Below are 72,089 nucleotides of genomic sequence, written 5' to 3'. Positions count from 1 at the left end.
CCAGTTCTGAGATGTACCCAGCTCTGCCATACTAGCATGCCCCTGTTTGGCTGGGCAAGAGACCTGATTTTTCTGTGCTGCAGTTTAGTATCACTTACAGGTCTTGTTCCTCCCCTAGCCAGTAATTGGGCAGTGAAAGGAGAAGATTGATGAGGTCATCTCTCTGTAACTGGGCTTTCTCTTTCTATCAGCATGCACCTTACACTGCAGCACAATGGATTGGCATCTTGCGTTGTCACCAACAGCTCTCAGTCATTGCTTCAGATCGGATGCCAGCGGAATAGGCTCCACATAATGTGACCACAGTGAGAGTTAATCACAGTGGTCACATGATAGAAAAGCTGGGCTGCCCCCTGGACATTTTAAAGAGCTGCAGAGAGGCAGCGTTAAGAGGGTTACCATGCTACAACACCTTTAAAAATAGATATCTAAAGAGATATGTACCTGCACATACATGGAAAGGTGAGGCTTGGGTGTGCTATGCTCCTCCACTTTATTCTTTATGGACACGTGTTACATTTATGTACTTGCATAAGTAACTAGCCACCCAAATGTTTCCTTCTTCATGGTCTTCAACTTTAGAGTGAAGGCCAAATATAAAAGGCATGGAACGTTCAGGAAGGGGCCAATAATCCATATTGATGTTCGTGAACCAATTCCATGTGCCGATGAAGTCATCAAATTATCACTTTTGCCAGCTCTAAACAGATATCTTTCACCCTTTAAAGTAGGCACAAGTGATAAGCTTTGGGTTCTGGTTAAACTTGTTTGACCTGTAGCGCCCTCTAGTGTGTGCTAAAAGTAAGAGTAGGAGAAAAGCATATTGCTTGCCAGGAATAACCTGAGTCATGGAATTGGGTCAGGGTTATTACAGGCCAGGGCTGGGTGACTCATAATGGCATCTCTCTCTGGTTCCTCCCTCTGGTCTGGAAGGTTGGAGAATATTCTAGAACTAGAGGGTGGGGGTTAGGAGAGGCTGCAATAAATATTTGTGGGGGCTCAGCTGATCCCTAGAGGTGGTCTGGCAGGGATTGAGACAGCTCCATAAAAAAACATAGACCATGCCAGCAGGGACAGTCAGGTGGAAGTTGGAGATTCAGTGTTGAGGAGATTGTTGTGGCCCTGAGGGGTACCCCCTAGTCTGGGGAGGGGGGGGAGTGACCTGCCTTGGGCCTGGGCTCGGGTGCTGGATGGATCCATATATACATATTTGAGGCCTCTATGCCTCAAACCAGCAATGACTGTAGATGGTAATGAAATCAGATCAAACCACTGGGGTCTCTTGCCATAATGTGTCTATAGTAGGTCTCTCCCACAGTGTGCCTCCTAAGTGTCTTCCTCCAATTGTTTACCAGTAGCAATGCCTTCAGTGGCAATATTGCTACCACTGCTAAATGACAGATGTTACTAGTAAAGGATTACATTGTATAGCTCCGAAGTTTCACGTGTAGGTTTAAGGCCAGCCCTAGGCTAACCAATTCATCCAACCAACTTGTTTGTGTCAATTGATCCCCCCACCGGGACATTTTATACTGGCAGCGGCACCCTCTACTGATCAGTGGCTGCAGCCAGTGATCATCCCAAAATTTGTCAGCACATCCCTTCGACAGAAGTTGGTTGAATAATCGACACCTGTCAAGTGGGGAAGCCCACACACTGATTCCTGCTGGACCGGCCAAATTTCAAATAGTGTATGACTAGCTTAAGGCATTACAAAGCATTTTATTTAAATGATTTGTGTGTTTTCAATGTTGACTGTTAAGCTGCATTAACCACTTGTATAAGAAGGTTTATTTATAAACTGCATGATGGACAAGTGATTAAATCAAGCTCACAGGACTATGAGAGAATACGCCCTTTCTGGTCTCAAGTTTTTTAATGTTTATAGTAAAATTTATGAGGAACCCCTTACACCCACTCCAATGATTGCCCTCCTTTCAATGCTACCAGGCTGTGTGACGTCCCAGAAATGGAGCCTTCTCTGTTTCCTTTTGTCCGCAGCATGTTAACTCGTCCCTTTATATTGGAAGACTAAAACTACACCACCATTATCTTGGAGCCTGGACTTCCAGCAGATGACACCGCATTGTATACCACTTTGACATCGGCGGGTTTCCATGGAATTTTATAGGTGTACTAGTTTTGGTGCATTAACATCAGTGTTTGGGACTTCCAGGGACAGAGTCCCTTTTGGGTCTCAGTGATGCCTATTTTCCTGATTTGTGGCTTTTCCACAGAAAACCTGAGGAACATTATAAGATCATAATTTTATGCCATTGTCTTCCTTCTTAACGATCCTGTATACAGCATGTCAAATAATGGGTGGACAGGCAGAAAAAAACAGACCTGTTTTTAAGAAGATACATTCAATATCCACATGTCTTGCTCTGTGATTGACTTGCAGTGATACCTCCCGTACCCCCGTGATGAAGGAGAGCTCTTTCTCTGAAACGCGTTGGGATGAGGAAATCACAATTTCATCACTGCACCCTCCACGGTTGGTGCATTTTCAGTTCATTGCTATTTGTGCTGTTTCTATACTGTTATGTATCTTATGCAATTTTTGTATCTTGCTTGTGTAACTATTTTCTAATCTTTTTTATTTTTTTCTATGGAATAATAAATATTAGTTTTACTTACATTTTTTTTTTTTTTTTGTTAATTTATCATGATCCAATATACAATGCCTTAAAAGTCCCAACACTACGGGGAATTTTTTTTTTCTATAACAGCCTTTTTCAACCAAGGTGCCCAGGCACCCTGGGGTGCCTTGAGGTTTCTTAAGGGGTGCCCTGGCAAAATGCCTAAAAATTCCTAAAAAATGCCTAAAAATTGCCCCAAAATTGTGTACAAGCTGGCGTGTGAATTAAGCTGCCTTTTGGTTACACAAAGTCACAGGGTTTCATTGGTCACTATTACAACCTTCTTGAGGGCACCTTAGCTGAGTGATGGAGGGAGAAAATTTGAGGGAGAAGAGAAACATTGGAATACTAGTCAGTACCAGTTTGCAAAAGTGTATTTGCTTTGGAAGAATAAATCACCTCTAATGTCCTACATGTGTGAATGCTGTGTTATGCAAAACTATTAGAATAGTTGTTACATTTTAAAATGGAGTGCCTCAAGACTATCATTTTTAAAGGGCGCCTCGAGACTGTCTATAATTTTTAAAGGGTGCCTTGAGACTGTCCATAATTTTAAAGGGTGCCTCGAGACTGTTCATAATTTTTAAAGGGTGCCTTAAGACTGTCCATAATTTTTAAAGGGTGCCTCAAGACTGTCAATCATTTTTAAAGGGTGCCTCGAGACTGTCCATAATTTTCAAAGGGTGCCTTAGGCAGAGTCTAACCACCAGCATCTCTGGTTTTAACAAATACAAGGTCTTATGGTATGTTTGGATCCACTTCTCTTTCTCTGACACCCTCACAGATATGCTCTCAACCCCCGGCAGGATCATCTCCAGCCCTTCCCTAACCCAGTTTTCCTGCGGTGCAGGTTTAAGGCACCATTTTTCCAACATCTCTCCTACTGGTTCTCCCCTTCTCTATACTATGTAGCTAATATTGTAGCGCCACTCTTGATCTCACAGATCCTACTAGATCCACTTTCCCCATAGTCTCATCACAGCTTACCTCCCCTTTCTACTCTCCCATTTCCCCTCTCTTTCTCTCCTTCCTCCTTTCTATCCTCCCTTTGGTTTCTTCTTTTCATTTCTCTTCTTTTTTATCTTTTTATTTTTGGTACAACATTACAAAAAAAAAGATAATTTTGTATGTTAACCACTTCCGGACTGTCTGCCGCATATATACTTACTTACTTTTACTTATACTTATATACATATAGGATAGTGGTCGCCTTTATAATCCCACCTCTAGGGAGTATTTTCTTGTTCATATTTCAACCAGGGATGATGGCCACCCCTATCCAGGACCTCCACTGATTGGTATTACTCTCTATATACTGTGGCAGGGTGGCCCGGCTGCGCAAAATCACGTACATGTACTGATTTTGTGCTGGAGATGTTGGGGGCGCGCGCATGCCATCGCGGCCACCGGGACCCGCCCATCATTTGGCAGAATGACAAAACAGCAATGTCGCAGCCCCACTAAAAATCGCTGATCGCCGCCATTACTAGTAAAAACAATAAAAAAATTAAAAGTCCATAAGTCTACAGTATCTCACAAAAGTGAATACACCTCTTACATTTTTGTAATATTGTTTTATATCTTTTCATGTGACAACACTGAAGAAATGAGACTTTGCTACAATGTAAAGTAGTGAGTGTACAGCTTGTATAACAGTGTAAATTTGCTGTCCCCTCAAAATAACTCAACACACAGCCATTAATGTCTAAACCGCTGGCAACAAAAGTGAGTACACCCCTAAGTGAAAATGTCCAAATTGGGCCCAATTAGACATTTTCCCTCCCCGATGTCACGTGACTCGTTAGTGTGACAAGGTCTCAGGTGTGAATTGGGAGTAGGTGTGTTAAATTTGGTGTTATCGCTCTCACTCTCTCATACTGGTCACTGGAAGTTCAATACGGCACCTTATGGCAAAGAACTCTGAGGATCTGAAAAAAATTATTTTGGCTTTACATAAAGATGGCCTAGGCTATAAGAAAATTGCCAAGACCCTGAAACTGAGCTGCAGCATGGTGGCCAAGATCATACAACGGTTTAACAGGACAGGTTCCACTCAGAACAGGCCTCGCCATGGTCAACCAAAGGCGTTGAGTGCACGTGCTCAGCGTCATATCCAGAGGTTGTCTTTGGGAAATAGACGTATGAGTGCTGCCAGCATTGCTGCAGAGGTTGAAGGAGTGGGGGTCAGCCAGCCTGTCAGTGCTCAGAGCATACGCCACACACTGCATACAATTGGCCTGCATGGCTGTCGTCCCAGAAGGAAGATTCTTCTAAAGATGATGCACAAGAAAGCTGCAAACAGTTTGCTGAAGACAAGCAGACTAAGGACATGGATTACTGGAACCATGTCCTGTGGTCTGATGAGACCAAGATAAACTTATTTGGTTCAGATGGTGTCAAGCGTGTGTGGCGGCAGCCAGGTGAGGAGTCAAAGACAAAGTTCACAGTGAGAGCACATGCATTCTCATGGATAGATGGAGGACATCCCTGTTTTTAACGCATACTCTTAGACAGGGTAATTAGGTTGGTCGCAGGCTGGTTGGTAAGTTGTGACTGGAAACTCCTTGGCTTTTTTGACATGCTTTTTGCCCTGCCAGTGCTCCTTGCTGTTAAGACCAGTTATAGGTGGGGGAAGTGACCATTTTTTGTAGTGTAGGGCATCCAGGGCTTTTTTTTCTCAGAGAATAGGTGTAGGAACTCCCCCTTTCTGGGTCAATTCTTGTCTCTGCCCATACCCACCTCTGGGCACCGTTTCTTGATTCAAACACCCCCCCACCCACCCGACTCTTAGTGCTGCCCCCTTTACAGAATACAGAGCCAGGTATAATTTTGTGGTGCTAAGTAATTTGTATGGAATTTGGTAACGATAGCAAGAAAAGCAGTATAATAGATCCCCTGCATCCACCAGCAATAGACCCTCCCCAGCAACTACAGATCGCCCAGCAGCCAGCATCAACAGACCCCCTTCCTTCCAGCAGCAATTGACTCCTCAGCATCATAAGCCCCCCTCCAGCAAACCAGCAACAATTGACCTCCCCAGAAACAATAAACAACCATGCAAAAATAGATCCCCTTCAGCAACAATAGATTACCCCAGCATATATAGATAGAATAGATAGGTACTGAGAACCCTACAGCATTTATCTATTGATGCCATTTGGTCCCGGAGTCTATCTATGATGGGGAAGCGCAACAAGTGACCATACTGTGCATATTACTTATTATCTGGTAAGAGGCTTGCAGTGCTCTTGGGTGTCGTGTTGGCTTCTTGGTACATCTGAGATAACCGTATTCTGCTCACTTTATTTTCCATTTGGTAAGAGGCTTCACATTCGGTGGTGGTTTCCCCTTTATCCTTTCCCAACACTGGGTTATTCACTGGCTTAATTTTTTATTTGGTAAGCTGCTGCACATTTGGTCAAGGATTTGCACACATGTGGTGGTGGAATCCAATCTGATTCATACAGTTGATCACTATATTTCACTTAATATCTGTACGGTATCACACTATGGAGAATTTTTTCTTTCATGTTTAATATATGACATCACCCATTGAGGATCCTGACATATGAACTCCAGTCAATCTCCTTGGCCTGTGAATACACCTCGACATATGAATCTTGCAGATTTTTAGTGGTCGTTCGGTAAGCACATTTCCTAAGAGACCTTGGAGGTTGTTCAAGATTCTCGTTTTTCAACACCATTCACTATTCAAGTTTATTTTGGGACATTTGATTGTTGGACATTGATTTGTTTATTCCATATCACTCAGCGCAACTTATTTTTCTATTTATTATCCAAGGGTGTGGTCACACTTGAAGTCGCTGCTTCCTAACTTTTTTCACCTTAGCGCGGTTATCACTCTGTGTTTTTTCTCAGATTACCCCAGCAGCCATTATCAATAGACCCTCCAGCACACCCAAGCACCCCTTGCCATTAAATACAGTACCATTCAGTACTGAAGGTGCCGGAACTGCGTTCCCCCTGAAAAAAAGCCCTGAGGGCAGCCATCCTCAACCAGGGTTTCTGTGGAACTTTAGGGTTCCTCCAATGGTTTCTAGGGGTTCATTGAGCTGTTGCTGATTGACCTCCCATCTGATAATGTTTGCATATTACGGGCTTCAGTGTCACTTGGCAAAGCCAGCTGCTTGTCACCATTGATCTTTTTAGCTGTCTGTAAGTGGGGAATTCTTCTAGTTGACTTTCAATAGAAGTTGCCTTTTCACTGACCCCTGATGAATTTATTTGAGATCTTTAGATTATTTTTAGATCTAAACTTATTTTAAGGGTTCCTCTGGAATAATAAAAAATGGAGAAAGGCTGGAACAGTATCTTCCAACTTTACTTAACACATTTCAGCAAGCAGGCTAATAGTTAAATTTGAGGACAAGGGTCAGTGCAGTCATGTAAGTAGTGCTGATCCTAGTGGTGGAATTTTACAGCAGACACAATGTAGACCCTAAAAATTATAAATAGCACCCATGCTTGATCCTGAGGACGTGTCATGACTCATGACGAAACGCATAGGGTGGAGCTTCCGATTATGTCACTTCCAGTGGCTGGTTTCAGTTCTATGAATACCTGTGTTTTTTCATGGTGCAAGTGGAATTTTAGGAGATAAGAAAAGAATGTTACACTGTGGGAAGCTTCTCCTTTTCTTACTTATGGCCTTACTATGTGTGTCCAGTGGCTTTAAGAGGACTTAAAGAGGAAAAATTATACCGATTGGACTGATAGCGGAACAGCATCCCCTGGCATTTCTTTTGATCGATTGTACAGTGTTCCCAGCTTCCATCCATGGTCCAGCATTTATCTTACATCAACAAGCGCTATTTGACTTTTTTATTTAGCACAAGAGGTTAAGTCTGGTGAGTGCAGAGTGTTTCTTTTTGCACAAAGTGGAGTGGAGCATGTATTTACCTGAATTTTGGAGTGCATGGGGAGCACTGAACATTGAGCATTACGTTTAATCTTACATTTATTTTTAGGACTGTTTTTGGACATTTAGTATATGTATTTAATTTGATTTGATTCTAGGTGCAAGCAGTGTTTTTTTTTTTTTTTTGTTTATTTACAATATAGACCCCATCAAAGCTTCCAGACACTTGACTGCTTCCTATGCCAAAGTTGAAGGTCTGGGATCCATGGATCACATATAATGACAGCCTGAATCTTGACTGCACCCTGCTTCCGACCTTATGGAAATTCTTATAGCCACTTAACATGTATATATGGATGAATCCTCTGGGAATTTTCCCTCCCCTCCCTCGCTGCCACTCCCCCCCCCCCTTTCCTACCTGTATCCTATTCTTTTTTTCTCTCTACCCTTTTCTGCTCTCTTCTTCACTCTAGAACACATGAGTCAAACACAAGGCCTGTGGGTCAAATCTTGCCCTGCAGGCTATTTCATGTGGCCCTCGCACCTCTCCTGCAGCCCTAGCTCCCCCCTCATCTCCGCTCACCCCTCCTTGTCTCAGCAGTCAGCAGCAAAGAGGAGGACAGGAATCCTCCTACAGATCCTGCACCTCTCTGCACTGCTGCAATACTCCCTCACCTCTGCCTTCCCTGGTCTCAGCATTCAGCAGATTCTGGCAGCTGACTCCAGCCCTCATTGGGTCCTCCTCTAGACTCTGCACTTTCTACTTCCTAGTTCCACACTAGCTTCTTCCTGGTGGCAACACAAGGTAAGGGGGGGACTCTTGACTTCTGATGGTGGGGGGGCCTTGCTCTGGAAATCTAGTCTTACAGATACAACCAGCCCTTTGAGGGCAACCATACTGCTGATGAGATCTAAATAATTATTAAACCAGCGCTAAGTGTAAGTGTTGAAAATAACAATGGTTATATTAAAAAAATAATAATAATTCAATATTTAGAAGTGCAGTTCACCAAGTAAAAACTCAGAAATAAATGGCTATCAATAAAATAGCGCTTGCAATGATACAATTGATAGTCATTTAATATTAATTATTCATGTGCAAACTAACAATATAGTGCAAAAAAATCCCTTAAAGGTGCAATAGTGCTAAAAAACTGTCCATAAATTGTGCAATTGCTTAAAAGTGCAATAGTACTAAAAAATGTCCATAAATTGTGCAATTGTGCTTGATAATAGAAAGTGCTTGGGGGGCCTCAAAAAAGTGCTGGAGTGCTTAAAACGAATCAAGCGGTGCAGAGTGTTTCACTCCCCTCCTGAATCCCTACTCACCAGAAGCAATGGACCCTCAGATGTTTCAGTCTGGGGGTCAGGTAGACTTGGAACTTGTGGAACTTGGTAGAACGCCTATATACTATCTCTGGGTTATCCCCGATATGCTGTATTTGCATATAATCGAGTCCCTCGTGAGAAGGCTCCAATTTTTTTGTATTATATTTCACATTTTGGCGTGTTGGTTCGAATAGGTAGTGATAATTCTCATTGTTTCTCTATATTTTTTTCCTAGTCAAATCTTTCTTAAATAGTAATTCATGTTGAGTTTTCTCTTTGGCTCTATTGAATGCCTTGTATAGTGTCCTTTTTGTGTAACCTCTGATTAAAAGCCAATCCCTTAATTTTTTTTCTTCATTTCTGAACATATCAGCTATAGAACAGTTAAGTCTTGGTCTCACATATTGAGAATATGGAATGCTGTTGATAAGAGGTTGTGGGTGGGCACTATCAATGTGTAAGATTATATTACCAGCCGTTCGCTTCCTATATAAGGTGTTGCCAATTTATCCATCGTGTTGAATAATTATTGTCATGTCAAGGAAATCAATTTGATCCTTATTATATGACATGGCGAACTTGAGATTATAGCTATTGTCCACCAGTCTTCTAAAGAATTCCTGAAACTCATGAAATGACCCAGACCATAAAATGAGGACGTCATCGATGTACCCGAGCCACCCTAAAATGTGGTCCAGGTACATTGCGAGGCCCTCATTTGTGAATAATTCCCATCACCCCAGGTGCAGGTTAGCGTAGGAAGGGGCACAACAGGTACCCATAGCTACCCCCTGCACCTAGAGGAAATGGGAACCATCAAAATAATCACATTGTGTTTCAAAATATGGGCCAAAATATCAAGGATGAATCTATTATATGTGTCAAACCTTGGTCCTCTTTCATATTAAAATTTGGCAACTGTTTTGATTCCTAGTTTATGTGGGATCGATGCATATAGTGCCTCAATATCTAAGGCTAAAAGTAGGCATCCTGTTGGAAGTGTTATATCCTCCAATGCTCTCAATAGGTCAGGGGTATCCTGGACATATGATGGTAAACCCGCCACATGAAGACGTAAATGTTGGTCCACCATTCTACTAGCCTGTTAAGTGTATGACCCTATTCCAGAGATAAATGGCCTGCCAGGGGGATTTTTTATATTTTTATGGGTCTTTGGAAGAGCATAGAATGTTAGAGGACGTGGCTTTTGTACTTTAATATACTCATATGTATCTTTATTGATGACATTATTTCTATACGCATTGCCAATTAGCGTTAAGAATTTGTTTTGAAAACTCACCATCTTTTCCTCAGGTTTATACCATTGTCGGTTCTTTAGGATATCCCAACAAATATTTCTATATTGCAGGGTATCCATAATTACTATATTCCCACCTTTATCTGATGGATAACCTTCCCCTGGGGGGATGGGAATGGGAAATGTTCAAATATGAGGGCCTCGCGATGCACCTGGACCACATTTTAGGGTGGTTCAGGTACATCGATGACGTCCTCATTTTATGGTCTGGCTCTATCCATGATTTTCAGGGATTCTTTAGAAGACTGGAGGACAATAGTTATAATCTTAAGTTCACCATGTCGTATAATAAGGATCAAATGGATTTCCTTGACATGACAATAATTATTCAACAAGATGGATCAATTGGCACCACTTTATATAGGAAACCCACAGCTGGTAATACAATCTTACATGCCGATGGTGCCCACCCATAACCTCTTATGAACAGCATTCTGTATTCTCAATATTTGAGACTAAGACATAACTGTTCTACCGATGATATGTGCAGAAATGAAGCAAGGGATCGGCTATTAATCAGAGGCTGCACAAAAACAACACTACGCAAGGCATTCATTGGGAGCCAAAGAGAAAACTCGATATGAATTACACTTTAAGAAAGATTTGACTAGGTAAAAAGATAGAGAAACAATGAGAAATATCACTACTTATTTGAACCAACACACCCAAATTAGAAATATAATACAAAAAAATTGGAGCCTTCTCACGAGTGACCCGATTATATGCAAATATATCGGGGATAACCCAGAGATAGTATATAGGCGTTCTACCTCATTCTGAGACCGTATGGACACTCTAGTAATTACAGGAGACCGAAAATGGGAAATATAGATGATCCAAGTCTATTCAGATGCGGTACTTGTTCATTCTGCCCTTTGATCCTAGAGAGCAGTTCCGTCAGATTACCCAACGGCAGGATAAAACACATTCAACAGAACGTCACATGTCAAACAAGGGAGATAGTATACATCATATTTTGCCCCTGTGGAGCATTTTATATAGGAAAGACAATAAGACCATTTTGGAAAAGAATATCAGATCACATCTCTTATATCCAAAATGGTCAAATCAATACTCCAGTTGGTGGTCAAGTAGGCATATGACACAATTTTGATGAATCCATCATCAAATTCACAGTTCTTGATGTAATACCAGAGGATCCAAGAAGGGGCGATATAGACCCCCAGGTATTACGTAAAGAAGTAAGATAGCTTTATAGTCTTAGGGCTACTACATTACTTGGCTTTAATGACATGCTAAGTTATAAGCCCTTTCTATTAAATTATTTTCCAGGGTGCCATCTAAGGTCTGTCATATCTGAGCAATGTTTTTGTGATATATTTCTTTGGCAATCATGTTGGTGGTATATGTTGACATTTATTAATTGGATGGTACTATTACACTGTGGACATGTTAACCATATATATCTGTATATATGCTACTGTATTCCTTTGCTGTTGCTTGCCTGTTATGTTATTGTTATTTTTATGGCATGGGCATATTTACCTTGCAAAGACACATAGTTGTACCTCAATAGCCCTATGACCACACATATGTGATATTTACTAAATTGCAGGCTTTTGGGGCATGCCATCAGAGGTATCTGAGTCCAATGACAGAGTCCTCTTAAGGGTTCTTTCGAGCCATCGTGGTCTCCTCTGGACGCAGGCGAAACCACAGGACTTGATATCACTGCATTGCCAGTGGACTCCACATACCCGGCTTCACCGAGCTGAGTGGAATCTATGTGCTGGCAAGTGAGCGCCATCTAGTTGCATGCCCCGCTCCACCCAATCCTATATCCTTCAGCTACAGAAAGAACCAATTTCTATTTTTTTTCCCCTTTAACTGTTGAGTTATCGTATAGGTGGGGACAGATAGAATAAAAATAATGATAAAAAAGAAAAATATATATGTGTCTGACAAGGATAAATAAGGATATAAAGATAAACATACTTTTTATAATACATTTAGGATCTCGCCGGTCAATCTCTCCTACTATACCTCAGCGCCCGCTGGGGGAGAATTTGCGCTTGTGCGGTTGTGCTATTGAGGTGGGTCTTACACATGTGTTGTTTTACGGTCATATCTACTTATATTGACCAACCTGTGTATTATATGATATGTATTGATACTGTATATGTGTAAATGATGACTCTTCTTGTTATAGATAAGTACTATTTGGTTCCCCAAGCCCTGATGAAGCAACGATAAGCAAAACATGTTGGCTTCTGAGGACCCATCGCTTTAGTACTTGTCATGCAACCACAACTACTGTGACCTTTGTGCTTTTAATTGGTGATATATTCTATATTGTATCTATATTTATTTTTACACATAAATATATAAATTTGTAATTTTGTAAAATTGATATATGCTCCTCTCTGGTCTGTACAGTCCACCAAAAACCCCTCTCTTTTTATGTTTTGTGTACGTTACAGGTGATGGCCTTACGATTGCCTCAGAAACTGGTAAATTTGAAGGATCGTGTCTGTGGCCAAGATTCTCAGTATGCATTAAAATTGACAAGAAAACTGGAATAGCCACATTTTTGGCATTCATGATTCTCCATAATGACCCTTGTAGTTTAGAATTCATGACTATCCAATAATGTAGTTCATTGTTGTGTTCCTGATAGCCTCTGAGAGACTATTCGTTTTCCATCATTACTCCATTTTCAGCAAAGTTTGAAGCAGCAATGATCAAAATGAAAATTGATTTTTTTTTTTTTTACTGCTGCCCTGAATAAGGTTTTAATAATTTTGACCCATTTTGCTTGCCGGGTCGCCTTTCTACTTATATATTATTTGTATATGGGCTGACGTTTGTAAATCTGAGAGCCACTGTCCTCGTCTCACAGCCACTCAAATGACCTGCTGCTTTATTTTTCCTCTTCATCATCCATTACAAGAAGAAGATTAAATTACAGACTCAAGACCGTAATCAACCGACATCAGAGGGTTGGAGGAAAAAATCTATCTAGACCCTCACACTTCCCAATCTTTGGACTCCGCAGGCGGCCAAGAATCTGGGATTAACGGCTAATCACATATTCTCATAAAAGATAACTTTAATTGATTAATTATTCTCAAATCTTTCTCAGCTGGAAAGTCTTGAAAAGAGGATTGAGAAGAGCTTGTCATTGAAAAAGCCCTCAGCTATAATCCTCTGATTTGGAGAATGTACAAAAAGGTTTCATCATACTTCCATCCAATATGTGAAAAACAGAACTATTCTCTATAAATATCTATGCTTGTAGAGTGTAACTACAGGAGATATAATTCCTTCCTTCCTTCCTTCCTTCCTTCCTTCCTTCCTTCCTTCCTTCCTTCCTTCCTTCCTTCCTTCCTTCCTTCCTTCCTTCATTCCTCCCTCGCCTCCCTTCCTTCCTTCCTTCCTTCCTTCCTTCCTTCCTTCCTTCCTTCCTTCCTTCCTTCCTTCCTTCCTTCCTCCCTTTCTTCCTTCCTCCCTCCCTCTTTCTTCCCTCCTTCCTTCCTTCCTCCCTCTTTCTTCCCTCACTCCCTCCCTTCCTTCCCTATCTGTGCTTTTCTGCCTCAAAAGAACTATTCAGCAGAAATTGTTGTAAGAATTGTGGCAAACAGTGTTCCCAAATTTGGGTTCCAAACATTTGAAAATCTTGAAAGATATTGCTTCCTATAAAGATTGGATTGCTAGAACCAATGTATACACTATATTACCTAAAGTATTGCCTTTACACCCATATGAGCTTTAATGGCATCCCAGTCTTAGTCCGTAGGGTTCAATATTGAGTTGGCCCACCCTTTGCAGCTATAACAGCTTCAACTCTTCTGGGAAGGCTGTCCACAAGATTTAGGAGTGTGTCTATGGGAATGTTTGACCATTCTTCCAGAAGCGCATTTTGTAGGTCAGGCACTGACCTGTTGGTGCTCTGTTGGGTTGAGGTCAGGACTGTGCAGGCCAGTCAGGTTCCTCCACCCCAAACTCGCTCATCCATGTCTTTATGGACCTTGTTTGTGTAATAGTCCAATCCATTTATGGCGCTTTTCCACTGCATGGAACCGTACCAGTTCGGCACGCTTTTGTGCTTTTCCACTGCGGTACCGCATGGTATAGGGTCGGAACGGTTCGGTACGGTACGGTATAGGTTTGCTTTTCCACTGCATGGAACCGAACGGTACGGTACGGTACGGCTCTGAAAAAACAGTACCTACTCGATTGTAGTTCCAACAGGTACCAAACTGGTACCATATCCCACAATCCTTTGCATGCAGTCACTACTAGCCACTGATTGGTCAGAGAATCACACCCACCCTGTTGTTATCCCACCCACTTAACTTTAGTACTACTTTAGTGGAAAAGCAAACCTATACCGTACCGTACCGAACCGTTCCGACACTATACCATGCGGTACCGCAGTGGAAAAGCAAACCGGGCCAAGCAGGGCCGAGTAGAGCAGAGCCGGTACTAGCCGGTACTTGCAGTGGAAAAGTGCCAATAGTGATAGACACACTCCTAAACCTCGTGAACAGTCTTCCCTGAAGAGTTGAAGCTGTTATAGCTGCAATGGGTGGGCCAACTCAATATTGAACCCTACCGACTAAGACTGGGATGCCATTAAAGTTCATGTGCGTGTAAAGGCAGGCGTCCCAATACTTTTGGTAATATAGTGTATATCTGAGCCAAGAGTTTAGCTCTAATCTAGGTTCTGGCCAAACCTTGACTGTTCAGGCGTTCGGACAAATGCCTGAACTACTGACTATTTGCTCCCCATTCAGCGGGAGCCAAAAATCATATATGGAAGCCTTATTTCTACTACCTCTATATTTGACAGCTTCCCACTGTCACTGATTTCAAAGGAAGCATGCCCAGGAACCACTTACATAATTGTTAGGCAAAGAGGTGGGGATAGCAGTGACATCACTGCCAAAATATGGCCACTGCCCATATGTTGGCAATGACATTTAGTCAATGATGTCACCACCATCTCCTTCCCTTATATAGCCAATGACAGCTCAGGGAGGTACCATTGGGATTAGTCATGTGCGCTGGGTTATTCGATTTTATCTCCGGCAAGCTGGCGGACAGCAAGCATCATTATTGACGATGGACAGCACAGTGGCTAAATGGTTAGCACCTAGCAGCACTAGAGTCGTTGGTTTGAATCCCAACTATGGCACTACCTTTGCATGTTCTCCATGTGCCTTTGTGGATTTCCTCCGGGTACTCCAATTTCCTCCCACACTCCCAAGACTTGCTAGTAGGTTAATTGACCCTACGATCACATCTATGCGCTTTTTTGTGCGTTTTCCGTTTTTGCAGAAACTCACTACATGGTTTCCTATGGTACGTTTTGACATCTAGGCGTTTTTCAACCGATGCATTTTTGGAAAGGGTCAGGAACTTTTTTCCCGCAACAGATTGCATTTTGCGTCTAATAGACTTCAATGCAGTCGCACCAGAAATGCAATTGCTGCGTTTCTGATGCGTTTTTTAATGTGTTTTGCATTTATTTTTCCCCTGGCTAAGGAGCGGGCTGAATGTAAAAAAAAAAGAATCGCCAACTAAAAAATTAGCCCTTCGGGTCTGCTATGGATTTAGAGGGGAACCCCAACGCCAAAATTTAACAAAAAAAAAATGTGTGCCCCCCCCCAAATCCATACTAGACCCTTATCCCAGCATGCAGCCTGTCAGGTCAGGAAAAGAAGGGGATCTGCCCCCCACCCCAAAGCACCTTGTCCCCATGTTGATGGGGACAAGGGCCTCTTCCCCGCAACCCTTGGCTGTGGTTATGGGGGCCTTTGGGCAGGGGGCTTATCAGATTCTAGAAGCCCACTTTAGCAAAGGGGCTCCCAGATCCCGTCCCCCCATGTGAATGAGAATGGGGTACATAATACCCCTACCCATCACCAAAAAAGTGTAAAAGTAAATAAAGACAGGAGCCAGTTTTTGCCAATTTCCCCCGATATTGATCCATCATCAGTCACAACGCCGATGCCACCGCCAGACCCGAAAAATGCAAAAAAAAAAAGCTCAGTTTGCCACGAACACTCCAGTGGACTGCCTGCCCCACCGTCTGAATTTTCTTGAATAGTTATGGGGCGGGGCCACCTGGCGACATCACATGGTGACACCGCCCCCCCTGTGACATCATCGACCGGTGCTGTAGGATATGCTACAGGAAAAGTCATACAGTATGTACAAAAAAAAAGATTCAGTTTACATTGCCAGCAAATGACATTCAATGCAGCTTCTTTAAAAAAATAAATACATAAAAAAGGCCCCTTTCAAAGCATCTCCCAAAATACATAACAGACCCTTGGTGCACCCCTTCACAGGCAGGATTAGACATGTTACTTAAAGAAATTGGATATTTATAATGTTTTACAAAAAAAAAAAAAAAAAAAAAAACACACTGTTACTGACAAAATTTAAATTTTTTAAATTTTTTTTTTTTTGCTTGTGATTTGCATTTTTTTAACCACTTAAGCCCTGGAGGATTTGGCTGCTCAAAGACCAGGCCCTATTTTGCGATTCGGCACTGCATGACTTTAACAGACAATTGCGCGGTTGTGCAACGCTGTACCCAAATTAAATTGATGTCCTTTTTTTTACCACAAACAGAGCTTTCTTTTGGTGGTATTTGATCACCTGTGCGATTTTTATTTTTTGCGCTATAAACAAAAAAAGAACAACAATTTTGAAAAAATAACAATATTTTTCACATTTTTTTATATGAAATTCTAAAAAAAATAAATGTAGAAATCTAAATTTTTTTAACATTTTAGGCCAATTTGTTTTCTGCTACATATTTTTGGTAAAAAAAAAATCGCAATAAGCTTATTTTGATTGGTTTGCGCAAAAGTTATTGCGTTTACTAACTAAGGGAAAGATTTATGTCATTTGTATTGTTTTTTTTTTTAACTAGTAATGGCGGCGATCTGCTTTTTTTTTTTTTTTTGCGGGACTGCGACATTGCGGCAGACAGATCGGACCCCTGACTAACATTTTTGACACTTTTGGGAGTACCAGTGACATTACTACAGTAATCAGTGCTATAAATGTAAAAATGACACTTACAGGGGAGGGGTTAACTTTATTGGTGATCAAGGGGTTAAGTGTGTCCCTAGGGGTGTGATTCTAACTGTGGGGGGGTGTGGCTTGTGATGTAACCACAGAGACATACGATCCTACATAGCAGGATCGCATAGCCTCTGTACTTACACCAGGGAGAATGACAGACGGCTGTGTTTACATCAGCCGTCTGTCTTTCTCCCTTTCCTGCGGGAGATTGCGAGTGGCAGGCGGACATCGGAGCCGCCAGTCACACGCGCGGGGATCTCAGTGAACGAGTGGGGGCGGGAGCGCGCCTCCGGCGGAGCGCGCTTGCCCCCTACAGGCTCCTGGGTGAGCGACATAGATCTACGTCGCTTTGCCCAGGAGGGGCTGACTGCCGCAGTAAATAGTCTTGCGGCAGTTGGCAAGTGTTAAGGGCAATGGCCACCTCCCATTCTATGTTCAGACACTCCCTTTTCCACAAAACGGGAATTTTCAATCTGAAATATTTTGCTTCCATTACCTTTAATTGGGTTTGGGTTCAGCATCTGAACTTCTTTGACATGTGCTGTACCCTGCTTAAACCAAACCCAGGGAAGTTCAGCTCATCAATAGTGTTAAAGTGGTTCTAAAGGCTTATTAAAAAATAATAATAAAAAAAAAATAAGTGTTTTCAATCACTTTAAGACAGAAAGATACAGTAAATCCTCATGATTGGTTACAATCTTCTGTCCCTGGAGTCCTGAATTGATTCAAACGCTGAATATGTGATTTAAATCCTCACAGATTAGAAAGACCATTCTGAATGATCCAGCATTGAAATTACAGAACCCTATTTCAATTTATTAAGGAAATTGATTACATAAAAATAAGAAATTGAATTTGTTAATGCACCCAAAGACGCTCAATGCACAATTGTATTTTATTATTTTGATCACAGATGTGAAAAATGAGATGGTAATATTTTATCAGTGAGGCTCTGCAGATGCAGCAGATCCATCCTTCATGTCTAATATCCCTTAGAGGGCTCCACAAGATGGTTCATTCCATTCGCAAACGCAAGTGGTGTGAAGTATATACACATTTATCATAACCAATGAGAGTTAACAGGCTGCAGGAGATGAGAGGAAAGCAAAAAAAAAAAAATCCAAAGTATTTATTAGAACCAAAATGCCTAGTCTGGTCAGGTCAAGAATTGGACATAACTGTGAGGTTACATCTGGACAATGGAGGATAGGTCGACCATGCTTCATCAATCATCACGGAATTCTGATGTGGAGGATGTGGAGGGTTGTTCTTGGGGTCCATGAGACCTGTACACCAGTGGAGGAAATTGTTCACAGGGCGTTCTTCTCAAGAATTATGGTTGAGTGCTGAAGCTGCACTCCTGAGCTAAAAGTTGAAGATAGACAGGTGTAGGCACCTGTAGGCATGTGATTTGGATTCACCATGGCCATGGGTTTGCAGAAAATCTCCAGGATTTGCAAAATTTGGAATTGTGAACTTTTAGCCAAAAATGATGCTTGAGTGCTGAAGCGGCACTGCTGAGCTAAAAATTTGAAGATAGCCAGGTGTAGGCACCTGTTGGCATGTGATTCGGATTCACCACGGCCATGGGTTTGCAGCAATTCTTTAGGATTTGCAAAATTTGGAATTGTGAACTTTTAGCCAAAAAATGATGGTTGAGTGCTGAAGCTGCACTCCTGAGCTAAAAATTTGAAAATAGCCAGGTGTAGGCACCTGTAGGCATGAGATTTGGATTCACCATGGCCATGGGTTTGCAGAAAATCTCCAAGATTTGCAAAATTTGGAATTGTGAACTTTTAGCCAAAAAATGATGGTTGAGTGCCGAAGCTGCACTCCTGAGCTAAAAGTTGAAGATAGCCAAGTGTAGCCACCTGTAGGCATGTGATTTGGATTCATCAAGGCCATGGGTTTGCAGTGAATCTCCAGGATTTGCAAAATTTGGAATTGTGAACTTTTAGCCAAAAATGATGCTTGAGTGCTGAAGCTGCACTCCTGAGCTAAAAGTTGAAGATAGCCAGCTGTAGTCACCTGTAGGTATGAGATTTGGATTCACCGTGGCCATGGGTTTGCAGCAAATCTCCAGGATTTGCAAAATTTGGAATTGTGAACTTTTAGCCAAAAAATGTTGTAGGATCACCTCCAGAAACAACCTATAGTGTAGGGCTTAGCTTTTAACCCCAGTCTGCTGAGTACCAAGAGCGTTCTATAAAAAGGGGGACTCACAGCAGCCTTAGTGTCATTGTGTTTTGTAAGTAGTAGACCCCATTCACATCTGCAGGGTCATGCATTTATTTGTGGTGAAAAATGTGCAAAGCTCAACACCGGAAAAGGCCCCGGTGCTCCTTTTGGTGTGTTTTCCAAAAATGTGTTTGCCACACATTTTTTTTTTGTTTTAAATCTGCGGTGGTGCAAAAACTACAACAAAAAAACCTGGTAAGTGAACACAAAAAAGTGCATTTAGGGGTGTGCTTTGTCCACCCCCTGAAGGGGTAGGACCTCTACCCTGATCCCCAGGGCGCAAGGCTCCTGACAGGGACAAAGGGTTTTCAATGGTCTGCCTAGCCAGAAGGCCTGGCAGACCCTGTTCTTCTGGGCCAGCCGAAGCCGACCCCAAATGTCTAGGAGCTCTCCCAAAGAGAGAGACTATTGCTAGACTTGACAGGCTTCACAATTTTTTTTGCACAATTGCAGCAAGTCTTCTAGGGATGCACCGATCCGATATTAGGATCGGATATCGGCGCTGATACTGCCACAATAGCTGGATCAGGGGATCGGTAAAATTAACCGATCCACGGGCCGATCCGGTTTTGCTGAGTCGGGGCTCAGCCATCCCTTACTTGGTGTAGTAGTAGTATGGGATGGGAGCCGCTACTTCCTGTATAGGTCCGGCTCACAGGCGGAGTGATATCAGATGCACTCTGCCTGTGAATGGAGGAGCCGTACACATGAAGCAGCGGCTTTGCTCTGTACTGCAGCCGCATGCTTTATGTGTGTAGCTCCGGATCGGTACCGGTATCGGCAGATACACAATACCAGATATCGGTATCAGTATCAGGACAAAAAAAGTCGGATTGGTGCACCCCTAAAGTCTTCGTTGCATAACCCCAGATCCACTTTCTTTGCAAACATGTTGCAAGTCTTTTGCAAGTTCTGGTTCAGGTATGTTGTGCAATAGTCATCCCACCACAGGGGTCACTGTGTCAGAATTTTCATGCTGTAGATTTGCAGCGCTCTTGCTGTAAACTCACCACTGCAACTTTCCCCTCATAGAGACGTGCCACTCAAATTAGCCCCAAATTGTAAAAGTGTCAACTAGAACTTTGTGCTTCAAGGGCTCTGCAAGTGTACAACTTACCAGTGAAAATGTGCAGCAAGTTAACAGACTTACAATTCAGCACTGCCACAAATTTGTGGAAACTTATCCTTGCTATCTGGGTAATGGGGATTATGATGTAAGGGGCTCTGATAAGGATTATGCTCTAAGGCAGGGATCCTCAAACTACGGTCCTCCAGCTGTTACGGAACTACACATCCCATGAGGCACTGTAAAACTCTGACATTCACAGAGATGACAACAACTGGAGGGCCATAGTTTGAAGACCCCTGCTCTAAAGGGCTCTTAAGGGAAATATGATGTAAGGGGGCTCTGATAGGGATCATGATGCAAGAGGCTCTGATGGGGACTAAGATGTAAAGGGGGCTATGATGGGTATCATGATGTAAGGGGGGGGGGGGCTCTAATGGGGATCATGATGTATGGGGCTCTGATGGGGAGCATAATGTAAGGGGCTCTGATGGGGATCATGATGTAAGGGGGGGATTCTGATAGGGAGTCTGATGGAAGCTGGAAACCCATAAGGTGGACTTTGATGTAAGGTGGGTTCTGATGGAGACCTTGGTACAAGGGGAGCTCTGATGGGAACCCTGATATTAGGGGTGCTTTGATAGAGACCCTGATGTAAGGGGTGATGCTGATGGGGACCCTGATGTCAGGGGGTTGTTATGGGGATCAGGATATAAGAGGGGCTCTAATAGGGAATCGGATTTGAGCTGTGAACTCGTAAGGTGGACTTTGATGCAAGGTGGGCTCTGATGGAAACCTTGGTGCAAAGGGAGCTCTGATGGGGACCCTGATGTTAGGGGTGCTTTGATGGGAACTCTGATGTAAGAGGAAATGCTGATGGGGACCCTGATTTTAGGGGGGTCTTATGGGATAATGATGTAATGGGGTACTTTAATAGGAAATATGGATTTAGGATGGGAACTCCTAAGCTGGACTTTGATGTAAGGTGAGCTCTAATGGAGACCTTGGTTCAAAGGGGGCTCCGATGATGATTAGGGGTTCTTTGATGTGGACCCTGATGTAAGGGGAATGCTACTGGGGACCCTGATGTCAGGGGGCTTTTATGGGGGTTATGATGTGAAGGGGGACTCTAATAGGCAATCTGATGTAAGCTGGGAACTACTAAGGTGGACTTTGAAGTAAGGAGGGCTATGATCGTGACCCCGATGTAACAGAGGATTCTGATGGTGATTCTGATATAAGGAAAAATCTGATGAAGAACCTAATCCTTAGGGGGGCTCTAATAGTGACCTTAACCACTCTACTACCGCTCACAGTAATACTACTGCGGCAGAGTGGCTCGTTCCCGTCCAGCCACGTAGTATTAACGTGACTGGACTCCTCCCCTTCTGGGCGGCGCTTGCGCGCCGCCGGAGGCTCGCTCCCGCTGTTTTCATTCACAGCGGGAGTCGGGCCAGGGGAGGAGCAGCGGCGATCGCCGCTGCTCTTACCCGATCGTCGGGGAATCGAGTCTGGAGATCCGCCCGCTTGTGTAAGCAAAGTGGGCGGATCTCCGAAGTGACAGACAGGGTCAGATTGCAGGGTTTAGCAAAAAAAATCGCAGATCGCCGCCATTACTCGTTAAAAAAAAAACACCAAAAACGACAGAAATCTTTCCCTTAGTTAGTAAAAGCAATAACTTTTGCGCAAACCAATCAAAATATGCTTATTGCGATTTTTTTTACCAAAAATATGTAGCAGAAAACAAATTGGCCTAAAATGATAAAAAAAATTTTTGGGGGGAATTTCATATAAAAAAAATGTGAAAAATATTGTTATTTTTTCAAAATTGTCGCTTTTGTTTTGTTTATAACGCAAAAAGTAAAAATTGCACAGGTGATCAAATACCACCAAAAGAAAGCTCTGTTTGTGGGAAAAAAAGGACGTAAATTTAGTTTGGGTACAGCGTCGCACGACCGCGCAATTGTCAGTTAAATTTGCACAGTGCCGAATCACAAAAAGTGGCCCAGACATAAGACCGCAAAATCCTCCGGTGGTAAAGTGGTTAATAAAAAAGACACCAAAGCAAAACATTCATTTGTTTATTATTCATTGATTTATGAAACTGATTTTTTTTTTCGACATTCAAATTCTAGTAAAAGTTTGGAGACCCCTGTGTCAGACAATAAAACTCACACTTATGGTTACCATCACTTTGTAACAACTGCTAAGTGCGGCCAATATATTTTTTATTGGCCCCATATTGCGCCATCAAAGAATGTAACTGCATGATATTTATGCCTTGCCATGATCATACTTAGTAACACAACCACTGTTGTAATAAATTCCTTGTGTCAGTAAACACAACATGGTTTAATCAAACTATCAAATCGACATCTTGTCCCGAAGCAGTAAAATAAGTATTAAGAAGGAAGGGAAAAAAAAAGACAATTTAACTCAACACCTCGACAGACAGTAATTTTAGAAAATTGCTTTCAAAATCTTTTCTGCGGCACAAAGAAATGAAGCAAAGGATTTGACAGAGCAGAGAAAACATGTTTACCGTAGTGGCATGCAAGGATTAGATGTTGCAGAAACTGATAGGTGGAAGGTGCCGCTGAGCGTCGCAGGGTTTCTAGAAGAAGGTTGGTGGGGAGCAGAATGTTTTTGAAGTGGGGGAACCAAATTTCCATGCTGGAGCTAAAGAAATGCAAAGTGATCTGACTCAGATTATCCCGGCACCAGAGGTGATTCATGGCTTGTTTAAACAGGTAAAAGTAATTGCTGATCATGCTGATTCTAAATCCTCATTAATAAAAATAGTGAAGATTATTTTCATGTGCAGAATGAAAAGGGCAAGAGAGAAACTTACTATGTAAATGTAAAAGTTTTCATAAGTGAGAGAAGTTAGAATTATGTAAAGTTGTTCTCTTATCTGCAGAATTATCTTCCGGAGAAGCATTGTATGCCAATGGCTTCCATTCACTCTGAATTGCAGGCCACCATTCCTCTGGCCATATTACCAGCTCATGGGAGTTTACCATTCTTCTGCCCATATTACCAACCCATAGGAGGCCTCTATTCCTTTGGTAATATTACCAACCCATGGGAGGCCACAATTCCTTTGCCCATATTACCAACCCATGGGAGGCCACTATTCCTCTGGTGATATTACCAACCCATGGGAGGCCACAATTCCTCTGCTCATATTACCAGCCCTTGGGAGGCCACCATTACTCTGCCCATATTACCAGCCCATTGGAGGCCACTATTCCTCTGCCCATATTACCAGCCCATTGGAGGCCACCATTCCTCTGCCCATATTACCAGTCCATGGGAGGCCACCATTCTTCTACCCATATTACCAGCCCATGGCAGCCCACAGTTCCTCTGCCCATATTACCAGCCCTTGGGTGGCCACCATTCCTCTGCCCATATTACTAGCCCTTAGGAGGCCACCAATACTCTGCCCATATTACCAGCCCATGGGAGGCCACCATTCCTCTGCTTATTTTACCAGCCCATGGGAGGCCATCATTCTCCTGTTCATGTTAACAACCCATGGAAGGCCACCGTTCTCTGCCGATATTAGCAGCCAATGGGAGGACCCAATTCCTCTTCACATATTTCCAGCCCATGGGAGGCCAACCTTTCTCTGCCCATATTACCAGCCCATGGGAGGCCACCATTCCTCTGCCCCCAGCCCATGGGAGGCCACAATTCCTCTGCCATTATTACCAGCCCATGGGAGTCCACAATTCCACTACCCATATTACCAACCCACAAAGGACCACCATTCCTCTGCTCATATTACCAACCCTTGGTAGACCACCATCCCTCTGCCCATATTACCAACCCATGTGAAGACACCATTCCTCTGCCCATATTACCAGCTTTCAAAACAGTGTGCTCTCTTTCAACTTATGCATGCTAATATAAAGGGGCACTCCTATGCTGTCTACTGACTAAAGTCATGCATTCTACTGCACTTATGGCACGTTGTAAAGCCAGTTTCCGCACTAGGCCATACTTAAACTGCGGTTCCAACACTTCAGCTGTTCACTCCTCAGCCTATGGGCCACATCAGGAAACATGCCTTTACTTACGAGGAGCGACTGTGGTGATTACAAGCCCAGTCCAGCAGGTCCCACTAACTACCTGGACCTAAAAGTCACCGGGGTCACAGCTTACAAAGTATGTAGTATCACTAAGGAACCCATCTCACCACCACCAAATCTGTCAACCTGTCTTCTCCAGGTTACCACCTGTTTCCTGATCATTGTAAAAAGAATCAGACATGGATCCCTTATGCAGTTTTCGGTTTAGTTTCAAGTTTAAATGTGTTAATGTCTGTCTTCATGGAATTTGTGCTCTGAAAATATATTTCCATTAAGGATCCATAGGGTTAATTTACTAAAACTGGAGAATGCAAAATATGGTGCAGTTGTGCATAGTAGCCAATCAGCTTCAAACTTCAGCTTGTTCAATTAAGCTTTGACAATTAAAAAAAATGGACGTTTATTGGTTTCTATGCAGAGCTGCACCATATTTTGCACTCTTCAGTTTTAGTAAGTCTCATGACTGTATGGCAGCTTCTGTTCACATTTTTTTATAGAGGGGTTGGCTGTGAGGAGTTCTGGCTGTGCACCAGTCCTGTTCAAAATGATCGGGTGAGGAGATCGGCGATCTGCAATTTTTTTTGCGGGACTGCGACATTGCGGCGGACAGATCGGACCCTTGACTGACATTTTTGACACTTTTGGGGGTACCAGTGACATTACTACAGTAATCAGTGCTATAAATATGCGCTGTTACTGTAAAAATGACACTGGCAGGGAAGGGGTTAATTTTATTGGAGAGGGAGGGGTTAATGTATGCCTGGTGCTTACTGACATGTGTGGGGGGAGGTGACTGAGTGAAACAGGGACAGATCACAGGTTCAGCTATGTTGAACCCTGCAATCTGACCCTGCCTGTCACTTAGGAGATCCGCCCGCTTTGTTTACACAAGCGGGCGGATCTCCAGACTCGATTCCCCGACGATCGGGGAAGAGCAGCGGTGATTACCACCGCTACTCCCCTGGCCCGACTCCCGCTGTGACTGAATACAGCGGGAGCAAGCCTCCGGCGGCGCGCGCGCCGCCGAGGAGGGGGAGTGTCTGCCGACGTAGGTCTACGTTGTCAGACCCACAAGAGCCATTTTGCCGCAGTAGAGCTCTAGTGAGCAGCTGCAAAGTGGTTAAGCAAGGGAAATGGGCAGTGAAGCCTTCCAGCTTCACAGCCTGTTTCCTACTGCTCGTGTACGAGCCACGCTGCGCTTTGTGAATGGTCCCGCATTCACAAGGCTGCGGGGGGGAAGGAGGGGTGGCCGAACTTCCGTTTAGATCACCACAGCGATCTGACCAGAAGTAGGAGCAGGTACTTGTCAAACCCCCCCCCCCCAAAAAAAAAGTGCCAAATGTGACAGTTGGGGGGGGGGGATGCAAACAAGCACAACAACCCCTTTTGAGTGAAGTTCCACCTTAAGATCGCAAGCAGCCAATTACTGTAAAATAACCACCGTGGACCCATGTCACATAATTGTCAATGCCACCAACTATGCAAGGAGAGTCTCTTCCTCACGCTCAATGCCACTTGGTACCATGCTTAGGAGGTCTTGGGTGGAAAGTGTATTTTGGGTCTGATGCCTAAGCATTCTCCAACTTCAACAGAAGCATAGGGCTAGGGACACTAACTCTTTAAAGATATAAAGTGTTGCCATACTGCTGCTCCATCATCCCATTCCCTCTCCCCCAGGTGCTAGGTCAGTGAAGATGCCATCAGCTGAGCACACTGCATGCGATGATCCAAAGGTAAGAGTTTAATTAGTTACCAAAGTTTTATTATATTTTTTAAAGTTTTACATTTTTGTGTGGATGTGGGAGGTACATACAGTAGGTAGGTTTGCCAGAAGAAGAGAAATTATGGTGGGCATCACCAGATTGATGTTTACTAGCAGTACAAAGAGAAGGCCAAGGGAGAAGCAGTGGCAAGGAATCAGTAGACCTGTAGGCTCTAAAAAGTGATAACACCCTTATTGAATTCCCCCGCTATGTAACACACTGCTGGGATGCCATCACAAAAGTACAAGCATTACTAACCTACTAGAAACAGTACATGTGTTTCATCCATGTGTTCAGCAGTTTAGATGTAGGTTAAAAACCAATTTTCTTCTAAAAATACAAAACACAAAATCCTTACCTCACACTAACTTTTTTTTATGTTTTGGTTTTGGCACCAGTCTGGATCAATAATGAGGAGGAACATCAAGGGCGATGTGTTTGCCTGTTTGATGTTGTTCCTTTTTTTTGTGGTGTCAAACTTCCCGTGGGCAATTTACCTCCTGCCGAGTCTCTGGATGTGTGTGAAGCTCTCTGAGAAAAGCAGCAGACAGGTAGCATACAGCTCAGTGTTTGGGATGTAGGAACTTTGCTTTTAAAGCTGTAAAACCATATTGTGCAAGTAGAACACTTTATAATTCCCTTCCTCTGTACACATCTGCTATATTCCGAACAAGCTCTGCAACATTTTTCAATCATTATCAAGGTTGCTACTAGGGAAGGAAATGTTTCCATCTGTGAAATATGCTGTAATATGTAATATGAGTTCAAGCAATACAATCTATTAAAACATCAATTGTTATTACAAAAAGTTTAATAATGGGGCCCATCTTATTATATAATGTATGGCCAAATGTATGTGGAGTTCAGGTGTTTCCAATGAAGGGCACTGTAAATGTTACTGCTTATAGAGATATCTAAGACAATTGTGCCCTTCCAACTTTGTGGTAACAGTTTGGAGAGGATTCTTTTTCTTTTCAAGGCTGACTGTGCCCCCGTGTACTAAGCTAGCTCCATAAAGACATGGTTTGACCAGTTTTGTGTGGAGGATCTCAAGTGGCCTTCACAGATCCTTAACCTCAACCCTACTGAACACCTTTGCTCCATAAAGACATGTTTTGACCAGTTTGGTGTGGAGGATCTCAAGTGGCCTTCACAGATCCTTAACCTCAACCCTACTGAACACCTTTGCTCCATAAAGACATGTTTTGACCAGTTTGGTGGGGAGGAACTCAAGTGGCCTTCACAGATCCTTAACCTCAATCCTGCTGAACACCGTTGCTCCATATGAATGGGGGGGAAGTACCGCGCTTCAGGGAAAATTTGAATGTAAATTAAATAAATAAGTGTATTATAATACTTGTGTATATAAAATCAATATTGAATAAATAAATATACACTGTGGTGGTGCTGAATAAATCTTGTGTAGTATCAAGTACCTGGAGATGAGCCTGACACTGTGAGGAAGGCCTCCCTTGCGCCTTCCGACTTGGGACCCCTGATAGTGCAGACAGGGGACACCTGAGTGTAGAGTAGCACGAGTGCCTGGAGACTTGCTTGGAGAGGACGATGGCTACTGGTGCAGGTTGCCAGAGAAGTCCGATGAGCAAGGTGCTGAGCAGGCAGCAGGTGCTGGAAGCAGGGGTGCTGGTAACAGGAGGAGCTTCCTATGCAGGATGGACGGATCTGGAAATGACAGAAGCGTGGTAAGACAAGCCGGGTCAGGAGCCAATCGGTAACGTAGAAGCCAGTAGGAGCAGACAATAAGAGAGGTCACGGGACAAGCCAAGGTCAGTGCAGGTGGAGATCAGAGAATCGTCAGGACAAGCCAGGTCTGGAACTAGGAACAAGATGCAGGTAAACAGGTAACAGGTATCCAAGGCTGGAGACAAAGCAGCACTGGAGCAGTGCAATGGCTGGGTTTAAATAGTCCCTTTGGCGCCAATGTCTAACGTACGTTCGCGTACCCACGAACGTGCGTGCACAGTGCACGTTTGTGTATTCGCGAACGTGCGTGCGCGGTTGAGTGAGTTCGCGCATGCGCATCGGCCATTGTCCGGTTTCTGACAGGAACATGTCTTTGTACAGCAAACATTCTCTTACATGTAGTGTCTTCTCTAAAAAATATTAATAGTTTAGATCTCCAATATATCGGTAAATCTTAAAAACTCCTCAGTTCCCGAAAATGGATCTATAAATATAAAGTGCAAGGGTGCATATACATTTAATACATAAAGGTGCTTATAGTGTTATCTGTATTAATACCAAGTGTTTAAAAAACATATTCATAAAAACGGTGACAATAAAGTGTTCAGTGCACAAAACATCAACAAGTAAATACTTCTGTGTATTGCAATATAAAATAAAGTGCTCCAATCTCTCTATAAGGTGCTCAAGTGTCCCAAAGCAAATAGGAGATACATAGGCGGTGTTCTTCCTTTTCCAGGTGTCACAATCTTATAACCTCCACCTTTACACCGTGTAATCTATGGGGTGCTTCTTGGTGCTCTTCCCCTATGGGTGTGCTAAATGCTCACCTCCAGATTCCAGATCGTGCGCCACTTTGATCTAAATAGATATTAAACTCCTCTCCTCTCCTCCTTAGCGTTGTATATAGGATGGGGGGATGGTGGTCTGCCTCGTCTTATCAGGATCGGGTTGAAAGCCCTCCGGTACTCCCTCGAATCTCAAAATAAGGGGCCCATATAGTGTAGTATTTCCAAACTCAAAGAATTATTAAATAAAATCTATCAACTCACATAAAAACTGAAGTTTCTTAGCCTTTTCGCCGTATACAGTCAGCTACGGGACTTACTTCCGCATTCCATACGTCATTTCCGGTGCTCTGCCCTACGCGTTACCTCACGTCCGCTCACGTGACTTCTTCAGGGAACTGTCTTACAACTGTATGGTTTACAGTAACTGGTACACGCAGCATTAAGGGTACCCCCACTTACAATCCTCAAGACAGCGCGAGACTCACACCCATATACATACTTGTGCTCCATAAAGTCATGGTTTGACCAGTTTGGTGTGGAGGAACTCAAGTGGCCTTCACAGATCCCTAAACTCAACCCTACTAAACACCTTTGCTCCGTAAAGACATGGTTTGAAAAGTTTGGTGTGGTGGAACTCAAGTAGCCTTCACAGATACCTGACCTCAACCCTACTGGACACCTTTGCTCCATAAAGACATGGTTTGACCAGTTTGGTGTGTAGGAACTCAAATGGCCTTCACATATCCCTGACCTCCACCCTACTGAACACCTTTGGGATTAATTAGAATGCCAATGGTGAGCCAGGTCTTCTTACCTGACATCAGTACCTCACAAATGGGCACACATTTCCACTGACACATTCCAATCAGCTGTCATTTCCATCTTCAAGGTAATTGACTTCATCAGAGGCACACCGACAAAAAGCATGTCACACTGCAGCTGAAATTTGTATTTGTTTTTATCATTTCAATATAAAACACTATGCTGATTTTATGCTTGCTTTTACTCAATGACTGTATATTGAGTTGATTGATTGCTACATAGTTTTTTTTGTGTTTTTTTAGTTTATATATTATTAGTTTGTATTTTTTTCTGAATGAGTAATCAGGGGACATCTTCGTCATTCCACCCCCACCCCCACAGACCCCCACATCCACTAGGCAAAAGATGTGTGAAAGAGGCTCCTGTCCCCATCAACATGGGGACATGGTCCCCCCCCCTGTCAATGTACCTTACCCACAAGGAGGGCATATTGCATGGGAAGCTCAGGAGTAGGGATGCACGCTTGACCCCCCCATCCTTTCCATGGAGATACTCATCAGGGATAAGGGTCTGGTATAAATTAGCTGGCATGAAAATATCATTAGGGGCATTTCCCCCCCCCTAAAATGTCCCTTTAGCTGCTGTACATACTACAGGCATCCCACAAGCATGTCATTTAAGAGTTTTGTATTTTTAATGTTTCACTTTAAGTCCTAATAAAAGAGGTGCATGGGGTCCCCATGCATTTTTTTTATAGCAAAAAAAGAAATCTAAGTGAGAATTGTCATTTATTGTCCAGCAATCTTATTTTTTGTGAGTTTCAATTTGCCGTAGTAGATCCTACAGGTATACTACTTCACAGCCAAGTTGTGTATTTTTAATGTTCCACTTTTAGCCTTATTATAGGCTGCCCCCCACTGAACGGTATTTTTATTTCTTGGTACAAACATGTACCCCCTGGCAGGGCTCAGCTCCTCGTGCCCTTTGTTTGACAATCCCTTTGCCTATTATCCTTGAGAATGAAGAGAAATGATTTTCAAGATTTGCCTCACATTGACTTCAGAGGGGTCAAGAGGTTAGCATTAAAAGTTCACAATTTGTGGATTTTTGGATGTTTTCGCTAAATGTGTCTGAAAACCTAACCTAATTAAATTTTCCCACTACTAGTGTAGAGCTCAGGAGTAATCAAAAGCTAAAGAGGAGAAGGAGAGACATGGGATGGCTTCAATTACTGTTGGTGCTTACTTGAAGAGTGGTGCTTACCTGGTGAACCGATGATCGGGAAGCTTTTACAGACCTTTGAAAATGCAGGTCCGACATTTCCGGTGAACTCTGAATCTGACGGGTAAATGTTTTAATTGGAAGAACAGCTGTTGGAAAACTATTACAGTTATTTGGTAACCCGAGAGTGGGTGGATGAGTTGCAGCTGGACATCAATACATCAATACATACAAACGAGGTGTTGCTTTTTGACCTGTGACCTGATTAATAAGAAATGAAACAATTTGTAGAGCTCGTCTAGTGGAATATAAAATAAAGTTTATACTCACACAATAAAAGTATAGGAATACAAAAAAGTATTAAAATGCTGGAAGGCTCTGGGTAGGGCTGGGTGACGAGGTAGTAGTGGTGGTGGCAGAAGGTTGTGGAGTAATAGAGGTTTCTGGAGGGGGCTGGGTGGCACTGTGGGACACTGTTGGTGGTTGGAGGCACTCTGGAGGACTGGAGAAGCCTGGGGGACACTGTGGGAGGCAGTGCGGAACTGTGGGAAGTTGGGGTATTCTGGAGGCTAAGAATTCACAAGGGGCTGGGGGCATTGTGGTAAGATGGGGCAATATGGTAACTAGGAGGCATTGTGGAAGGTTAATGAATCTGCAGCTAGTTGGGGGGTGGGGGGCATTGCAGGAGGTTGGATGCATTCTGGAGGCTGAGGGTTCACATTATGCCAGGAGCACTGTGTGTGCCACTAGGGCAAGATGGGAGCTCTATGGCAGCTGGGAGGCATTGTGGAAGAATAATGAATTTGCAGCTGGCTGGGGGGGGGGGGGGGGGGAACAACAGCGAGTTGGTAGCATTCTGGAGGCTGAGGGTTCACATTGCACTGGGGGCACAGTGGTTGAGGAATCTGCAGGTGGCTGTAGGCAGGTTGGGAGCATTCTGGTGTTCACAGGGGACTGGAGGCCTTGTGGGCCACTATGGTAAGATGGGGGCACTATGGCATCTAGAAGGCATTGTGGAGAGCTAGGGGATTTGCAGTTGACTGGAGACTCAGAAACTGATAGGCAATGTTCCAGTGGTTAAGTACAACTGGTCTAGAGTGTGGAGGATTATACATCGAAAATTTAACGTCTAACTACCCTATAGTAATGGTCGAAACATGTTTCAATTCCATATACAGATTTCTGATACCATGTTTATGGGTTTCTCTATCTTCAGTCTTTTGACTTATTCTCACCCTCTGTATAGGAATCTGGCTGTGAAAGGCCATGTAAAGCCAAGCCAAAACCTTTCATTTTACTTTTGCATGGGGTAGGATTTTGGGTGAAATTGCTGAAATCTCTTGTTAAGCATAAGAAAAAGCAAGCAAACCGGTTGTAGATCTAGACTGAAGCTTTACTGATGACCAATATTAGAACAGTTACATGTAGTTTTTCTGATATGGGATTTGAATGAACCTTCCATCTTGGATCTACAACTGCTGTGTTGTTTGAACATAATGGATGATAGTTGGGTGGAAAAAAGGGCACTCAATAGTGCAACCCTCAAATCCCGATCAAACAAGATAAATAAAACGTGGGTGTGGTAAAGTCCAACCAAATTAATGGGAAGACCCCCCTGCACCTATAGAATATTTGGGATGGTGATGAGGGTTGCTGAATTGGTGAGCAGAAAGTATCAATACAATCGACACATAATAAACAAAGAACTTGTTTTATTAGTATTATCATTAGTTAAAACATAGTAGGGGTAAAATGGACAAGACTAAAGAATTGTCTAGTCATGTAGTAACAACCTAACAGACAGCAAAAAATACATGCATAGTCACAGCCAGTGAGGGATGGGGCTGATGCGTTTCGCTGAACAGGTAGCTTCCTCAAAGACCCCTTTAGAATCCCAGGTGGACTATTTACAATAAAAGGAAAAGAAAATAAAAATTACATACAGTTACAAAAATTTACACAAATTCCATAATTCATCTCATTTCATTATATGATACAAGAATATATAAATGCTCACCAAGAATGCATAAACAATCAACAAAGAAGTGAGAATTCAGGATATGAATCGTCCTAAGTGAATGCCGTGGATATCCCGTGAAGGCAGCCAAAATGGGAGTCACTGGACGAAGTCCAAGGGCCCAAATGGGGAGATGTCGAGTCCCAAACCCTCAAAAGGAGATGACCAAATCATTTCACAGTAGGCAAGGCCATAAGTGGCCAATGAGAATAATATAACGTGTGAACACCGTCTGAAAAGAAAACAATAATATACATGTGTGAAGGTGAGGATTGACAGGGACAATAAGTACCTAGTGACATATTAATATCTGCGGTACTGATAGATATACTTAAAGCGGGGGGGGGGGGGAGAACTGCTATGGATGTAATAAAGAGGGGCAGAGGATAAATAAGGTAAAACAACCTTCCTCAATGGAACATCAAGGGAGGTGCAAATGTAGACATAAGGTAGTGGGGGAAGTAAGGAGTGCTGGCGTAGCAGGTCCCGATAATCTCTAGATGGTAACAGAAATACTCCCTCAATCCCACGGTGCAAACCACAAAGTGTATAACCATAGGGGCCAGCATAGAGGGCAGTGATAGTAAGTGAATTGATCAATATATCAATATCTAGATGGTAAGCAATTTTAAACCCCCAAAACCGCCCCATACATGTCAATTATGTTAGGTTGAACTGGATGGACGGATGTCTTTTTTCAACCTCACTAACTATGTAACTATGTAATCAATTGAGATACATTATTAGAGCAAAGCTTGACCAATAGTGATCTTGTAATCTCATAGAGCCCAAGTGGAGGTGAAAATCCAGTATTCCCTGAGGGGTACACAGCTGTGTTAATGACGCCGGCCGCCTCCCTAATGTATGGGACTCCACCGGAAGTGACGGCGGGAGAACCGCATAACTTTCGGTGCGAGCGCACAAGGACGAAGGACACGCCCCCCGGGCGCAATTGCGTCACACAGGGCCGTGGCTTCACACAAACTCCGGCAGGAGCCGGATCGGGAGCGGAGGAATCCCCACTTAACTGGCTGTGCGCCCGAACATCACCCCAAGAGAGAAAGCTGCCTGGCCACAAGGAATTGGTCCACAGCATCACACGGACATCTCAGAATCCCAAGACCCAGTGCATATAATATACTTTTTATCTATGTATTTACATTGAAGATACATTTGACAAAGGCTAAACCTCAATATACAGCATATTAGACATAATATAATTGGTATAGAGCAGTGCATTAATTGATCTGTTAATAATAGACCCACACAGATACAGAAGACATGTTATATGACGGAGCAAAAAGACCATAGGGGAGAAAAATAAAAAATAAAGAGTAAACAACAAAAGCAAAGAACAAAAAACAAAAACAAACAAAATATTCCCATATCCATATGACCTAGGATTTAATATGGACAGTGAAGCAAAAAACCAAAGAAGTATAACTAGTGGTTTCCTGAATTATTTAAGATACGGTTGATAGGAAATCACAGAGTTAAGGACCGGTGGGAAGGTGGCGCATAGATATTAAATCCACTTAGCCTCCTGCTTTAATATTTTGTTATCAAAATCCCCCCCACAGGCATTCTGAGTGATGGTTTCAAGTACATGAAATTTGATCACATTGGGATCATAATTATGATGGCTACCAACATGTTTTCAGATTGGAGTATAGATTAATCCAACATCTATGTAATACAAATGATCTTTAACACGGCATGCCAGTGTACGTTTGGTTTTGCCCACGTAAAATGAGCCACATGCACATAGGGCAATGTATACGACGCCTATGGTCTGACAGTCGGCATATCCCCTGAGTCTATGAATCGTTCCATTCGGGAGCATGACAGTAGCTCCCTCATAGATCCAGACCCCTGTCTGTTAGGTTGTTCGTACATGACTAGACAATTGTTTAGTCTTATCCATTGTAGCCCTACTATGTTTTAACTAATGATAATACTAATAAAATGAGTTCTTTGTTTATTATGTGTCAATTGTATTGATACTTTCTGCTCACCAATTCAGCAACCCTCATCACCATCCCAAATATTTTATAGGTGCGGGGGGGGGGGGGTCTTACCATTCATTTGGTTGGACTTTACCACACCCACATTTTATTTAAACTGCTGTGTTGTTTTTTTTCCGTATCATTGGATTTTTATGGCACCCAACCCTGCTAAATCAAAGGATATGTCACCAACACACTAGGGAACTCCAGCCATGTGATGTGATCATCAATAAAAGCGTTAGACCCTTTGATGGAGTTTTCTGGTGTACTGGTGACAAATCCTTTGCTTTGAGTTATTCTGGTTCCACATGGTGGTCACTTCAGCTCCCACTTATTCTACAGATATTTACAGGAACATAGGCGTTGGAAATATTATTATGGATATCCCCATTAAAGGGTTGTTCAGATGTCAGCGTGGTATGGTTTGATGTACTGTTGCATTTTTATTGCTGTATTCATCCCTATTGGAGATTTACTTTCACTTGTGTTCCTGTCGTCCATTGTCTCTGGTTCAGAAAGTAATTGGAAAAATAACATGTTTAAAAGGGAAGAGGAGAGCCCCAATTTGCCTAACACTGAACAAACCTTCTCGTTATGCAGATATTGGCAGCCTCAGCCTAGCTCCTTCGAAGCCACGTCTCCGACACGTTTTGTCCCACCCATGGAGCTTAGTCATGACGAAAACCTGTGGACAGGGCCAAACACATTGGGGATATGGCTAATGCCTGCATAATGTACTGGGCTTGCTAACACCTGCATAATAGTTATGTTTGGTGTGCGACGATCAGAACTTGCCTCTTCCCTGTTGATTACATAGAACTGGGATGGGCTCTTCACACCAAACTGGCACCCACAGTGGAGCCCCCCTGGGTTTGGGCACAGGAGCTTGAATAGTAACCCATATGCCTCACAGCTGTGACCAAAACTATCCAAAATATCATGATCGATGTCGGCAAGCCTGCTAAACTTGACCTATTCAAGAGAATAGGGAAGCGCCAAAAAATGCCCTGCTTTTTTTTTTTTTTTTACAAAAATGGGTTTAAAAACGTATTAACCACTTCCCCAAGGTTGACGTCACATGACGTATGGGACTTGAAGTGGAGATGGGTGATGGGTGCATCTACAGGCATTATCCAGATATTTTTTTTTCCAGCCAGCAGTTCCCTGCAATGTAAAAGCCAACATAGTGGTTGTTTCTATGCTAAAGGTACAGGCCTACTATGTCACGATGAGGAGCCAATGGACAGGGCCATGTTTGTAAAATCTTGGATGAGAACCTTCTTCCATCAACCAGAACACTGAAGATGGGTCATGGATGGGCCTTCCAGCATGACAATGACCCAAAACATACCGCCAAGGCAACAAACCAAAACATACCGCCAAGGCAACAAGAAGAAGCACATTAAGGTCATGGATCGGCCCATTCAGTCTCCAGACCTTAATACTATAGAAAATATATGGAGGGAGTTGAAACTTCAAGTTGCAAATAGACAGCCAATAAACCTTAAGGTTTTAGAGAAGATCTGTAAAGAAGAGTGGACCAAAATCCCTCCTGAGTTGTGTGCAAACCTGGTAACCAACTACAAGAAACGTCTGACCTCTGTGCTTGCCAACAATGATTTCTCCATCAAGTCATGTTTTGCTTGGGGATCAAATACTTATTTTACTCACTGAACTTCAACTCAATTTATAACATTTGTATTGTGTGTTTGTTTTCTGAATTTTTGGTTGATATTCTGTCTCTATCATTTAAAATACACCAATGATAAAAAAAAATATAAGCCCTTCATTTCTTTGTAGGTGGGCAAACTTACCAAATCTGCAGGGGATCAAATAACTATTTCCTCACCGTATGCTGTAAAAAAAGAAAAAGTCCTTTTATTGCTAAAAAAAACGTTACCTCGTCCCAACCGAAAACTTTCCTTTGTTTATTGAACAGACCTGGTGGTTTTCCTCCCATCCCTCATGAATTATAGAGCCCTTCACTTTGCATATGCACGGCAGAGTTGCGAGTCAGCAAATCTCGAGCTGTTTCATTCCAACTCCTGATCCACTTTATTGCTCAATCTCAACATTCGTCAATTTATGAGACATCTTACTGTGAAGCAAATTCCTTCTCAGGTTATTAAAAACTAAGGAAGCCAATGAGTCTTCCTGGAATATATAAAGGAGATAACTCAGGTGGATGTGAGCTAGAAAGGAGATTATAATTCAGATGAGAAAATTTAGAGCGATAAGAGGGTTTTTTTTCTTTTACAAAATTTTACAAAACTTTGTAACATGAACAAAAATAAAATCAAATCTTATTTTATATAAATATATATATATATATATATATATATATATATATATATATATATATATATATATATATATATATAAAATAAATATATATATATATATATATATATATATATAAATATATATATATATATATATATATATATATATATATATATAAATACATATATTTAATGGGGATAGCTATAACAATATTTTGCCTATATTCCTGTAAATAACATAACGCCGATTTGTTCCTGTGGAACCAGAATGACTACCTCCGAATTACATGTGATCTCCGTGTTCGCACTAATGTGAACCGCGGCTTAGACAGATTTGTGAACAATATTGGAGAGAAATAGGCCTTTTGTGTACATAGAAAAAGTCTTAGATTTTTGAATTCAGCTCATGAAAAATGGGGGCAAAAACAAAAGTGTTGTGTTTTATAATTTTGTGCAGTGTATTTATATATATATACAGTGCCTTTGCTAAAGTATTTGGCCCCCTTGAACTTTGCGACCTTTTGCCACATTTCAGGCTTCAAACATAAAGATATAAAACTGTAATTTTTTGTGAAGAATCAACAAGTGGGACACAGTCATGAAGTGGAATGAAATTTATTTGATATTTCAAACTTTGTTAACAAATAAAAAATTGGGCGTGCAAAATTATTCAGCCCCTTTACTTTCAGCGCAGCAAACTCTCTCCAGAATTTCAGTGAGGATCTCTGAATGATCCAATGTTGGCCTAAATGACTAATGATGATAAATAGAATCCACCTGTGTGTAATCAAGTCTCCGTATAAATGCACCTGCACTGTGATAGTCTCAGAGGTCCGTTTAAAGCGCAGAGAGCATCATGAAGAACAAGGAACTCACCAGGCAGGTCCGACATACTGTTATGGAGAAGTTTAAAGCCGGATTTGGATACAAAAAGATTTCCCAAGCTTTAAACATTCCAAGGAGCACTGTGCAAGCGATAATATTGAAATGGAAGGAGTATCAGACCACTGCAAATCTACGAAGACCTGGCCGTCCCTCTAAACTTTCAGCTCATACAAGGAGAAGACTGATCAGAGATGCAGCCAAGAGGCCCATGATCACTCTAGATGAACTGCAGAGATCTACAGCTGAGGTGGGAGACTCTGTCCATAGGACAACAATCAGTCGTATACTGCACAAATCTGGCCTTTATGGAGGAGTGGCAAGAAGAAAGCCATTTCTTAAAGATATCCATAAAAAGTGTTGTTTAAAGTTTGCCACAAGCCACCTGGGAGACACCAAACATGTGGAAGAAGGTGCTCTGCTCAGATGAAACCAAAATCAAACTTTTTGGCAACAATGCAAAACGTTATGTTTGGCGTAAAAGCAACACAGCTCATCACCCTGAACACACCATCCCCGCTGTCAAACATGGTGGTGGCAGCATCATGGTTTGGGCCTGCTTTTCTTCAGCAGGGACAGGGAAGATAGTTAAAATTGATGGGAAGATGGATGGAGCCAAATACAGGACCATTCTGGAAGAAAACCTGATGGAGTCTGCAAAAGACCTGAGACTGGGACGGAGATTTGTCTTCCAACAAGACAATGATCCAAAACATAAAGCAAAATCTACAATGGAATGGTTCACAAATAAACATATCCAGGTGTTAGAATGGCCAAGTCAAAGTCCAGACCTGAAACCAATCGAGAATCTGTGGAAAGAACTGAAAACTGCTGTTCACAAACGCTCTCCATCCAACCTCACTGAGCTGGGCAAAAATTTCAGTCTCTCGATGTGCAAAACTGATAGAGACATACCCCAAGCGACTTACAGCTGTAATCGCAGCAAAAGGTGGCGCTACAAAGTATTAACTTAAGGGGGCTGAATAATTTTGCACGCCCAATTTTTCAGTTTTTTATTTGTTAAAAAAGTTTGAAATATCCAATAAATTTCGTTCCACTTCATGATTGTGTCCCACTTGTTGTTGATTCTTCACAAAAAATTACAGTTTTATATCTTTATGTTTGAAGCCTGAAATGTGGCAAAAGCTTGCAAAGTTCAAGGGGGCCGAATACTTTTGTAAGGCACTATATATATATATATATATATATATATATATATATATATCCATAGTTTGGGGGTTCTAAGTAATTTTCTAGCAAGACAAACAGATTTTTACTTGCAAACAACAAAAGACAGAAAAAGGCTGGGTCCTTAAAGCGGAGCTCCACCCTGGAAAACATTTTTTTGCTAAAAATACCCCCGGGACAGTCAGGGCTAGTGCATTTCAGCAACGATAGCCTCTGAACTGTCCCGGGTCGCAGTTACATTCTAGAAGAAATACTTACCTTGAAAATGTCTTGTCCAGCGCTGCCATCTCAGGTGTGGGCAGCTGAAGCCGGAGCGTCCTCTTCGGTGTCCTCTTCAGTGACGTCGGAGTCCCAGAATGCCCTGCAACAGCCCCCCTCGTCACTTCCGGTGCAGGCGCTTCATCCCTGCACAGCTTCTGGGCATGCCCAGAAGCTGTTTAGCAGGGAATGACGTGCCTTCACCGGAACTGACGTTGGGGCCGGTGCAGGCGCATTGACTCTTGGGAGCGATGACGTTTAGCTCCCAGGAGTGAATGTAAGCAGGAAGTCACGGCGTGGGCTGCGGCCTGCAGAGGGAGGAAGTGGAAGGAAGGTAAGTATATTTTCTTAACAAGGTAAGTAAATGAAAAAAAAAATCGGGATTATCCATTTCTTTTTTAGGTGATTTTCAGCAAGTGGATGGGCCAAAGTGGTTTTTGAGGCCGGAACTCCGCTTTAAGTGGTTAATCTGCTTATATTTTGCCTTCCCCTCTCCATTGCGGCGCGTTGCTTTACCACAACACACATGAATCTGGCCCTGCACATAAAATACTGAAAGCACAGGCTAAGTATGGCAGCCAGGCAAACAGCATTTTCGAAAAGGCGCTCACACTGGTGCGCGATGTCTCCTGGCATGTTTTCCTTCTCGTTTCTCATACAGTCTGATCATTATACATTGCGGCCCTTTGAGGGATTTTTCCATTACGGCGCCACATTATACGGCTATTGTTAGTCTGTGGATGAGATTGGCCCCTGTGAAGTGTTAATAGTGAACGGCTCTCCTCCCTTCTCCCTAATAATGGATTCCCGAGTCTCCGCACACAGATGAGGCTATTAAAGAGATTTAAACTAAATTAGTCAGATTGCTCTTCTAGAAAGATTGTGCCGGAGATGAGGACTGAACACCGCCGCTGATAAAGAGCCGTCCGCCGCATTTCCTGACTGTCTGAATAATGACATCAGACTCCCTGCACCCCCTCACCTATTATATTCACCAAACTGGAATTGTACGGTAACAGGCAATGTGCAGAATCCACTGGTGCTGTGCAAAAACAAAAGGACATGCAACTGTCCTTTCATCTGATTTTTATTAGGCAAATATAAAACGCCTAATGCATTGTACATTATATTGTCAAAAGTATTGGGACACCTGCCTTTACACGCACATGAACTTTACTGGCATCCCAGTCTTAGTCCGTAGGGTTCAATATTGAGTTGGCCCACCCTTTGCAGCTATAACAGCTTCAACTCTTCTGGGAAGGCTGTCCACAAGGTTTAGGAGTGTGTCTATGGGAATGTTTGACCATTCTTCCAGAAGCACATTGGTGAGGTCAGGCACTGATCTTGGACGAGAAGGCCTAGCGATATAATTCATCCCCAAATGTGTTCTATTGGGTTGAGGTCAGGACTCTGTGAAGACCAGTCAAGTTCCTCCACCCCAAACTCGCTCATCCATGTCTTTATGGACCTTGCTTTGTGCACTGGTGCCCAGTCATTTTGGAACTGGAAGGGGCCATCCCCAAACTCTTCCCACAAAGTTGGGAGCATGAAATTGTCCAAAATGTCTTGGTATGTTGACGCCTTAAGAGTTCCATTCAGTGGAACTCCAAGATGGCCACTGCCTTGCTAAAGAAGCTGAGGGTAAAGGTAATGGATTGGCCAAGCATGTCTTCAGCCCTAAACCCTATTGAGCATCTGTGGGGCATCCTCAAACGGAAGGTGGAGGAGTGCAAGGTCTCTAACATCCACCAGTTCCGTGATGTCGTCATGGAGTCGAGTGGAAGAGGACTCCAGTGGCAACCTGTGAAGCTCTGGTGAACCCCATGCCCAAGAGGGTTAAGGCAGTGCTGGAAAATAATGGTGGCCACACAAAATATTGACACTTTGGGCCCAATTTGGACATTTTCACTTAGGGGTGTACTCACTTTTGTTGCCAGCGGTTTAGACATTAATGGCTGTGTGTTGAGTTATTTTGAGGGGACAGCAAATTACACTGTTATACAAGCTGTACACTCACTACTTTACATTGTAGCAAAGTGTCATTTCTTCAGTGTTGTCACATGAAAAGATAGAATAAAATGTGAGGGGTGTACTCACTTTTGTGAGATACTGTATATACGGGGTCACAGAAATGGGCCTTTCTTCCATGGCGCCGCATATATGAGCTCGGCATTTGTGCTGGGACCGCATTCCATTGCATGCTCCCAGAATGGAAACTGAGCTGTCACAGACAGCCTCGGGTCTCCTACTAACAATGAGACCAGCTCTCCATCTCATGATCACTGTGATAGTCAGTGATTGGCTATCAGAGTGATCACCTAAGAAAACCCCGCCTTCTGAATAGAAAGGCAATGTTTACAATGTATCCAAGTCAGAGGAGAAGAGTGTAAACAAAATAATAAATAAACAAATAAAAAATAAAGGCAAAATATGTCAGAGCTATATACGTATATATATATATATATATATATATATATATATATATATATATATATATATATATATTGTATATGTATGTATATGTATTGTAACAGGAAGTCAGCTAAATCTGGGAATGTAGTCACAGGAAGGAGATACATTTCCAGCTGACTTAGAAAGTCCATTAATTAATTTAGGGTGTTGGCTACAGAGCTAGCCAGCAGGAAGTTGAAAGGCCTTCAGCTGTTCAGAATGAGGAGATCAAGGCCTCTATAATTTGTCCAGAGAAAATCTATTGAGTGCTGCCTCCTGTCGCCGTGTAGGCTGGGAGAGGAGGACAGACATACGTGTACCTCCCGAAGCTGGTGGGCATGGGAGAAGGACTGCTGCCGCCTGTCGCCGTGTAGGCTGGGAGAGGGGGACAGTCGGATGTGTGCCTCCCGACAAGCTGGTGAGCATGGGAGAAGACCCCCTACAGCGATGTGAAGCTAAGGAGGGTAACCACGAGTGAAGACGTCTCAAAGGTGAGAAGACAAAGTGTTCCATGTGAAGAGTGTGAAGAGTAAAGGGACCTGTTATAAATGGACATGTGCTGTGTGAAAGAAAACAAAGGGACATGTTCAATGGACAATGTTTGTGCTGTGTGAAAAGCAAACAAATGGACATTTGAGTGTCTGCTGTAGGATCAGCAGTGTCGGCCCAACAGTAGGTTGGAAAGACTTCTTAGGTAGGTTCCAGTTGTGAGAAGGTAGCCGCCCACAGAGGCAAGGATTTATTTTGTTTTATTTTATTTTGGATGTTTTGCTGCATGCACTTGTTTGAAGAATAAACCTGTTGTTTGCAAGCACTTTTGGGCTATCTCTCTGTGAAAACGCACCCCCAAAGGGGTCATCCACGCCTACCACCGAGCTAATCCCTCACATATGGTGGAGGTATGCAGTGGGCATAAGCAGAGATCCCTGCAAGGAAGTGCAAATGTTTGATGAACTTTATCTGGTGCATGAGATTGCACAATCTATGTGTGCAGGAGAGAAGATCCTGACAGAAAAAAAAAAAAAAAGTGTTTTAAAGAGACAGCGGTCTCAAAATTATTTGATGAACTTTGTTGTGTCTGGTGCAAGTGACTGCACAAACTGTGTGTGCAGGAAAAGAGATCTTGCAAGAGAGAGAAAAACTACATGTGTTAAAGAGACAGTGGTCTGAAAATTTTTTGCTGGACTGTGAAAAATTTGTGGAGTTATTGAAGATGGGGCGATCCAAACGCCTGAAAAATGCAAAGATAGATGAAATGAGAGACCGGATTCTATGGATGGAGGGGATGTTGCCGTCTGAACCAGCCCCATCCATGCCTGAACGGAATCGGCTAAAGAGAAAAGTTGTTGTTCCTAGCAACACTGGGGCAAATGAAACTGCTTTGGAGACGCAGGGTTCTCAGATGAAAAGTAAACCCAAAATGGGGGAGATGCTGAAACAACGGAGCTTTGCAGCTCAACAAAAGGATCACCAAGAGAGCATGGCAGGCTGGAAACAGAGACGCCAGCAGCCAATGGAGGCCATCGGTTTGGAGGAAACCGAGTATGTGTGCAGGGCTGAGTTGGATGCCTTGCAACGGAAAATGGAAGAAAAGGAACAAGCCTTGGAATTGCTTAAAATGGAGCATAGAAACTTGCAGGAAATGAATGAACTACTCAAGTCTCATGTGTTACAGTGGGAAGAATCCACTGCTCTTCTTTTGGTCGAGTTGCAAAAACGCAGAGAGACTATAATGGAGAAAGATACCATCCTCATGGAAAAGGAAAGTGAAATTCAGACTTTGCAGAAGCAAAGTATGTGTGAAATGTTGGAGTTGCGTAATCAGCTGGAAAAAAGTCTTCAGTGTTTGGAAGTTACAAAAATAGACCTGCAGGAGTCGCAGGAACAGAATGTTGCTCTGAAAGCGACATTGTCTCTCAGTGACAAAGAGAAAAGTGAAAGAGAGGCTAAATTACTGAGTACTGTGTATGAGCTCACTACTTTGAGCAATGTGGTAGATGAATTACGTGCAGACTGTGAAAGTTGGAAAGGTGAAGCCCAACGTTTCCAGCAGCAGTTAAAGGAGAAAGAAGCCTGTGTGGCAGAATTACATTCTTATTCCCAGATGCTAGCCAATGAGGTGAAGGCTCTTATGCAGGGAAAAGGAGATTGTGAACATAAGAGGGAAAAAGTAGAGGCACAGCTTCTGGAATCGCAAGTCAAGGTGTCAGAAGGTGACCGATTGTGTGCTAAGCTGTCAGAGAAGGCAAACCGACTGCAGGTTGAGTTGGACAATGTTACAAATCAGCTTTCTCAAGCAGACAGCAAATCTAGAGAAATTGCGGAAGATTTTTCTATCTTGGAATCGCAGCTGCAAGACACGCAGGAACTCTTACAGGAAGAGAGGTGTCAAAGGCTGAGTTTTAGCACAAAGCTCAAACAAATGGAAGATGAGAAAAATGGCTTCCTGGAACAATTAAAAGAGGAGGCGGAAGCAAAGAAAAACCTATCAGAGCAAGTCGCAACATTGCAAGCTCAGATAGCGGATATGAAAAAACGCATGGAAGAAAGCGTTGGTTCATTACAGTGTGTTGAAGATGTGAAAAAGAAGTTTGATCAGATGCTTGGTGAAGAGAAGACTGTGTCTGCAAAATATGCAGAAGAACGCGACCGTGCAAAAACGGAGGCGCGTGATAACGAGAGCAAAGCCCTGTTCTTGGCTCGCTCTTTGGAGGAAGTTCTAGAGTGTAAGGCTGAACTAGAAAGTGTTAACAAACAGCTGCGTACAGAAATGGAAGAATTGGTCAGCTCCAAGGATGATGTTGTGAAAAGCGTTCAGGAGCTAGAAAAGTCTAAACGAGCCTTAGAACAGCAAGTAGAAGAGATGAAGATTCCGTTGCAGGAACTGGAAGAGGAATTCCAGGCAACAGAGGATCTGTCCCAAAGAGGGGATAGTGTGCCTGATGCAGTTTTTAAAAGGATCAGTGTTTTGGGGTCTGTCCTGAGTGAGCCTCAGAAATGTGATGACACGTGGCTTGAATCACCCCTTTGGAATAAACCGTTCCTTCAAAAACTTCAAGCATTGGAAAATGTATCATTAGAACTTCAGCAAATAAAGGAGTTGTGTAAGAAATGTGATGATTTCTCAGTTCAGGCTGAAAACCTAGTGGAGAAAACTAAAGCGGAGAAAACTAAAGCAAGTGATATAAATCTGGGAGGAAAAAGCAAACGCCACCTAGTGGAGAAAACTAAGGCTGTTGGTGAAAACGTGAAGCAAATGAATTTCAAGTGCCTTTCAGAGAATATTTCTAAAATGAAACTGGTAAAAGACGGGTGGCAGAAGTTTGATCGTGATCTTGAGATGCATTCCATGTGGAATTCAGATAGAGAAAAAGAACTAGGTGACCTTGAGCGGTCAAATAGTTCAGCAGAAAGTGCATTGAAGAAACCTGTAAAAGAATGTGTTGCAGTTCCATGCTTCTTCACTGATGCAGAGAGGAGGTCTATAATGGATACCACCCAGATCGCTGGGTTCAACTGTGTTGTTGCCTTTGACCCCTATGTTGGTGGAAGGAAAGTTGATGATGTTCTGGTTGGCTTCTTCTGTGAAGAGTTTGGCAAGAAATATAAACTGAATATCAAATCAAATAGTAGGCCTTTACTGCGACTCGCTCAGGAGGGCGAAAAGTTTAAGAAGTTGATGAGTGCAAATGCTTCAGATCTGCCTATGAATATGAAATGTTTGGTGAATGATATTGATATCTCTGGGAAAAGGAACAGGGGTCACTTTGAAGAAATGTGTGACAGCCTGTTGTCTCAATTGGAAAATCCTCTGCACAGCATCTTAGAGCAAGCAAAGCTCAAGAAGGAAGATCATTCCCTTTTACAACAAAAAGTCAATGATTGTGTACAGATGTATGGAGAGGCAACTCAAGTCACAGAGGGATGTCAAGAGTCCCTACTTGGAACAAAGCTTAGTGAAGCAAAGGTTCTCAAAGTTTTGTGGAAAACATTTATGGATTGCAGAGAGAGGCGTCTTAAGAATGTTGAAGACATTAAGACTAGCCCAATTGAGTTGCCTATGGATCACGGTCCTCCATGGTGGATTGGACAGACGGTTATGAGGGACAAGCTGTCTGACATTTATGAGAAAGCTGTCAATGAAGATGACAGAAACGAGAAGGAGCAAAATGATGCCAAAAATGCAGTTGAAGAATGTGTATATGAGATGAGAGACAAACTGTGTGGCATTTATGAGAAATCCGTCAATGAAGATGACAAAACAGTTTCATCCGGAAGCTTGAGGATAATAGGAGGCTTATCAGTGAGTCAGCAGTGCTTGACACATGCGTGCCTGGAAATCTGTGTCCCAACCCTAGGGTTGAAACAAGAGGGGGGGGTATGTAACAGGAAGTCAGCTAAATCTGGGAATGTAGTCACAGGAAGGAGATACATTTCCAGCTGACTTAGAAAGTCCATTAATTAATTTAGGGTGTTGGCTACAGAGCTAGCCAGCAGGAAGTTGAAAGGCCTTCAGCTGTTCAGAATGAGGAGATCAAGGCCTCTATAATTTGTCCAGAGAAAATCTATTGAGTGCTGCCTCCTGTCGCCGTGTAGGCTGGGAGAGGAGGACAGACATACGTGTACCTCCCGAAGCTGGTGGGCATGGGAGAAGGACTGCTGCCGCCTGTCGCCGTGTAGGCTGGGAGAGGGGGACAGTCGGATGTGTGCCTCCCGACAAGCTGGTGAGCATGGGAGAAGACCCCCTACAGCGATGTGAAGCTAAGGAGGGTAACCACGAGTGAAGACGTCTCAAAGGTGAGAAGACAAAGTGTTCCATGTGAAGAGTGTGAAGAGTAAAGGGACCTGTTATAAATGGACATGTGCTGTGTGAAAGAAAACAAAGGGACATGTTCAATGGACAATGTTTGTGCTGTGTGAAAAGCAAACAAATGGACATTTGAGTGTCTGCTGTAGGATCAGCAGTGTCGGCCCAACAGTAGGTTGGAAAGACTTCTTAGGTAGGTTCCAGTTGTGAGAAGGTAGCCGCCCACAGAGGCAAGGATTTATTTTGTTTTATTTTATTTTGGATGTTTTGCTGCATGCACTTGTTTGAAGAATAAACCTGTTGTTTGCAAGCACTTTTGGGCTATCTCTCTGTGAAAACGCACCCCCAAAGGGGTCATCCACGCCTACCACCGAGCTAATCCCTCACAGTATGTATACATATATATTTATTTATTAAAAGTGTGAGCTCCTATGGTAAAAGCATTTGATTTTCATATCGTACCATGAAAATCCAGAGTGCCTCAATAATTTTCCAATTTTGTTTTATAATAATAATAGTGTGTTACTGTGGAGGGGGGGGGGATTAGAGTGTAAGCTCCTCTGGTTCAGAGGCTGATGTGACTGGCTCAGTGATCTCTGTACAGCACTGCGGTATATGTCAGAGCTATATAAATGTATAATAATAATAGTGGGTGACTGTGGGGGGACATTAGAGTGTAAGATCCTCTGGTACAGAGACTGATGTGACTGGCTCAGTGATCTCTGTACAGCACTGCGGTATATGTCAGCGCTATATAAATGTATAATAATAGTGTGTGACTGTGGGGGGGACATTAGAGTGTAAGCTCCTCTGGTACAGAGACTGATGTGACTGGCTCAGTGATCTCTGTACAGCACTGTGGTATATGTCAGAGCTATATAAATTTATAATAATAATAGTGTGTGACTACGGGGGGACATTAGAGTGTAAGCTCCTCTGATACAGAGACTGATGTGAGTGGCTCAGTGTTCTCTGTACAGCACTGCGGTATATGTCAGAGCTATATAAATGTATAATAATAATAGTGTGTGACTACGGGGGGACATTAGAGTGTAAGCTCCTCTGGTACAGAGACTGATGTGACTGGCTCATTGTTTTCTGTACAGCACTGCGGTATATGTCAGAGCTACAAAAGTGAGAAAGGTAACTGAATAAGTGAAGCTAACCTAATATTATATACAGTCTATTATCTGGGATTTTTGTGCTATCTGACCGTTCCCTTTAAATCCTCCCATGCATTGATCCCACGTCATACCCTGGTATCCCTGGAATCCATCGGAGTCACCAGGAAATAATATATTCTGCCCGTCTGTCCAAAATGATTTCCAGCTCTGCAATATTTCAGGGAAATTGTCACCCCGGCGAGGCTTTACACATTATTGGCGGCCATAGATTCCCAGCTGTCAGTGCGCGTTTTCTAAATAATGTTTGCTTATTGCCTCTATTACATCTGCGGACCAAACAATTCACATTCTCTGAAACATTATTTGCTTGCTTATTCCGATGTAAATGAACCAACAAGGACATTTCAATATCTCTCCAATTTCTCCTCTATTGCCATTATTATGTTCTGGTGCTGTTAATGGCCTGTTGCTGTTGGGTGATGGGGGCCCGAGCCTTTACTGGGGCTGTTCCAAGGGGCCATTTAAAGAAGAAGCTCTAATTTAAAAGACTACATATGGACTGCAATTATCTTAAAATAAACCTCTCCACAATCTAAATGTATTTGATTATTAGACTGAAGGCACAGCTGCATGGGTGGCAGGTTTTACCTTTGTAGACCCCGCTGGAGCAATACAACCAGGGGCATAACTACAGGGGTTGCAGGGGTTGCAATTGTGACCGGGCCCCATGCTCCAGGTGGCTGTGTGCCTCTCCTGTACACCTGGATAGGAGGGATGGTGGGGTCGGCACAGGCATTCAACGGCTGCAGGAGGAAAATTGATGGGGATGGTTCCTCTATATGATCCCCCCCCCCCAACCTCACCTATCCAGCTTTATCTTTTTCTTCTTTTTTCTGCTGCCCCCAGGCCCTTGTGTGCCCCTCCAGTGCTGCCAACTTACCCCTCCCCTCTCCCACCGGCTGCTGCAGGGGATGTGTCAGGATGGAGAGTGGGCAAGGGCCAGTAAATATGTAATTTACCAACCCCTTACTTATTTTAATGGACAGAGTTAGTGATCAGTACCGATTCATAGCTGAAGCATTGTAAACTGTGTTTCCTATGCTTCAGTTTGTGAATGAAGGGGAAGCTCTGTACAGAGTTATTCCTTTCCATTAATTCTGTGCATCTGAGGCTGCAGAGAGGTATATTGAGGGCTGTGCTGTCTCCTTTCTCTGTCTGAAAGGTGAAACATCAGAGGATTTTTTAGACCCCCGCTATCTCACCAAAGCCAACCAACAGGGCTGCCAAAGAAACTTGCAAAAACAAAAATAAATAAAACAAAATAGTAAAAAAATAAAAATAAATAAATAAAAAACTACTGACGTTAGTGACTGAACTACCAGGGCCTCATAGGTCGCACTTGCGACCGGGCCCTGGTGTTCCGCCCCCCCCTGGGCTTGGAGGCATGGGCCCCAGCCTCAGGGTCATTGGGGGGGGGGCCTTCATTATTGCTTCCACTGGGGCACTGAAGGTTCTAGTTATCCCTCTGAAAACAAGAATCCCCATTTTTAAGGCAAAGAGACTAGACATGGCACCAGACCAACCCCATGTGACAGCCAGAGCTGCCTCAGCAACCAGTAATCAGATCTGAGGAGTGTCACATGGAGCGTATAGGGGCATGCCTAAGCCACTGCAAATACCTACTTTCAAAATTTCAGAATTTGCATAGGATGTTATAGAAAAGCTCCAGTGCAGCTTTGCAGAGGATGCCTCCAGAGCTAAAGGTCAAACCTGGCACTCAGTAATGACTACTATGTCGTACCAAATTTAATGCACTAATTTGTGAGGGAGGATTCAGGCCCTGGGTTGGCATAGTCATGTAAGTCCTTGTATCTGTGTAGTAGTAGTATATTCTTGGCTGTGTGCATTCAGGTTGTCTCACTTAGCTCCGTGCTGCTACTACTTATCCTTTAACCGGTGTGCCCCTAGCAAGTGACGTGAACTCACCCAAGGCATGGAATCTAAGTGGCAGTTGGGCTTCACCAGAGCTCCTGATGGTGGAGATTGGCCAGGAACCTTAGTGGCACCAGTTTATTTTGCTGCAAACTGATACCAGGTTAATGGCCCTTAGGCACACCCCACCAAGGGGGAGTTGTAGCAAAAAGGCTATAGTGTGGAGACTGTTTACAGAGTGAGATGACAAGAGCATAGTCAGGTCTGAGGCAGCAAAGAAGACTGTAGTCAGGCCCAAACCAAGATCTAGGCAGGCATTAAGCAAAAGAGTAGTTAGGTGAGTCGGCAACTGGCAGGGAAGCATTTCGAGCCCTTTAGCTCTCATGAAGCTGGCAATAAGGCACAGCAACAACTACTTCAAGGGCTAGAGCTTAAATACCCTTTCTGGTCAGAGGACATGCCCAGTGTTGTTACTGGGGACTTTGGAGGTCCTTGCAGAGATTCTGCGAGTACCATTGGAAGTCCTTGCAGGGATTCTGCAAGTATCATTGGAAGACCTAGCAGGGATTCTGCAAGCAATATTGGAAGTTCTGGGAGGGAGTCTAGGAGTACCATTGGAAGTTTTTGCAGCAATATTGTGAGTACTATTGGCAGATCTGTCAGGAGTACTGCAAGTACCATTATAAGTCCTGCCAGTGGATTCTGTGAGTACCATTGGTAGTCCTGGCAGGGATTCTGTAGGAACAACAGGAAGTCCTGGCAGGGATACAGCAAGTACCAAAAGAAGTCTTGGCAGGGATTCTGCAAATACCATTGGAAGTCCTGGCAGGAATACTGCGAGTACCACTGGGAGTTCTGGCCATGGATTCTGCGAAAACCACTGGAAGTCTAGGCAATGAATTCTGCAAGTACCATTAGAAGGTCCTGGCAGAGTCCTGGCAGAGATTCTGCGAGTAACATTGAAAGTCCTGGCAGTGATACTGGAAGTACCTTTTGGAAGTCCTGGCAATGGATTCTGTGAAAACCATTGGGAGATCTGGCAATGGATTATGCTAGTACCATTCGAAGTCCTGACAAGGGTTCTGTGAGCCCCATTGGAAGTCCAGGCAGGGATTCTGCAAGTGCCATTGGAAGTCCTGACAAGGGTTCTGTGATTACCTTTGGGAATCTTGGCGGGAATTCAGATAGCGATATAACAGTCAGAAAATTACAATATACAGTCTTAGTGATTGACAAAGTGAAAATAATGCTTCCTCCTGGCTTTAGTAGATCCATATCAGATAATTCTCCCAGAATGCTTAATATGTACCTAGGGACTTTAATCTGGCACACTTAGAGAGTGTGCCAAGGGACTATAACTTGGCTGGAACTCAAGAGCTGCCTTTCCTCCTTATTGGTGCATGCCATCTGCTTATGTAAATTTGGGAAATTCACCCAGGTGTCTCCATCTTACCAACAAAGGTAAATGTATGTTATTATTTATTTGGGGATAAGTGAAACTATTTGCAATAATGTCATGCAGAGGACATCCCTTTGTCAAACTTAAAATTTACACTGACCCTAACACCAGTAAATCCAATTTTGTGTAGACATCTAAAAGCCCTGAGACTGCTGCCAGATTGCCGCCATCTTGGATGTGATGTCAGCAGCCCCAGCAGACTCAGAGCTGTCACTCAAGTCACACTCTATAGTAATCCTCTGCACCCCTCCCCCAGCAGCTATATAAAAGATAATGTAGGAATGTACACAATGATAAATAAATAAAAGATGTATGTAGGAAGATACGGAAAGAGCTGGGACAGCACAGACAGTAAATAAGACATTCCCAGAAGAGGCAAGGGCTATGACATGGCTGAAGGTAAGGGCTATACTAGGAAATTGACTCTTCGTGAATTAGTCAGATTTCATGCAAGTTCAAGAGCACATTGACATTGAATTAATATTGTTTAAGAAAAGGAAAAACACTTCAAGGATCATTTCAAAAACTTGATTTTTTCTAAGCTTTTAAATTTTTTGGGTTGGAGACAGGGACTTTGACCTATTCCTTAAAATTAACTTGATGAGATTCAGTCATAATGGGCACAGTAGGTGTGCAGATATGAAAACTATAGGGATGGTGGAATCTCCTCCTAATGAGCACAACAGGAGTGCAGATTCAGCAACTTAGCTCAGAGATGGTAGGAATCCCTCATAATGGGCTCAGAAGGTGTACAGACCTGGGAACTCAAGATAGGGATGGTGGGAACCCCTCATAATGAGCACAACAGGTGTACACACACAGAAATTCAACACAGGGATGGTGAGATTCCTTCATAATTGGAACTGAAGATGTTCATATTCAAGAACTCAGGACAGAGAGGGGGCGTGGCTACCAGCGCAGCGGATGGACATTCTTTGAGTCTGCTCCGCCGGCCACCCTAAGACATACGCCGCATTCAGGGCTGCTTTCACCCCTACGACCTGCTGTACCGCTCAGTGAGTGCCCGCTGAAGCCGCCGTGATGACCCGCAACAAGAAGAAGAAGACCGGCCAGCTCAACAAGCTGTCCGGCTTCTTCATCTCACAGGCGCATGGACTCCAACAAAATGGCGGTGGCGGACCGGGACCCGCTCGGAACACCAAGCAGGATGCAGGAGCAGCGGGACCGCTTGCTAAACTCCCTCCACTAAAGCCACTACACCCGCAGCACAGGGTGATAGGGAACCCGGACAGCGGATCTTCCTCGGGATCGCTCTCTCCTCCATCGCCGACCTCCAGAAGCCCAGCCAAGAGCAGGCAGAGAAGGGAATCGCCTCCTGGAGTGCATGACGGCTCAGGTATGGACACTGCTATCCCCCCCTCCACTATGGCACTGCAGCTATCCTCAGACACATTCCAGCCTGTCCAGCAATCTGCTGGGGGAAACCCCATATCTGAATCTGCTATGAGAGCCATGCTGTTCTCCTTGCAGGCTACCATGCAGGCTGAGATGAAACAGCAGACGCAGCAAATTACTGCAGAAATATCTGCCTTGGGGACCAGGATTGGGTCTGTAGAACAGTCTGTGCACACTCATGCTGAAACCATCAACTCGGTCATAGACCGCTTAAACAACCAAACAGAAGAAATCTCTTGGTTGGAGAATAAAGTGGCGGATCTGGAGGATCGCTCCAGACGCAACAACATAAAACTGCGAGGCATACCTGAAGCGATCTCCCCTGAACAATTGCAGCAACATGTTGTCTCTCTATTCAAAATGCTGGTCCCTACTCTGCATGATTCGGAACTTCTTATTGACCGGATCCACAGACTGCCCAAGCCAGCGTTCCTGGAGGGTAATGTACCACGGGATGTTCTGCTTAGAGTCCACTTTTTCACTGCCAAGGACAAAATAATGCTTGCGTCCAGACAGAGTGGACAGTTACCTGAACCCTATTGCAACGTACAATTGCTGCCAGATCTTTCCAGGCATACGCTGATGGCCAGACGCAACCTCTCTACCATAACCAAGGCTCTGCGTAACCACCAAATCCAACATAAGTGGCGGTACCCAGCGTCTCTCCTGGTGACACATGGAGGCTCCACGGCAGTGATCAGATCCCTAGAGGAAGGTCTCGCTATGCTCAGGAAATGGAACATTCTCCCGGCTGATCAAGCCTCTGCTCCAATCTCATCACCTCTGCGCCCACTGGACAGTGAATGGCAGGTAATGTCCCGAAAACGGTCTTCCAGGCCTTCCTCAACCCATACCAGCCCTAATCACCGCTGATGACCTACGATGTGTCTATGGCCTTTGAAAGATGTTCTCTTTTTCGGCCCTCCATTGGCTTTTTTTGCGAGTTTCTCGCACGCGAGCTGCTGAGACGGCTCTTTTTTTACGTTCTTCTATGGTTCTTCTTTTTTTTGTTTTTGTTTATTGGTTTCTCAACACTTTCTTCGCGGCAACTACCTTGCCTATGTGTACCATCTGCTCTGCCTTGATCGTCGCCTTGCCTGAAACATGACCATCAAACTTTTGACTATTAACGCTAACGGTCTGAATCATCCGGCCAAGAGGCGTTCTTTGTGGAAGGAGGCATTGCTTCATAGAGCAGACGTGCTGGCGGTTCAGGAGACCCACTTTCAGGCCGACAAAGTGCCATACCATGGCCACAAGAACTATCCACAGGTCTTCTTGGCTTCCAGCACTGAAAAGAAAAGAGGGGTCATGCTAGCCTTTCGCGACTCCCTCACAGTGCGTATACACAAGTCGGTACTGGACCCGGACGGCAGGTATATTATAGTGACATGTGACCTCAATGACCTTCCGCTCACTTTGGTGAACGTATACGCTCCAAACTCCCACCAAGTTCGCTTTCTGCGAAGGATCCTTAAGAGGGTATCAGCGCTCCAATACGGTCATTTGTTGTTATGTGGAGATTTTAATGCTGTTGTCGACCCCGGGTTGGACTCTTCGGCGTCCCCCTGGGGCCGACAGCAATCTTTGGGGCATGTGATACATGAGGAAAAATTGTTTGACGTGTGGCGATGCCACCATGCCATGGAGCGGGACTATTCTTTTTTTTCTTCCTGGCATCACTCATATTCTCGCATAGATATGTTTTTTGTTGATATGTTTTTACTGGGTAAGGCCTCCTCCTCTACGGTCAATGACATCACATGGTCGGACCATGCGGCGGTGGAATTGACCGTAGAGGACACGGCAAAGTGTAACAGTGCTTATATCTGGAGATGTGACCTTAAAATGTTGCAGAATGAGAAGTGTAGATGTCTAAGCAATTGCAGGACTTCCTCCATCTTAACGGTACCTCTGTCTCTGACCCGTGGATGCTGTGGGGTGCACAAAAGGCCTTCATACGAGGGGTGTGCATCCAGCAGCAGGCGCGGCTCAGGAGGCAACAGAGGGATCAGGTTTCCGTTCTGACACACAAGATTCATGTTTTAGACACAGATAACAAAACAAACCCTACTGATTCCGTGTCCCGGGAACTTCTTGCACTGAGACAAGAATTACGCCTTCTCCTTCTGGAACAATCCAACAGACAATTTCAGTATCTTAAACAAAAATACTACTGCCAAGCCAATAAGGCTGGCAAATTCTTGGCATCACAGGTTAAGCACAAACAGGCTAAATCCAGAATCCCCTTCCTCCTCCACCCATCACCTGCATCTAAAATTACTCATCCGTAGTGTTGAGCGAACACGGACTGTATTATTCGTGTTCGTACCGAATAATTGGATTTTTTGTACCCGAACACGGACACGGACACTTTACTGTATGTTCGGGTAAAAATCCGTGTTCGGTCGTTTTATTTCCGGGTTTTGCATGCTTTGGCGCTCTTTTCATGGCGGGCTTTCAACAGCCAATCAACAATCGTTTAACTGGTGTGCCTTAAGCCATCCCAGCCATGCCTGCAAATGTCTCAGTAGCTGTGATTGGCCGTCTGAAGCATGTGACCAAGTCTTTATAAGTTCGAGGCAGCCGCAGCGGCGTCATTATGCTGCTTAGATTCAGGGACAGAGCACACATCAACGTGCTGGCTGCTGATTAGGGAAAGATAGGCAGGAAAAAACCATTTGTGTCCGGATAGAATTGAGGGACAGGTCGGAGTGTTTAGGCAGGGCGAGTTGTAGGCATTTTAGGGATAGAGTCTGCTGAATTATATAGGGTCAGTGTCTTCTACAAACTACAATCGATATTGCTGTGTGGGGGGTGGGGTCTGCACTCAATCCTGATCTACGATCTCTTCTCAATCCTGTTAGGGACAGAGTCTGCTGAATTTTAGGGAAACTGTGTTCTACAAACTACAATCGATATTGCTGTGTGGTGTGGGATTGGAGATAGGCAGGTGTCAGTGATCCACATCCATTTTTCTGTGTGTGAGCTGCAGTGAACACAATCTTTTTGGGCTGCAGTGAACACAATCTTTTTGGGCTGCAGTGAACACAATCTTTTTGGGCTGCAGTGAACACAATCTTTTTGGGCTGCAGTGAACACAATCTTTTTGGGCTGCAGTGAACACAATCTTTTTGGGGTGCAGTGAACACAATCCTTTTTGGTGTGCAGTGAACACAATCTTTGTGGGGTGCAGTGAACAAAATCCTTTGTGGGGTGCAGTGAACACAATCTTTTTGGGGTGCAGTGAACAAAATCCTTTTTGGGGTGCAGTGAACAACATCCTTTTTGGGGTGCAGTGAACACAATCTTTTTGGGGTGCAGTGAACACAATCTTTTTGGGGTGCAGTGAACACAATCTTTTTGGGGTGCAGTGAACAACATCCTTTTTGGGGTGCAGTGAACACAATCTTTTTGGGGTGCAGTGAACACAATCTTTTTGGGGTGGAGTGAACAACATCCTTTTTGGGGTGCAGTGAACAACATCCTTTTTGGGGTGCAGTGAACACAATCTTTTTGGGGTGCAGTGAACACAATCTTTGTGGGGTACAGTGAACAGAATCTTTGTGGGGTGCAGTGAACACAATCTTTGGGGGGTACAGTGAACACAATCTTTGTGAGGTGCAGTGAACACAATCTTTGTGGGGTGCAGTGAACACAATCATTGTGGGGTGCAGTGAACTCAATCTTTGTGGGGTACAGTGAACACAATCTCATACTGAAGGTTTGAGGGTGCTGCCTGTTCCATACTCCCCCCTACTCCTCATCTAGCCTTTTAGGGGTACAAACAATAGTAATTGGGGCCTAGTGTGGTTGTGTACGTGTGATATACATACACTTTTTTGGGATCATATTTTCTATTCTGCTATTTAATCAAAAACCTTTGGGGATCAGTTAAATTGGGGGATAGTCTGTGTTGGTACGTGTGAGAGAGATCCACCTTTCCAAGTTGTTGGGGTTCATCTCATACTTCTGAAGGTTTGAGGGTGCTGCCTGTTCCATACTCCCCCTACTCCTAGCCTTTTAGGGGTACAAACAATAGTAATTGGGGCCTAGTGTGGTTGTGTACGTGTGATATACATACACTTTTTTGGGATCATATTTTCTATTCCGCTATTTAATCAAAAACCTCTGGGGATCAGTTAAATTGGGGGATAGTCTGTGTTGGTACGTGTGAGAGAGATCCACCTTTCCAAGTTGTTGGGGTTCATCTCATACTTCTGAAGGTTTGAGGGTGCTGCCTGTTCCATACTCCCCCTACTCCTAGCCTTTTAGGGGTACAAACAATAGTAATTGGGGCCTAGTGTGGTTGTGTACGTGTGATATACATACACTTTTTTGGGATCATATTTTCTATTCCGCTATTTAATCAAAAACCTCTGGGGATCAGTTAAATTGGGGGATAGTCTGTGTTGGTACGTGTGAGAGAGATCCACCTTTCCAAGTTGTTGAGGTTCATCTCATACTTCTGAAGGTTTGAGGGTGCTGCCTGTTCCATACTCCCCCTACTCCTAGCCTTTTAGGGGTACAAACAATAGTAATTGGGGCCTAGTGTGGTTGTGTACGTGTGATATACATACACTTTTTTGGGATCATATTTTCTATTCCGCTATTTAATCAAAAACCTCTGGGGATCAGTTAAATTGGGGGATAGTCTGTGTTGGTACGTGTGAGAGAGATCCACCTTTCCAAGTTGTTGGGGTTCATCTCATACTTCTGAAGGTTTGAGGGTGCTGCCTGTTCCATACTCCCCCTACTCCTAGCCTTTTAGGGGTACAAACAATAGTAATTGGGGCCTAGTGTGGTTGTGTACGTGTGATATACATACACTTTTTTGGGATCATATTTTCTATTCCGCTATTTAATCAAAAACCTTTGGGGATCAGTTAAATTGGGGGATAGTCTGTGTTGGTACGTGTGAGAGAGATCCACCTTTCCAAGTTGTTGGGGTTCATCTCATACTTCTGAAGGTTTGAGGGTGCTGCCTGTTCCATACTCCCCCTACTCCTAGCCTTTTAGGGGTACAAACAATAGTAATTGGGGCCTAGTGTGGTTGTGTACGTGTGATATACATACACTTTTTTGGGATCATATTTTCTATTCCGCTATTTAATCAAAAACCTCTGGGGATCAGTTAAATTGGGGGATAGTCTGTGTTGGTACGTGTGAGAGAGATCCACCTTTCCAAGTTGTTGGGGTTCATCTCATACTTCTGAAGGTTTGAGGGTGCTGCCTGTTCCATACTCCCCCTACTCCTAGCCTTTTAGGGGTACAAACAATAGTAATTGGGGCCTAGTGTGGTTGTGTACGTGTGATATACATACACTTTTTTGGGATCATATTTTCTATTCCGCTATTTAATCAAAAACCTTTGGGGATCAGTTAAATTGGGGGATAGTCTGTGTTGGTACGTGTGAGAGAGATCCACCTTTCCAAGTTGTTGAGGTTCATCTCATACTTCTGAAGGTTTGAGGGTGCTGCATGTTCCATACTCCCCCTACTCCTAGCCTTTTAGGGGTACAAACAATAGTAATTGGGGCCTAGTGTGGTTGTGTACGTGTGATATACATACACTTTTTTGGGATCATATTTTCTATTCCGCTATTTAATCAAAAACCTTTGGGGATCAGTTAAATTGGGGGATAGTCTGTGTTGGTACGTGTGAGAGAGATCCACCTTTCCAAGTTGTTGGGGTTCATCTCATACTTCTGAAGGTTTGAGGGTGCTGCCTGTTACATACTCCCCCTACTCCTAGCCTTTTAGGGGTACAAACAATAGTAATTGGGGCCTAGTGTGGTTGTGTACGTGTGATATACATACACTTTTTTGGGATCATATTTTCTATTCCGCTATTTAATCAAAAACCTTTGGGGATCAGTTAAATTGGGGGATAGTCTGTGTTGGTACGTGTGAGAGAGATCCACCTTTCCAAGTTGTTGAGGTTCATCTCATACTTCTGAAGGTTTGAGGGTGCTGCCTGTTCCATACTCCCCCTACTCCTCATCTAGCCTTTTAGGGGTACAAACAATAGTAATTGGGGCCTAGTGTGGTTGTGTACGTGCGAGATACATACACTTTTTTGGGATCATATTTTCTATTCCGCTATTTAATCAAAAACCTTTGGGGATCAGTTAAATTGGGGGATAGTCTGTGTTGGTACGTGTGAGAGAGATCCACCTTTCCAAGTTGTTGGGGTTCATCTCATACTTCTGAAGGTTTGAGGGTGCTGCCTGTTCCATACTCCCCCTACTCCTAGCCTTTTAGGGGTACAAACAATAGTAATTGGGGCCTAGTGTGGTTGTGTACGTGTGATATACATACACTTTTTTGGGATCATATTTTCTATTCCGCTATTTAATCAAAAACCTTTGGGGATCAGTTAAATTGGGGGATAGTCTGTGTTGGTACGTGTGAGAGAGATCCACCTTTCCAAGTTGTTGGGGTTCATCTCATACTTCTGAAGGTTTGAGGGTGCTGCCTGTTCCATACTCCCCCTACTCCTAGCCTTTTAGGGGTACAAACAATAGTAATTGGGGCCTAGTGTGGTTGTGTACGTGTGATATACATACACTTTTTTGGGATCATATTTTCTATTCCGCTATTTAATCAAAAACCTCTGGGGATCAGTTAAATTGGGGGATAGTCTGTGTTGGTACGTGTGAGAGAGATCCACCTTTCCAAGTTGTTGGGGTTCATCTCATACTTCTGAAGGTTTGAGGGTGCTGCCTGTTCCATACTCCCCCTACTCCTAGCCTTTTAGGGGTACAAACAATAGTAATTGGGGCCTAGTGTGGTTGTGTACGTGTGATATACATACACTTTTTTGGGATCATATTTTCTATTCCGCTATTTAATCAAAAACCTCTGGGGATCAGTTAAATTGGGGGATAGTCTGTGTTGGTACGTGTGAGAGAGATCCACCTTTCCAAGTTGTTGGGGTTCATCTCATACTTCTGAAGGTTTGAGGGTGCTGCCTGTTCCATACTCCCCCTACTCCTCATCTAGCCTTTTAGGGGTACAAACAATAGTAATTGGGGCCTAGTGTGGTTGTGTACGTGCGAGATACATACACTTTTTTTGATCATATTTCCTATTCCGCTATTCAATAAAAACCTTTGAGGATCAATTGAATTGCGGGATAGTCTGTGTCGGTACGTGTGAGAGAGATCCACCTTTCCAAGTTGTTGGGGTTCATCTCATACTTCTGAAGGTTTGAGGGTGCTGCCTGTTCCATACCCCCCCTACTCCTCATCTAGCCTTTTAGGGGTACAAACAATAGTAATTGGGGCCTAGTGTGGTTGTGTACGTGCGAGATACATACACTTTTTTTGATCATATTTCCTATTCCGCTATTCAATAAAAACCTTTGAGGATCAATTGAATTGCGGGATAGTCTGTGTCGGTACGTGTGAGAGAGATCCACCTTTCCAAGTTGTTGGGGTTCATCTCATACTTCTGAAGGTTTGAGGGTGCTGCCTGTTCCATATCCCCCCTACTCCTCATCTAGCCTTTTAGGGGTACAAACAATAGTAATTGGGGCCTAGTGTGGTTGTGTACGTGCGAGATACATACACTTTTTTTGATCATATTTCCTATTCCGCTATTCAATAAAAACCTTTGAGGATCAATTGAATTGCGGGATAGTCTGTGTCGGTACGTGTGAGAGAGATCCACCTTTCCAAGTTGTTGGGGTTCATCTCATACTTCTGAAGGTTTGAGGGTGCTGCCTGTTCCATACCCCCCCTACTCCTCATCTAGCCTTTTAGGGGTACAAACAATAGTAATTGGGGCCTAGTGTGGTTGTGTACGTGCGAGATACATACACTTTTTTTGATCATATTTCCTATTCCGCTATTCAATAAAAACCTTTGAGGATCAATTGAATTGCGGGATAGTCTGTGTCGGTACGTGTGAGAGAGATCCACCTTTCCAAGTTGTTGGGGTTCATCTCATACTTCTGAAGGTTTGAGGGTGCTGCCTGTTCCATACTCCCCCTACTCCTCATCTAGCCTTTTAGGGGTACAAACAATAGTAATTGGGGCCTAGTGTGGTTGTGTACGTGTGATATACATACACTTTTTTTGGATCATATTTTCTATTCCGCTATTTAATTTAACTGGGCCTCCATGCGAGACCTGTGTGCCTTGTTGCGCTGTTTTGAGTACTCCACCAACATGGCCAGTGGCAATGACGCCGTTCTCAGCTTAACTATCCCACTTCTATGCCTCCTTGAAAAAACAATTCGGGCGATGATGGAAGAGGATGTGGCACAGGATGAGGAGGAGGAGGAGGATGAAGAGGTAACATTTCCAAGGCTTTCAGGGCAGTCATTCGCAAGGGGCTCCGAGGGTGGGTTCCTGCACACGCAAACGCCAGGGACGCAATTGTCCAGCAGGGGCACAGTTCTGGAGGATGAGGAGGATGAGGAGGAGGAGGAGCTGGAGGAGGAGATGGAACCATGTTCACAGCAGGGTGGCACCCAGGCCAGCTCATGGCCATCACTGGTGCGTGGCTGGGGGGATACAGAGGACACGGACCATACACCTCCCACAGAGGACAGCCTTTCGTTGCCTCTGGGCAGCCTGGCACACATGAGCGATTACATGCTGCAGTGTCTCCACAACGACCGCCGAGTTGCCCACATTCTAACTTGTGCTGATTACTGGGTGGCCACGCTGCTGGATCCCCGTTACAAGGACAACGTACCGTCCTTAATTCACTCACTGGAGCGCGATCGCAAGATGCGCGAGTACAAGCGCACGCTGGTAGACGCCATGCTGCTGGCATTCCCATCTGACAGCGGGGCCACAGTGGAAGCACAAGGCAGAGGAGGAGGAGGAGGAGGTCGCCAACGCAACCAGGGCACCGCCAGCACCTCAGAAGGCAGGGTTAGCATGGCCGAAATGTGGAAAAGCTTTGTCAGCACGCCACAACAAACAGCAGCACCAGCAGCTCAGATGGAACGTCTTAGCAGGAGGCAGCATTTTACCAACATGGTGGAGCAGTATGTGTGCACACGCCTACATGTAGTGAATGACGGGTCTGCCCCCTTCAACTTCTGGGTCTCCAAATTGGGCACATGGCCTGAGCTTGCCCTTTACGCCTTGGAGGTGCTGGCGTGCCCTGCAGCCAGTGTATTATCTGAACGGGTATTTAGCACGGCTGGGGGCGTTATAACAGACAAGCGCAGCCGCCTGTCCAGAGACAATGTGGACAAGCTCACGTTCATTAAAATGAACCAGGCATGGATCCCACGGGACTTTTCCGTACCTTATGCAGAATAGCAATGGATACCGACCTTACCCACCCATTGTTCCATTTTTGCTCTTTCTCACTCTTTTGGGGTGTACCCTCATTTAAAATTTGTGAAAAGAAGCAGTGTTGGCTACCTCGTCCTCCTCCTCAGGGCCAGATTAATGTAGGGGCTATTGGAGCTGCAGCTCCAGGCCCCTACCTTTTATATAGGCCCCGGGTTGGCCATATTCACTGTTACCGCTCTTCTGTCACTTGTAAACACAGAAGTCTGGCTTCTATGCTCGCTTCCCCAGGCAGCACCCTCAGAACCTCCCCACACAGCGTGAAGGCCGGACAAGGAGGGACAGTTGGCGATGCATGGATGTGTTTATGGGCTTCAGAGACAGCATCCCATGTTGAATTAGGCATGCATGGCTGCACCCTTCCTCCTCTGGGTGCATGGCAAGGCACGGCCCTAAGGCCCTTCAAAATCCTCAGCACCAAGCCCATGATGCTGTTAATCCGGCCCTGGTCCTCCTCCACCGCCGCTTCCACCTACACCGCCCATAGGTGTGCGCAGCCTATTGCATTAAGGTGTGCACCCCAAAGTTGAAATACACATGCATGTGTTTGCCAGCAGGGAGAGTAATGTATCGGGGCCATGTACCTGTAGGCAAGGAGAAATAGAGCAGAGCAGGTCCCAGGGAGATCTTTCCCATCTCCTCACTGGCAATGCTATGTGCCCTAGGTGATTAGGGTGTGCCCAGGCACACCCAGCACACCCTGTGCGCACGCCTATGTCACCGCCACATCCACCACCACCTTAACCTCCCTCCTACTCCATATGGGCCTCGTCCTTCAGAGATGAAGAAGAACATTGTTTTATTTTTCTGTTTTTTTTTGTTGTTTTAAGTTATTTCCCTATCCACATTTGTTTGCAGAGCACTTGCCATGCTCTTAATTACGTTTTGCTGCCATTTGCAGCACTCTAGCCCTTTCCTTTGGTGTTTTAGAGCCATTTTAGTGCCTTAAAGTTCGGGTCCCCATTGACTTCAATGGGGTTCGGTGTCCGGGAAAAGTTCGGTAAAAGTCCGGGACACGGACCCGGACTTTTTTTTAAAGTTCGGCCGAACCCGTCGAACACGGACATCTAGGTGTTCGCTCAACCCTACGTCATCCGCAAGCCATAGTGGATGCATTTGCTGATTTTTATAGTGCCTTGTACAACCTTGGGGATAACCCGTCTGAACATCAACCGTCCGCAGAGGATATTAACCGATTCCTCAACGCGGTGTCCCTACCCTCCCTTTCAGAAAGCCAACTGCTTACACTTAACTCTCCGATTACGCCTGCGGAGGTGCGCTCCAGTATCACATCGTTACCGAAGGGTAAATCGCCTGGCCCCGACGGGTTTTCCAACGAATTTTATCAACTATTTAGTCAACACTTAAGCCCTACTATGACGGAAGTCTATAACAAGGCAATGGTAGTTTCCTCATTACCCTCAGATATCCTAAGTGCCCATGTTGTCACGTTGCCCAAACCAGGTAAAGACCCCACCATACCGGCCAATTTTCGCCCCATTTCCCTACTGAATTCTGACGCAAAAATTTACGCCCGTATCCTGTCCAAACGCATTCAAACCATTCTCCCCACGCTTATACATAGGGATCAGATGGGTTTCACATCAGGTAGGCAGACCTCTGATGCAACAAGGAGACTCTTGGGCATCATGCATCAGGCACATTTCTCCAAACTTCCCTCTGTACTATTAACCCTCGACGCCGAAAAAGCGTTTGACAGAGTCCATTGGGGCTACATGCGAGCTACACTCCAAAAATTTGGCTTTTCTGGACCCATTCTGTCTGCTGTTATGGCCCTCTATTCCTCACCGACGGCACAAGTTTACACTTCGGGCACGCTATCTAAAAACTTCACTATAACTAACGGTACAAGGCAGGGCTGCCCCTTATCTCCCACAATCTTTAATTTGATTATAGAGCCATTGGCCGAAACAATTCGATCCAACCCCCTCATCACAGGTTTTAAAATGCATACATACCATCATAAGATCAATCTCTTTGCAGATGATATTATCATGATGCTCACCCACCCAGAAGTTTCGCTTCCAGCGGCTTACACCACACTCCTATCTTACAGCAGGGTTTCGCTTTATAAGCTTAACGCCTCTAAGTCTACAGTCCTCAATTTAGGGGTCCCCGCTACGCTCCAATCTAAACTGCAAGCCTCCATTCCTATCCCATGGTCCTCAGACACCATTCATTACTTGGGTATTGATCTAACGACCAACCCCCTTAGACTACTACCTGTAAATGTTAGCAGGCTAGTGACCAAGATTAATGCGGACATCTCTCGCATGCATGCTCCCTACTTCTCCTGGAGTGGAAGAGTAGCGGCCTATAAAATGTTTATACTGCCCCAAATATTGTACCTCTTCAGAGCACTTCCCATTCACTTTCCGGCTACACATCTTCTCAAGCTGACTAGGCTAATGTCAGCTTACATTTGGGGAGGTAAGCGCCCCAGATGCGCCGCCTCAATTTTAGTTAAGAAAAAACAGTTTGGGGGAGCATCCGTCCCTGACATAGCTACCTACTACAGAGCTACGATACTGGCCCAACTGCGACAATGGATCACGACCCAGGAACCACCTATGTGGGTGGAACTGGAGCGAGATTTGTCGCCGACGGGGGACCTGAGAACCTTGCTCCTGAGTGACAGGTGGAAGGAATGGAGGCTCGTAGACCTACCGCCCACAGTGCAGGCAACCTTAAGGGTGTGGCGCCTATCTCCGGTGTCTCCGGATGTACGGGATATTACTGCCTCGTGCACACTGCCAATCGATATTCTTGCCCGTCATATACCTGATCTTCCTACGCACCTGTTAAAGCGGTGGAACATCTCCACCATTAACTCACTATATGCCTGTGGATCCCTCACTCCCATTATGGATCTAATTCACAAATATAACCTCCCTCAATATATGCACTATCACCTTCTGCGCATAACTCATTTTTTGCGGGACCATCCCCTGCGGTCGATCTTGGTCGATGGCAGGATATGGGACCTTCTCACGAAAACACTGACGAACATCCCCAAACTATCACACTATTATGATGTTCTGTTGGATAATTCTGAGTTTTACAAAACCACTCACATGTTCCGATGGGATAACGACCTTGGCACTACGTTCTCTATTTCCCAGTGGAAGTCTGCCCTCACAACCATATACAAATACTCGCACTGCGCAAATCATTGGGAGATGTCCCAGAAAATAACGAATAGGTGGTATTACACACCTTACCGCCTGGCGGGCTTCTCTCAATCCTACTCTCAACTTTGCTGGAGGGAATGCTCTCAAGTAGGGACTCTACTCCACGTTTTGTGGTCCTGTCCTTCCTTAACGAGCTACTGGCACCAGATATTTAGATATATGTCCTCTCACACCGGGTGCATATTGAAACCGACCCCAGCATTAGCCTTACTACACCTGGGGATTAATGACATACCAGCCCAATATAGACCCTGGGTTACACATGTGTTACTTGCGGCTCGCACATCTGTGCTCCGCAGATGGAAAGCCAAGGAAACTCCAAACCTGACGGATGTGGTTCAGCTACGTAAAGTTAACTACCAGTTCGAAAGAGCTCTGGCAATAAATAGGCTACAATTGCAACCCTTTAATGCATGTTGGGACTTTTGGGCCTTGAAACCACCCTGAGTTAATGTTGTCTTATTGTTGGATGTGATGCACTTGCTTGTATTGCTTGTATTACTTGCGTTATTTAATTGACTTGATTGATAACCTAACATACGTGCTCATAGCGGATGTTACTGCTCATAATCACAATGTTGAGAAATGATTTGATTTGATTTTGCTTTGTTTCTTCTTATTTCTCTGTTATGTCTTCAAAATTGAATAAAAACTATTTGCAAAAAAAAAAGAACTCAGGACAGAGATGGTCAGAACCCCTCCTAATGAGCTCAGCCAGAGTACAGACCCATGACTCAGCGCAAGGATGTTGGTAACCCCTCATAATGGGCACAGCAAGGTGTGAACACCCAAAAACGAACCATGAGGATGGTGGAAACCTCTCATAAAAGGCATAGCAGGTGTGCAGACCCGGTACTTTGGCATAAGAATGGCGGGAACCCTCATAATGGCACAGTAGCACAGTAGGTATATAGACCTGTGGATTCCCCACAGGGATGGTGGGAGTTCCTCATAATAGCCTCAGCATGTATGCAGACCCAGAAACTCACCAGCAAACCCCCCCCCCCCCAATAGATCGATAAGACTGTCAGGAGGATTAAGGCCCCAGCATCTACCTTCAATTCTGGGAAAAGGAGGGGGTGAGCCTTTAAAAGAATAGTATAAAAAGTAATTTTGTTCTTAAAATTAGACCTCTATGTCTCTTCTAAGATGTTAAAATTACACTTAGTTTCTGGGATTTGGCTTCCCTTTGAAGAGCTATTATCAAACACTGACAACTATTACTACTGTACACAGGGGGTTTAATCAAGATTTAGGAATGAACTAAGGATCTTCGCACTTCTAGCTGAACAAATCTTAACCTAGACACAGAGTGTGACAGCTTTACAAGGAACTACATACAGGAGATACGGTGTGCAAGATCAGGAGTCAGGACCTTTGTTCTCATACAACAATACACCATACAACAATTCTGTTGGTGTCAGTAACCTGGTGTTCTGGGAACGGCTTGAGCCTTCGATTCATTCCATAAACTATTCGATTTCCCTTGGTGATAAGCCTACAATGTTCTTCCCATTCCCTGGTGACAATACTATAATGTAGATCCTATTCCCTGGTGAAAGATTACAATGCAGTGTTCATTGCCTGATGACAAGACTATAATGTAGACACTCAGGGCAGAGGATAAGGGGCGATCACCAGTCCTCCTTTATGAGGCCAAGGCCAGAAGGGGAGCCTGGGTAAATTTGATGTGGGCAAGAAGGAGTATCAGCACGGAGGAGGAGGCAGTTACTGGAATTGATTTGCTGTATGGTTCTGTCTGCAGCAGCTGAAAGCTGGTTTCTTCTCCTCTTTCTCCAGCCAACTTGCATGTGCTGCAGAGAGAGCCATACAGGGGATCAGTTTTGAAACCCCCCCCCCCCCCCCCCACCCACCACCACCACCACACCAATCCTAATCCCTGTGCCCCATACATTTCCTCCTGCTGCCCAGGCCCCCTTGTGTGCCCCCCCCCCCCCCACACACACACACACCCTCCTTTCCTTTCTGCAAGGACACAATCGGATACTTCAGGATGGAGAGTGGGGGAAGGGTCCAGTAAATATGTCACATTTACCAGACCCTTCCTTTCCAGAATGAACACAATGAGTGATACGTGCTGATAATGTACTTTGTTCATTCATATCTGAAGCATTGAAAACTGTGTAAACTGTCAGGTTGGCTGTATGAGGCCCCCGTAATTTCTAACAGAACCCCTGTAGACACTATTCCCTAGTGACATGGTTACAATGTAGACCCTATACCCTAGTGAAGGACTACAATGTAGAGTCCTTTTACTGGTGACAAGACCACAGTGTAGACCTTATTCCCTTTGACAAAGTTATATTGTAGTTCCTATCCCCTGCTGAGAAGATCATAATACAGTGTCTATTCCCTTGTGAGAAGACTACAATGTAGACCAGGGATCCTCAAACTACGGCCCTCCAGCTGTTGCGGAACTACACATCCCATGAGGCATTGTAAAACTCTGACATTCACAGACATGACTAGGCATGATGGGAATTGTAGTTCCTGAACAACTGGAGGGCCAAAGTTTGAAGACCCCTGATGTAGACCGTATCCCTTTTGACAAGGGTACAATGTAGACCGTATTGACCGGTGATAATACTACAATGCCGTATCCATTTCCTAGTGGTAAGGCTACAATATACACTCTATGCCCTGGTATCCCTTTCCCGGTGACAAAACTACTATGCAGAGCCTGTCATCTGCAAATAAGAGTACAATGAAGAGCCTATCTCTTGCAGACAAGACTGAGATTCCCTGGTGACAAAGTATAGAGCTTATACCCTGCAGGCAAGGCTACAATGTAGAGCCTATTCCCTGTTGACAAAACTTTGCCTTGCAGGCAAAACTACAATGAAAAACCTATCCCTTGCAGGCAAGACTGAGATTCCCTGGTCCAACACTAGAGTATAGGGATTATACCCTGCAGGAAAGGCTACACTGTAGAGCCTATTCCCTGTTGACAAGACTACAATGAAGAGCCTATGCCCTGCATGCAAAACTACAATGAACAGCCTATCCCTTGCAGACAAAACCAAAGTGAAGAGCCAATCACCTGCGGACAAAACTACAATAAAGGGCTAATTCCCTGGTGACAATACAAGAATATAGGGCTTATCCTCTACAGACAAGACTAAAATGAAGAGCCTATCCCTTGGAGACAAGATCAAAATGAACCAATCACCTTCAGATAACACTAAAATGAGGAGCCTAGTCCATGGAAACAAGATTATAAAATAGAACCTATCCCCTGGTAACAAGGTTACAATGCAGAGACTATACACTAATGCCAAGACTACAATATGAATCCCATTCCCTGGAATGAGGAGGTACTGCACAGTAAAACTTCATCATGAGAGAGTACAGGAGAAATCTTGATATCTTTGTAGTGCACCCCCTTAAGGATCATAGATGAACTGGGATACCTCACCTTGGACAGCCAGGCATGCTGAATTTTCACAGGCATTTCAGAGACAGAGAACAGTCTGTGACTTTGTTTTTGTTATTTATTGAGGGATAATAACTTGGATAGGGATGGGAGATTATGGGATGCCTTCTTGGGACTTGACTTCAACAACAAACTTCAGGGACATTCTTACTATATACAGTCTCTATATACAGTTTCTAGATACAGCTCCACTCCTTCCTCCAGCAGTCAATTGTTTGAAGAACCCAGCTGGATCGCTGTGTAAAGATCTGACTGTCACTCAGTCAGGTTAAATGCAATGGCCATTACAGACAGGAACCCGAGGGCCCTTGGTTGTGTAGAAAAAAAGATTACAGTGTCCAGCTTGCATCTCTCCTGTGGCTACTGATCCCAGCACCACCTCTTCAGGCACCCACCTGACTGAAGCTGCCCTTTCCTAGCCCTCCAGGCTAACTTCTCCACCACAGTCCTCCAGACTGACACTCACCAGCCCACCTTGCTGACTCTCAGGAGATCTCCCAGTAGTGCTGACCTGCTCCTGCTGTCCTCTCTCCTTGCTCCTGTGCCTCCAGGAAGGGCTTCCTCCATTTGTTATGACAGGATCCTTCCAGCACCTGAGCCCTGGCCCAAGGTCAAGCCCCCAGACTAGGAGGCACCCCTGAGGGACACTGACAGCCTCATCAGCATTCCATCTCTATCTCTTACCCGACTGCCCCTGCTTGCATGGCCAATGCCTATTTATGAGGTGAATCTGCCCCCTGCCAGCCCATTTGCTCTGGATTGGCTTCTTAAATATTCTAAACAGCCCCTCCTCACCTCCACCCACCACCTCTAGAAGTTTCCACAACCTTCTAGACCAGGAGGAGGCACCAGAGGAGCTGTCAGGATGAGTCATCCAACCCTGAACCGGATTCAGAGCTCAGGCTTGGCCCTGAGCCAGACTACTTTTACCTACGCTAACAGACTTCCACTAACATCTAGCACACATTAGAGGGTGCTACATCTTGTTTTGAAAAGACATAAATGAAAGGTGATATAATCAGTTTTCCAGGCTAGTGGTGAGTGGAGAGCTGCTCAAGATGTGGATAGTCAGTCAACGCACTGCACTAACCACTGGGACTTGGCTCAAAAAATTATTTCATGATGGTATAGAACTCCAGTCATGCTGTCAAAATTTATAGCATCGTATACACCCTTGTGCTGGAGGGGCTGTGGTCAACCTGCCAATATATATCACGTGTTTTGGTCATGTGTGGGCATCTCCAGCTACTGGAAGCAAATTTTTGCTACCATGTCCAATATCACGGGCAACCTCAGGTCCCCGGAACCAGCCCTAGCCATACTACACCTAGGAATCCATGAAGTCCCAAAGGAACACCGCACAATCCTGACCCATATCCTATTGTCTGCAAAACTCATCATGGCCAGGCACTGGAAGAGCAGTCTAGCACCCAACCAAATGGAGGTACTAGCCCAAGTTAACCTTAATTATCAATATGAAAGGTTATTGGCGTTACGGGTTAAAGACTCTATGACGAGCTTTGATTCTCAATGGGCAGCATGGGCAGCATGGTATCCAAATCACTCTATCACAGGTTCATCTCGATGATGTTGATGTTACTGTTAATGTACCTACACAAGTTTTAATGTTTCCACCTTCATTCCTGTATAAGAATGTTGTATCAACATGTTTCTTTGTCACTGTTCAATTGTATTTCCCTGAGTGCGAATTGTTAGCATTTCATATTCCACATTGCAATGTTTATTTTATTTTGTTGGCAAAAACTTCAATAAAAACTACTTTAAAAAAAAAAAAAGATGTGGATAGTCAGATTATTATGTTTTACCAGTTGGTTTGTTGTGATGTATATGAGCACCGAAACAGCAAATCTGTCATATGCAAAGGATGAGCCATTAAGAAAGGCACTTGTGCCTGTGAGTTAGTAGGGTGTTGTAGGGTAACAGTAGCATAGCTACTTGGTATGATCACCCTTGTGTCTACTGTGAGGTTTCTAAAATTAGGCAATAATAGCAACATTCTGGTTGAGCAAAGGCAGAGCTGAGAATTGTCTACCAGAGGGACTGACCATTAATGAGCCTACAAACTGGGTACTCATAAAGAACATTAAGTGGTCTCAGTACAAGTTATCTTCCCATTAGTAACTGTATAGCTCACATTTTTTTCATTGATCTTCTTTTTCACATTTTTTTCTTTGATCAAGTTTACTGGGACATTCTACAAAGAAGAACTTCATGGATACTTATCTCTGACTGTTCGGTGAAAACCTTATGTGAAATAAATCAGAGGCAACTTGGATATGGCTTTCTGTAAGCAAGCAAGTTTTCCTCAACTGTTTTACCCCAAAGGAACCCTTGAAGTAATTTTTAGATTTTAGAGAACCCCTGCTAAAAAATATTATGCTTCCAGCTCAACTACAGATCAGTAATTAAAAAAAGGCAATTAAAAATGTGATATATCTAGACATCCAGGGCAGATCATTTATATCACCACCTGCTGTATATGACAATTAATTGCAGTAATAATCATAAAATGCAATGAATAATACTAACAGAAAAGTGCAGATAGTGAAAATAATGTGTCCCCTAACATTAGTGGTCAGCGTACTTTAGAAGTGTCCCCTTACATTGGAGGAGAGTGGAAAATTGCCACCATGGCCAGTAAAAGATCAGGTCACCACTGTTGACTGTTCAATGAACTCCTGGCAACCTCAGACTGGCCAAAACTATTGAAGGGGTTGACACAGTGTGGCATTTTTTCATATATTTAAAATGTTTTTAATATATAGTGGTTCATTTTGGCTAATAAAATAAGAATATTTTTTTGTAACCAAAATAACGGCCTTAAGGCTTTTTTTTTTTTAGAAAGTCCCATATTAAGTTTTTGAAGACAGGGTATCCTTCAATTATTTATATTAATATACTAACTTTTAAATAAAGCACGAGGCACCTTTTTTCTTTTCCAAGTGTTTTAAATCCGTTGTGGTAAACTTTGGCTATTAGAATAAGAAAATTTTTGTAACCGTAATAAAAGTTGTTTACATAAACAATGTAGGCTATGTGGGACTTTAAGCGCCGGTTCACACTGCAGTGACGCTACTTCGCACCGCGACCTCCGAGGTCGCGGTGCGAGCAGCGCGCCGCGACCTCGGAGCGGCCGCCACGGACTTCATAACATTGAAGTCTATGGCGGTCGCCTCCGGGTCGCCCCAAAGAAGCTCCGGACCCTTTTTCTAGGTCGGAGCGACTTGTGTCGCTCCTATTAGAACGGGTCCGCAGCTTCCCTATGGGAGGCAACCTGCGGCGACCTGTGAGGCGACCAGGTCGCCTCACAGGTCGCCCTAGTGTGAACCGGCACTAAGTGAGACATCAGCAGGTACCTGCTGGTGTCTCACTTAAAGTCCCACATAGCCTA

This window comes from Pelophylax lessonae (genome assembly GCF_965119305.1).
Source record: "Pelophylax lessonae genome assembly, chromosome: 1".
Classification (NCBI taxonomy): domain Eukaryota; kingdom Metazoa; phylum Chordata; class Amphibia; order Anura; family Ranidae; genus Pelophylax; species Pelophylax lessonae.
The sequence above is the reverse complement of the archived record's forward strand: the minus strand, read 5'-3'. Positions refer to the sequence as shown.